At 43.9% G+C, this 72,089-nt stretch overlaps 1 protein-coding gene and 1 long non-coding RNA gene across 4 annotated transcripts; one reads left to right on the forward strand and one right to left on the reverse strand.

Annotated features, from left to right (window-relative positions):
- Positions 1-10,551: 10,551 nt before the first annotated feature.
- LOC141585344 (uncharacterized) lies at positions 10,552-50,999 on the forward strand. Of its 3 annotated transcripts, XR_012518756.1 has the most exons (4): positions 10,552-10,718; positions 33,218-33,296; positions 34,855-38,295; positions 47,569-50,999. It is a non-coding gene; the product is annotated as an uncharacterized LOC141585344 (long non-coding RNA). The 3 variants fall into 3 exon arrangements; XR_012518755.1 differs by having other exon boundaries at positions 33,218-38,295; XR_012518757.1 differs by lacking the exon at positions 10,552-10,718 and having other exon boundaries at positions 26,082-36,509; positions 36,618-38,295.
- A 4,957-nt stretch (positions 51,000-55,956) lies between these two features.
- PRR23E (PRR23 family member E) lies at positions 55,957-56,705 on the reverse strand. Its single transcript, XM_003944122.3, is given in 2 exon segments — positions 55,957-56,534; positions 56,537-56,705. Coding segments are annotated over 2 exon segments (747 nt in total).
- Positions 56,706-72,089: the final 15,384 nt, after the last annotated feature.

Here is a 72,089-nt window from a genome sequence, read left to right on the forward strand (position 1 = left end):
ATGCATATTAAAACTATCATAAGATGTTATTCCATACCCATCACCTCCGCAAAATGTATGAAGTGTAACAGTAAGCAAGTGTTGGTGGAATGTGGAGCAGTGGGAACTCTGGTGCCTGCTGGTGGAGTTTAAACTGGCACAGCCACTTTAGAGAACAATTTGGTATTTTCTAGTAAAGCTGAAGATACACATACCTCATGGCCTAGAAATTCCACTTCTAAGTATCCAGCCTAGAGAACCTCTGAAGTATGTGTAGGAGGAGAAATATGCAAGGATGTTTGCTATTTTTAATGATTAAAAATAACAGTAATAACATGAAAACAACCTAAATGTCCATCAGCAGGAAATTGGATATCTGACTCACCAAGTGTGGGATTTTGATGCAGCAATGAACACGAGTGAAATACCTTTTCATTGATATATTTCAAAAATCTAATGCTGGTAGAAAAAACATTAACAAACAAGTTAACAAACAAGATTTACAGTGTGATATGTAAAGCTTTAATGAATGTAAAACAATTCTACACATTGTTTAGAGACACATGCATGTTTAGTGAAAGTGTACAATTGGATGGCAGTTAGCAAAAGAGGTGAGTTGTGGGGAGAGAGATTGGAGAAGAGCAAAAAGAGCTTAAGTGTAATTAAAAAAAAATCTCAAATAAATTGTGCCATAGTACTAAATTTGTTACATTTGTCAAATTGTAGTGGTAAGTATTCATTATCTTGTTCTCATTACTTTTCAGCGTTTGGAGATATTTCTTAATAAGAATGAAAATAGATGAACTAAGTCATAAACCCTGAACTCTAGAAGAAGAATAACAACAGCAAAAATGGTGAAAAAGGAAGGATAAAATTAATAAACTGAAAAGCAGAACATGCATTTGTATTTTTAAATTTCATTAGTGTTTATCGGGAAAACCCAAAGCTTATTCTTTTGAAAAGACTCACAAAATTGGCATTTGGCCAATCTTCATAAAAGAGAGAGAAAAAGGAGAGAGGGGCACACAAATTCATACCAGGAAAATGGAATTCAAGTTTAGGTAACAAAGAGAATTTTTAAAATTGTTAAGAACATGCTATGTACAATTATTATTATTATATTGTTAATGCCTAATTAAATAGCCAACTTTCTAGGAAAATATAAATCATCAAAATCAGCCCAAGAAAAAGTAGACAATTTGAAAAGCTCAATAAGCTTAAAATACACTAAAAGTGTAACTGATGATTTATCTGTAAAATAACATCATGATGAGATGGGTTTGTGAGAGTATTCTACCAAGCTCTCTCATGCCACTGTTTCAGAACGTGGAAAAAATAAAGGACACCACGAGAAGCAGGCTATGACCAGTACTGCTGGGTAACACCCTCAATCTCACTTTTGGTCCTCCATGCCTTTTTAACTCCACCAAGAAAGGCTGGAAAAATGAAATACTTTTCCTATCTTCTTTGCAGATAGAGGTTCCTATGTGACAGTTCTGGCCTGTGAACCACAAGCAGAAATGTTCTGGGAGGTTCAGGGAAAGCCTCTACTTTACTGGCCAAAGGCATTGGGCCATCTGGTGTGTCTCCAGCCCCAGCCCCTTGCCATGGACACAATGCCTGGCGCTGAGCTGGTCGCCTTGCAACCATGGATGAAAGATGATGGTCCAGACCTGAACGGATGCCTGGAGACACATAAGCAGCCTCTGCCCCTACACTTCTCGTCTCAGATGCTGCTGAAAGGTTCTGTTATTTGCTTTTGTTCCTTACGGCTGAGTCATTTCTAAAATAAGCACAAACCTGTTAGAAAACCCAAATCAAGGACACCATAAGAAAGTACAGCTGATCTTATATATAAACAGATGGACATAATCCCAAATAAAACATTAGCAAGTCAAGTTCAGCATTGCTTTAAAGAAAACACCAAGTAAAGAAAACTTACCTATGGTAAGTACAAATAAGGTACAAGATTAACTCCAAAAATCAAAAGCCCAGAACTGTAAGGATAATTTCACACAAGAAAAGTCAGTGTCATTCACTTCATTAATAGACTGGAGAAAAGCCACATATTTATCTCAATCGATGAAAAAAAAAATTGGTGAGATTCAAAACTCATTCACAGTAAGCATTCTTGGTGAACCACCTATAGATGTTATCTTCTTCCATTGAGTAGAACTTCTACCAGAAATCCACAGCAAACATCGTACTCTGGGAACATGAGCACAATGCCCACTGGAGGGAGGAGGTGTGCAAGGGTATGTGCTCCTGCTGGTGCTACTCCGTGTCAGCTTGAGTGGATGCAAGTTAACAAGAAAAAAGAACAAGCACAAGTTTTGGAAAGGGAGAGAAATAATTGTCATTATTTATAGGCAATATAGTCGCATATCCAGAAAATCTAACAGATTCTACAAGAAGGCAACCCTTCTGTGGCAAATATCATTAGTACACACCCCAAAGTGTTGTTAATTAAGTTTATACCTGTGAAGAACTTAGAATGGTGCCCTGCACATGGTAAGTACAAATAAGGTACAAGATCAACTCCAAAAATCAATAACATTTATATTGACTAATAATAACTAGTCAGAATATTTTTTAGAAATTTAAAGCCCATTTGCAGTAGCAACCAAACTTATATATACAGCTAGTGCTTGACTTACGACCACGGTCGGGACCGCGGAACGGTCGTAACACGATTTGATCGTAAGTTGAGTAGGCTACATGTACAGTTGAAATGGTGCACGCAGAGATGGTAGTACTGCCAGAAGCTGGTCCGCACTGTCGTACGCCCAGCTGGGCAACGTTTGCGCTGCCAGACGCGGAGCAGTCGTGGCTAGCGATTGTGGTCATAAAGTCGAATGGTCGTAAGTTGCATAGGTCTTAAGTCGATCAATACCTGTGCCTAGAAATAAACCTAACCAAAGATGTGATTTCTCAGACAGTAAATGACAAAATCCCATTAAGGCTGTGGTCTACAACCTTCATGATACCAAAGACCGGTTTTGTGGAAGACAGATTTTCCACAGATGGGGAGAGGGGAGATGGTTTCAGGATGAAACTGTTTCACCTCAGATCATCAGAGATTGGATTCTCATGAGGAGCATGAAACCTAGATCCTTCGCATGCACAGTCCACAATAGGGCTTGAAACTCCTATAAGAATCTAATGCCAAGAATCTAATGATCTGGCAGGAGGCAGAGCTCAGGGGATAATGCTCACTCCCCTGCCACTCCCCCTCCTGCTGTGCGGCCTGGTTCCTAACAGGCCATGGACCAGTACCAATCTGTGGCCCAGGGGTTGGGGACTCCTGCATTAAGGGACTGTTATGATGTGAATATTTATGCTACCCCTCCCAAATTCATATGTTTAAACCTAATCACCAATGTGATGGCTTAGGAGGTGGGGACTTTGAGAAGTGATGAGACCATGAGGGTGGAGTCATTGTGAATGTGATTTCCACCCTTATAAAAGCAACTTCAGGGAAATGCCTGGTCCCTTTTACCATCATGTGAGGACAGCTAGAAGACACCTTCTATGAAGCAGGAAGACTTCGCGTGACACCATAACTGCTAGCTCCTTGATCTTGGACTTTCCAGCTTCCAGAACTGTAAGAAATACATTTATGCTGTTTATAGTCACCCTGTTTAAGGTATTTTGTTTTAGCAGCCTGAATGGACTAAGATAGGGCCCGTATAGAAGACTTGAACAAATGCAGGGCTGAAGCATGCCCGAGGGGTGTCATGGAATATGCCATCGCCCTCCAGAGCAAGTCAGGGATTCAGTGCATGTCACATAAGGGTTCTTCCTAGAATGCACCCAGCTGGTTCTCAGCTGAATGTGGGGAGCGTGAAAATCCATGGATAACATAAAACAGGCTTTCAGAACAGAACAAGGAGGCCCAAAGTCACCTGTATAAGGAACTTGTTTCCTCCTATGGGTGTGTCTTAGTCATTAAGTGGAATTGCTGGTGCGCACACAGGCCCCACATCAGACCCTGATCCCCAGTGTTTAGTGGTCCTCCCAAAGGATATACCAATTAATGGCATTAACAGATGATGACGACTCCTTCCCTAACACAGTGGATTTTCTGTATTTTTAATATTTGACCATTTAATTGAAAAATAATGTCTCACTCTTTTAAATCTTATCAGGTGTTTACCTACTCTCTCAAGGCAGCTGGCAGGATCAGGGCACCTGCTTTTCTATTAGAGTGCTGGGCCCAGTGGCTTGCAGGTATGTAGTCACAGAAATACAGAACTATCAGGTATAGAGCCAGGAGAGAAACTGCTGGATCCATGCACAGCTCTACTTTGCTGCTATTGCCAACCACGCTTCCAAGTGATGTGCCTATCTGCACTCCTACCACGTAGGGGCCTTCTGGTTACTCTACACCAGTGCCAGCTCTTAGTATTGTCAGACTTCCATTTCAGCCATGCTAGCTGTGCAGCAGCATTTCACTGTGGTTTCAATGTGCATTTCTGCAGTTACAATGAGGTGGGGCACCTTTTCATAAGTTTATTGGTATTTTCATATGATCCTTGTCAGGTGTCTGTTAAAATCTCCTGCTTTCCCCCTGGGCTCTGTGTCTTCCTTGTATTTTTATTGATATGAAGGTGTTGGAATACATTCAGGATTTCAGTCCCTTGTCATTCTGTGCACTGCAGGTATCTTCTTACTCTGCGGCTTGCCTGTCACCCTCTCTCTATAACTTTACACCTACTTGCTGGTCTCACCTACACCTTTATTGGGCTTTACTGAGGGACATCTCCAGCTCACTTCATCCCTGGAGGGAGCTCTATTCCTTTCCTTCCATCAGGATGTCTACATTTTCCACTAGTGGCCTATGAACCTCTCTCCTCCAGCTCAGGGCCCTGCTTTTTGTCCCATACCCCCAGTCTAAACTCCAAGCCCTAGCCCTCCCCTCACACACAACACTGAACATGCAAACACACATGCACACACACAGGCCTCCTAGGATATGTGACTTCTGCTGGATTTGAGAGAAGATTGGTTGGTAGATGAAGAATGCCAGGGTTTACCTGGGGGCAAGAAGCTCTGTGGGTGCCCTGCTGAGAAGAAAGTGACGTCACTGAAACATTCGAGGCCTGCTTCCCCAAACCCTGCCCTGCCTACTTTCTGCCTGCCTACCAGGCTGCTCCTCCTCCCTCTCCTCGTGGCCACCCCTGGATGTCCTCCTAGTCTCTCCCAAATTGGCTTTTTTTTTTTTTTCTCCATCAGCCTGTGGTATAATTTATACACAGTGAAATTCATCTATTTTAGGTGTCAAGTTTGACTTTTGACAAGTAAACTCAGCCACATAGCCAGCACCATGACTGAGGGGTAGAATGTTTCCATCACTGCCTCAGGTCCCTCCCTGCCCCGGCAACCACTGTCTGTGTCCTGTCACTAGAGTCAAGCTGGGAACCGCCTTTCTGTGCTTTCCATGGTCCTGAAATTTAGGTGGGCTAATGCTGTCTACTTCTGCGGTGGCAGAAAGAAATTCAAATGACATTTATAGAAATGAAACCATGTGAAAAGAAGTAGAAGATCTATCTTCAACTTTGAAATCTATACTTATCATGCCCTGCCCTGAAACAGGGTCCACTTTGTAGAGCCCTGAGGGGCCTGAGCGAGAAAGTCTTCCTTCAGGGGCTCAGGCTGCAACTCTGGGAAGGGCTTCTGAGGGAGTCAGGTGCTCCTGTACCCTCACAGGAGTAAAGGAAACCAGGTTCCAGTCAGTGGATGCAGAAGGCCAGGGCTTGGATTCCAGGTCTAGGTGAGTGCTCTGAAACACTGCAGAAAGGATTTCTATTGTGCAGGCTGGGGTCCCACATCCTCCATCCTCGAACGCCCAGGCTTCCCTTGCCCCCGTGGGGAAGGCAGGGCCGACACTTGCATTCGTACAGGATGAGCACATTTGGAGGCCTGAGAGCCTCAGGAGATCCAGCACTTGAGAGAAAAAACTGCTTCCTAAGCATTTCCAAACTGAGTTTTAATATGTAGCAACACAGAAACTGTAGAGATGGGGAACAAACAACTGGTTTCTGGAGTGAGGGATGGTCTGGGGTTAGAGGGTGGTTGTCATCATAAAGAGTGAGTGCAGGGGTTGCCTGTGAAGAGAGAGCAGTTCTGCATCTTGATTTTGGTGGAGGTTCCGTGAATCACCCCATGATGAGAGGCATGGAACTAATCCCTCATCATGCCAGCCCCAGCGTCCTGGCTCAGGCATGCCATTGCGCTATAGGATACAATCACTGGGGGAAGTTGGGAAGGGCACACAACCACTCTACCATCTTTCCAACTTCCTATGAACCTATAATTATGTTAAAAAAGACAAAAAGGGATGGTAGCGAGTTAAGCGTGCAGTACTGAATAGAGAGATTTTCATCATGAGCTGCATCACTGGGGAAATGCAGGATGAGACTGAGAGGGACTTTCTTCCACACAGGGAGGTCAGCAAGAGGAGGATGGTGTGGAAACTGACTGGGTACCAGAAGGCGGACCAGTGTGTTCCCTCAGTCCCTCCACCTTCACCAGTCCTAGGAGCGCAAGATGTTGCAAAAACCAGGCAAGTTGAGAAGGCACCTGGAAGACTTCATGCCTCTTAGAAGAACCCTGTGTTCCATCCAGTGCCAGAACCCATGCCCTCCTTGGAGAGGCATCTGAGAATGTGGGTTTTGGGCTTGAGGGTGGATCACAGAGTCCCACACACCTTTGGTAAAACAGCCAAAACCCCTGAATACAGAGCAGGTGTGGAAAGACTGGGTAGATAAGTGGGCCAGGAGTAGCTGGCATCAGGCGAGGAGCCCTTCTCACCACAGCCACAGCAGTGACCAGGGACACGAGAAGTGGACACCAGCTCCCCAAAGCCAAGAGACTGGAGGCCCACCCTGGATCAGAAGGTATCAAGCTGCAGTGCTCAGAGCAATTAAAGTACTCAGTAGTCACATATGCCTTGGGCTGCCTTACCACACCATATGGATGCAAACATTTCAGAATCATGGACGTTCTATTAGACACTGCTATAGAGTTTGGATTAGATTCAAATTTGACTTTCTTGGCAAGAGTCTTCCACTGGTGGCATCATGTGCTTCATATCACACCTACCAAGAGGTATGCAGTGCCCAGCCATCACACTAAGATGGGGACGGTGGGCTCAGTGATGACAGCCCGATTCCTCCATCATAAATCTCTGCCTTTTAGCTAACAGTTTCCACTACTGATGATCATTGTCTGAATCAGTTATTTCATCCGAATTTGGAAAATGGTGATTTCAAAAAATTATTTCATTTCTTCCATATTTATTATGGACCACAATCTTCCTATAAGAAAAAATTTAGAGAGAGATTTAAAAATTCAAAGCTAATTGCTACTTAACTATTTATACCCTTCAATGGCTTCCCCCAAATTGTAGGACAGGGCCTTTTTTTTTTTACAGATTCTCACTCTGTAACCCAGGCTGGAGTGCAGTGGCACAATCTCAGCTCACCGCAACCTCTGCCTCCTGGGTTCAAGTGATTCTCATGCCTCAGCCTTACAAGTAGCTGGGATTATATGTGTGCACCACCATACCCAGCTAATTTTTGTATTTTTAGTAGAGATGGGGTTTCGCCATGTTGGCCAGACTGGTCTCAAACTCCTGACCTCAGATGATCTGCCCACCTCAGCATCCCAAAGTGCTAGGGTTACAGGTGTGAGCCACCAAGCCTAGCGGGCTCATACTTCTAAGGCCCAGCATAACCTGGCTCTGCCCAGCTCCATTGCCTGTAATACACAGCCTTGTCCTCTCTACTCCAGCCCCAGGGTCTTTCCGGTCTCCGAGTCATATAGTGCTCCTCCTGCCTCTGTAAAACCTGCTATCTCTGCCTAGAATGCGCTTTCCATTTCCCTTCCTCTCAACCTGGTTAACTCCTACCCAGTCTTCCAGCCTAAAGTCAGAGGCCCCCTCTTTGGAAAAGCCTTCTATGCTGCATGGATCAATATGCTTCCTTGTAATGCTTCCTTTGAGCACTCTCTTTCTCCTCCACAGCCCTCAGCACAACATGCAATTAAATATTCTTTGTGTGTCTTATCCTTAACGTCTGTTCTTCCCTCACTAGCCTCAGGTCCCTCTAGGCACTGACTGTTTCTGTCTGGTTCACCATGGTGTCCCCAGCACCAAGGGCCTGGTGCACAGGGGGCCTCTATAAAAACCTGTTGAGGGAATTTGTTAAATGAGCTGGAGATTGTAAGCGGGAACAGGAAAAGCTGTGAAGGGAGCTTGTGCTTACAAAAACAGCCAGAGCAGCATCCTATACATATGCCCTGAGTCTTCCTGTGAGGAACTTCCCAGGGCAAATGTCCGCATTGCTCAGAGCCTGAATGGGACTCTCGCTGGGTCACAGAACATGCAAGCCATGCCCTCAGTACAGTAGATTGAGGGAGACATGGTCGCTATTCTCCAAGGCCACTTTACTTGGAAGGGCTATGGGTCACAGCTATCTATCCTTGGTGGGGGGAACTGGAGAGCTGGGAACCCAGACTAGTGTAGCAGTAGGAAGTATAAAGATTTATATGAGTGCACTATGCATAGTTCAATGCTAACAGATTTGCAAATCTCAGAGAAATGGAATATTGTAAGGAAATGAACCAAAATTGATTCAAGAAGTGAAGGCCTTTGAGAAGACCACAAACATGAGCCAAGCTAAGTCATGTCTAAAAAAGCTCTGGGCCCAAATGGTTTTTCCAACGTGCAAATAATTAGTATGTACTAGCCACAGCATGTAAACCAATGCCATGTTAACTTCCAGGTGTGGCTGGGGCTCTCAAAGTGTGCCTGGTTCTCAAACAAGCAGCCTCGGCATCATCAGGGAACTTGCTAGAAATGCAGCTCTCAGCCTCACCACAGACCTAGAGAATCAGATACTTAGGGATTGGGCCCAGCCCTCTGTGCTATAATAAGCCCTCTGAGCTAAATGATATAAATTCAGAACTCCTGAGGCAAATGGAACAGCTCTACTCTAGTGGTCTGATTTCCCATCTCTTCTCTTACCCAGATATGGTTAATTCTAATTCTGCCTCACACAGCTGTGTGTCCAGATATTTATATTTTTATATTATGCACCTTATTATTAATCAAAGAATTTTCAGTCCATTTATCTGCAATTCCTCAACTTCATGTTTTGAAAAATAGGGTCCTTGCCAAATGATTTATTTTTTTAATTATCAACTCATAGATCCTCATTATCAATACCAGAAAATGCTTGTAAGTGTGAACAAAAAAACATGATAGCCCATGATTCTATCTCCCAAAGATAATCTATGTCATTATTTTGGTATGCACACTTCCAGATCTTTTTCTTATGCATAGATAACATTTCTTTCCATCACACAAAAAAGCAATGAGCTTGTATAAACTGCATGGTAACTCGCCTTTTTCATTTCATAATATATCATGGACAATTTTCCTTGTTAATCAATAAACTTTTATTACATTTTTCTCAAAGTCCTTACTGTGTAATTTTCTAAACTAGCCTCCTATTGTTAGGATATTTCACATTGATTAAATGAGTTCGTACTGGGAAAGTACTGAGGACAGTGCCCGGCATCTGGTAATTGCTATATAAATAATTGGCTTCAAAATGTGTTAGTAAAAAAGCAACAAAAATATAGAGGAAACTGGCAAATCCACACTCTTCATGGGAGAGTTGTTAACACATACGTCCTGGAAAATTCCAAGTCAAGTACACAAAAAACAGGGAAAGCTATGAGGATTGGAATAGCACAATCAAAAAGCTGAAGGTAGATAGGTGGAGATGGACCCAGAAGAGCCTGTCCATCCTTTTATAAATGTCAGGTGTGTGCGGCACCACAGCAGCCCACCGTCACACTGCATTCCCTCCCAGGGTCCTCTCCTGACCAGGTCCTGTGGCTAACCCAAGGGACCCTTCACAGCCTGCTTTCTGCTGTCCCAACATCCTGGCCCTCAGGCTGCAGCAAAGCTCTGCTACTCTGAAACTCAAACCTACCCTTTTAACTAAACCTCCACCATGGCTGCTGTTACTTGGATCCCCAGGTCCCTGACTCAGCCCAGTATCTCCCTGGCCCCAGCTGCAGCCACAGTGGCCTGCAGGCTCCTAGGAGGGGTCTGCTCCCTCCCCGGGGATCTTGGTAGCTGGGCTTCCCCCTGTCCTTGAGGTCCCTGCCCCCCTCCACATGGCAGGGCTGACTCCCACTCCCTTCAGACTCTCCTCCTGGGGTCATTGTCCCCTGACTTCAATTGCCTGCCCTGCCCCTCACCCTGCCAGCGGGCAACACAGTACGGTGAGTGCATTTGTTTCTGATATTAAACAGATGGCTGGACTGACCCCACCAGCCTCTCGCCTAAGACAGCCCTGGAGAGGTGGACCTTTGACAGGGAGCATGATCCCCTCGTCTTGTTGAGTTACACCAGCTGCCTGGCCCCGCCCCTCACGTGACAGTGTTTGGCTCCACCCCCTCACGTAAGAGCACCAGGTGTGCGGCCTCAGAACTGTTTTTTGCTCTGGAGCGAGGAGGAGGAGGAGGAGGAGGAGGAGGAGGGGAGGCTGGTGCATCTGGGCTGGGGCACAGCGTCCCGGCCGACCTTGGACTGCGGTGCTGCTGGGACACCCAAGACTGCAGGCTGCTCCTGAGGAGCACTTCAGCCTAGAGAGCCTGCTGGGAGAGTTGGGTGTGTGTGTTCCAGAGATTTCAGGAGAGAGAGCAGCTTTTGTCTGGTGGGGGTGAGTCTTCTTCCCTTTTTCTCAAAAGAGAAATCCTGCCTCTCGAAACCAAACCTGACCTTGTTCATCCGCCTCTTTCCTCAGCGTCTGGGGTGCCCTAATCAGTCTTTCCTGTCCCTGCACCTGCACGCTTCCTCCCCTCCTGTTGGCTCTTTGTGTTACAAACAAGCCCAGTCTTCATTACACTCACACACACACACACACACACACACCCCTCTTCTCCACTCTCCTCTTCCCCACCCTTCCCAGTTGCCAGTCTACGTATCCCTTGTCTCCCCCAGAGCCATGTTTCAGGAGAGCATAATTCAGGCTTCCGCAGTGAGACTTCCCTAATAGGGAAGGAGGCTGGAAGATAAGGGTCAGCTGGTTTGCAGCTTGGGCCTCCACCCATCCGGATCCTGCCTGCTGACACCAGCTCCCAAGTGTTTGCCCCTACCCCACCTAAGAGTGCCTTTCAGGGGTTGCCTTCCACTCACAGCTTCCTGTCCAGATCCACCATACTCAATTAAAGGAGAGAAGTAACTTGCAGGGCTGAGGGTGAGTTGCACTTTTTAAGTTTTCATCACTTACGGCCAAATTGACCTCTGAAGAATTTTTGCTCCCACTGAGAAGAATTCAGCCAGTTTTCCCATTCAGTACCATCAACCTTTTTCATCTTGGCCAGCCTCAGTGAAAGCTGAGAGTCTTTTCTTTTTATTTTGCTCTCACTGGTGTCAGTTTCATACATACAGTGTGGAATCCCACAGTATCACAGAACTGACATGAAAAGGAGCTGCCTCCTGCCACCGTCTCAAATCTTTTTAGCTAATTATTTGGATATCTACTTCCATATCTCCAAATAACATGCTAGCACACAGCTTTTAGTCCTAGGCATTATAGAATTTAGCTCATTGTAGAGTTTAGCTCCTTTACACCACTTCAATATGCTCAGACACACCAGGGATTCCACCAATTCCATCCTCCTGAAGCACTCACCCTGGGAACCTTCTGACCTGCTCCAGCCCAGCCCAGCCTGGCTCACAGCTGTCACCCAGGCCCCTCACCTCCCTCCTGCATTGAGTCTCTTGTCTTCCTTTTTCTGTATTTAGCCCCTCATTTTGATGCCGTATATCCTGTGGTAGTTTTCTCAGAAACGAAGGGTATGTAGGAGATATGCTTGTGATCTTGCCTATCTCGAAGTATATTGATTCTAGCCTCACACTTAATTTACATTTTGCCTGGGTTCAGAATTCTAAGTTGGAAAATAACTTTCCTTTAGAATTTTGAAGGCACTATTTCATTATTTTTCAGCTTCTAGGACAGATATTGAAGTTCAAAGTCATTCCAATTCTGATGCCTTTGTTTTATTTGAGGAATGCAAGACTTTCTTTGTACTTGGCGTTCTCATATTTCATAATAGGATACTTTATGTGGGTCTATTTTCATTTATCTACTGCACCCTGGGTGGGCTCCATTCACTCTGGAAATATCCTTCAGGTCTGGGAACTTTTCTTGAATCATGTCTGATTAACTCCCCTCCATTTTCAGTTTATTTCTGTAACCCCTGTTATTCAGATGTTAGATATCTAGTGACCCTTTACTTATTTTTCTCCCACTTTTCACTTTGTAATTTTGTTCTACTTTCTGGGGTATTTCTTCAGCTTCAGTTTCCAACCCTTGTGCGTTTCATTTTAGCTATTCTATTGTACCAAGTGCCTTTTCTCCCTGGTATCCTGTTTTTATTTCAAGGATATAGTCTTATATTTCTGAGGATATTAATTAGTTCTGAGAGTTTTTCCTCTCTATGTGTTCTTTGTCCTCTAAGTTTCAGTTTTATTTTTTTTTCCTGTCTTTGAGATAGCAGAGCTATCTGATCTAATAATGGCTCTATATTTGGTCCAGTTTTGTGCTGGTCTCTAACTTGCATGCTGCAGGCTTTCCTCAGAGTCGAGAGGTGCACAGTTTTTGGCTCATATGCATGAGTGAGGCACTGAAGGGCTGGTCAAGCATACTGAACCTCTGAGTGTGGCTGCAAGATTTGGCTAGGTCTTGTCTTTGTGGAAATGCCGAAGTTACTACCTTTAGATCTTTCCATTGACTGATTGTGATAGGGTCTCATTCTGTCACCCAGGCTGGAGTGCAGTGCTGTGATCATAGCTCATTGTGACCACCCTCCTGGGCTCAAGGAAACCTCCTGCTTCAGCCTCTAGTAGCTGAGACTGCAGGTGTGCGCCACTATGCCCAGCTAACTTGTGTATTTTTTGTAGAGATGGGGTTTCACTGTGTTGCCCGGGCTGGTCTCGAACTCCTGGGCTCAGGCGATTCTGCCCGCCTTGGCCTTCCAAAGTGTTGGGATTACTTTTAAATCTTAGGTCAGATTTTCCTAAGAAGGCTCTTTTATTTTCCTGCCTGAAGGGAATTGGACTGGCATTCTGGGAGCTGAGAGGAAGAGAGCTGGGGTCTCAGCAGAACGTGAAGGTCTTCTCCTAGCCCTGCCTCAGTTTTCAGTCTAGAGAAAATTTTAGTCTCTTCTGCTGGAAGAAGAAAGGGGAAGTCACGTGGCCATGTTTGGGGGAGGCGTGTCTCCCAGCTGGCGACTTGTCAGATAGTCCTCGAAAGTCTAACCGGTCTTCTGCATTTAGTCTCATCTTCATCCCACTTCACGTCATCTCCAACCCCATTGCCTGATCCAGGAATTCTCCATCTCGGCAGCTCTGCGGTGGAGAGCGAGTGACTTCTCGGCGTCCCCGCTGCTGGCTGAGGCTTCCGTTCCTCAGCGTCCTCCTTCTGCTCAGTCAGTTCCTGCACGGCCATCTGCTTTCTCACCACCCAAATCTCCTTCCTGTTTTCTCTCACATTTTAGCTGTTCTTGTGGGCTAATGGCTTTTTAAATTTCCCTTACTGTTATCATGCTTGAGCTGGGGAGGGGCCCTCATGAGTACATACGTGCAACCTGCCATCTTTACCTAGAAGTTCAGCCCAGCCTTTTCATTTGAATAAGTTTGAACAGCTTTTCTCATGTTTATTGACGTCTCATCTCCCCATCCAGCTTATGTGGCTTTTTGTTGCCATCATTTGGTCATTTCTCAGTGGAGTTGTTCATCGTCTTACTTCTCAATACCAATAACTTTTTGTCTTTTTTCCCCAAAACTGAAGATAATTTCTAACTGCCCCTATTTTGTTAATTGGTGAAATTTTTCTGAGGCAATCTGAGTGTATTCAGAGGTTCCCCATCCTCTGTGCAGTGAGGTTTTTCCACCTCTAACAGAAAGTTGCATCTGTGTGAAATTAGGCGTGAGGCTCACCACTGGGAAGCATTATGTGGGCTCGTCTCCCGGGGTGGGGGCTGCACCCCCTGCTCTCCCTCTCCAGTCTCTGTGGCCTCTGGCATCTGAGGAAGCATCTGAACACCTGTATTCACACCTGGGTCCTGTCCACATGCTAAGCTCCCACCAGTCACTGCACATCAGGGCCCCCTCAGCTACCTGGGAGGGCAGCTGACTTCTTCCCCTGGGGTGAGGGGATGGCTGCCTGCACCCCTCCCACATCTGTCTTCACATTCACTGCTCTGGGCAGCAAGGGGGCAGAAATGAGCACAGCTCCTCTCTCCCATCAAGCCTGTCCTTCTGGCCTGTCCCTCAGAACGTGTCCTGGAAGGAAGGGGATAGGCTGGGGCACCTCATTTCTTTATTCCTTCAGACATTTTCTTGCTTTAGCCTTGGACTCTGTCCACTTTTAGGAAGCAGCCATTTTGGAAAATGTACTGGTCATCTACTGCAAAATCACGATGCATAACAATAACAAAACACCCTCAGAGTATACAGTAAATGCCTATCAGCCTACACACCTGCGGCTTCTGACCAGGCCCCAGTGTGAGTGTGGTCTGGCTCTCAGCTGTGGTCAGGCAGGTATCAGCAGGCAGCTGCAGGCCATTTGGGGCCAGCGTTCCTCAGGAGTAGCAAGATTAAAAGAACCTGGAGAGCTTGCTTTGCCCAGAACTTCGAGGCTCGGCAGACTGAGCCCACCCCTCCTGGGCTGGCTCACATCTGCAGGTCGAGTGCTGTGCCCTCAGCCCTGTGCGTATTTTTCCCTTACTCTGGCAATCTGATGTGGCATGCTCTCACAGCAATTGCAGAGGCACTCAGCACTGACATCCCCTTCACCCAGAGCCTGAGTGGGTCACGTGACCTGGGGGCAGCCTACATTGAGGGGAAGGATCCAGGTCTCTAATGCAATCAGCTGCCTTAGGAGGTACTGAGGGACACAGACTTGGATGTGGCTGGTTTTGCCCAGACTGTTTTCCCCCAAACCCACGGCTTTCTAGTGCCCTGGTACATCTGTGTGTCTGCCTCACCTGGCACTGTTCTGAGCTGTTCCTTCTCTTCACCTCCAACACCTGGCCAGGAAGGATGCTCTAACTGTACGCAAAGCCTACCTGCTCCTCTCCTTCCCACTGCTTCCCCATCCTAAGTGCCATCACCTCTCTCCGACTCCTGTCCAGCCCCTGACTTTGCTGGCCTCTACCTTCACCCCACTGCAGCCAGAGTGTGCTTCCAAAACAGATGTGCCCACTCACTGACCTTCTGAGGCAGGTCTTGGGGAGAGCACCCTGCCTGGGAGATAGGTTGACTCTCCCTCCACCCACAGTGAAGTGGGGTTCCTTCTCACACTCCAAGAGGAGCCCCCTTGACACCAGTTTTCCTTGTTTGTGGCTTCAGCCAGAAGGATACAGCTGTTTTGGGAATTGGCTTCCTTTTCTTCCTAACACGACCTCAGCCCCACCACAGAGCTTAGCCATCAGTCCTCTGCGGTGCTTGTGTGCCACATTGGGGTAGGGACTGGGGACTCATGAGGATGGGAAGAAATGACTCTTAATTTGACCCAAGACATTGTCTCAAAAAAAGACTGCATGCCCCCCACCCCGCTGTACCACCATGAGCTACAGAGGGTGCTGTCTTGACCCTCCTGGACCCTCTGGACTGGCCTCACCCTTCCTGAACCTCTTTTTTGCTCTTCTAACCACTGTCTGCCCCACAGTGGGGGAGCCAGGACAGCAAGCCCAACATGTGTCACCAGGCTTGGGGAGAGCAGATCCCTTCAACAATGGGGACAGCCACCTCCTGGGAACTAGCCACGCAGAAAAACCTCTCCCATGCCTCCCAGCCCTGGGAGGAAATCCGCATACTCATAGCTGCCTCAGGCTCCAGGCGGGTGTGCCCTCTCCTCGACACCTCTGCGCCTGTGTGGGAGACCAACTTCTAACTGACCCAGCCCACTGGCTGGGCAGGGAGACAGCTGTGCCATCCACTCCTGCATGGGCTCCTCGGACAGGCTTACCCAGCCCCATGGACTTACCCATGGGTACTCCATGGCAGGTATCTCTGGATGGGGTATTCCTTTCCACATGCTTTGGTGCCTTCAGTGTGGCTGTATTGAAGGGGTACCTCCAGCTTTGACCCCCTCATGGGAAGTCAGTACCTTGATGCCTTGGCCCCCCAGCCTATTTCTGTGCCCCTTCAACCCTCCTACCCACTCCCCAGGATTCCCACCCATCTACTTCTCAGCTCATCCATTCGGGGCAGAGCTACCTCTAGCCACTGCCCCAGCGGCGATGCCAGATGCTAGCCAGCTCAGCCTCCAGGGCTGCAGTTGATGGAGGAGCATCCAGAGGAGCTCCCTACTTGAAGAGGTGCAAAGCCCCTCTTTCAGAATGGGCCTCTAGGTTTAGTGTTTGGGCACATTTGCCCCCCTTCCTCCCTGAAGCTCAGAGCTCTGCCCTCTGCCCCTTCCCCATTGAAGTTTCTCAGTCAGACCCCTGCTGCCCCTGCTCCTCCTCCTGGTCACCCTGTAGGATCCACTACCACCTCTTTGAATGCCAGTCAATCCTCCAGACCTACCCAACAATCAGAGACATGTCTGGGAGTCCAATCAGCTGTGGACTTTTGGTTTTTGGAAGAGTCTCAGATGTAAGCTCACTATCCTTAGTACAGAGCAGATGTTTATGGGCCCATGTAGGGCTGCTCTATTTGGTGTTTTTATTCCTTTTCTTCCCTTCTAACCCTGATACCAGCACCTTTTCTCCTTCCCACCCCTTGTTCTCAGCCAACACTCTGGTAGATTTGCTATTAAGTTCTCAAATATGCATGCATGCAACCTTGTGAAATGAGCTTTGTTTGCGTGTGTTTTTAAATTACGTAAATGACGTGCCATAAAAACTGTTTCTTTGCTCTTTATTGGCAAGCACGATATTTAAGATCGATGCACTGTGCTGTATGTACACTTTGTTTGTGGTTTTAACTGCTCTCAAGGACATCATCACCCCCTCTGCTGATGTTGGCTGCCTTCGATTCCCTGCTATAAATATTGCATAGAGAGCTCCAGGGAAAATCCCTGATATCACCTCTTAGGGCTTGTATGAGCATTTTCCTGAGTCATGGGAAGATGGTGCTTGATTTGGGATGGCCAGCAGGTCCCTCTCCAGAATGACTTCTTCTGCTGCCCACCTCAGCAGTGCCTGAGCTGCCCCTGCACACTGTGCCCTCCTGCTGGAAACCTGCTCTGACTGCTTCTGTGTGGAGAGGCACAAAGTGGCAAGCTATTGTTTTGATTTAACTTCCTGTCAGCCCTCTGGCCTTCTCTGTCTGTAAGTTACATAGAATATCTTTCAGTCATTTTCAGGATTGTAAATTGTGGATATCCATTTTCATTCTTAGACCATGCAAATGTCTCCTCTGTGTCTGTCCACAAATATGATAGATGCCAGGGATTCTCAAAGTGCCCCCAAACCCAGCATCAGCATCGCATGGGAACTTGGGTGAAAGGTAAATTTTCCAGCCCCACCCGAGATTCTGATTCACAGATTCCAGATTTTGGGCTGATAACCTGTTTTAAGTCCACCAGATGATTCTGATACATGCTCAGGTTGCTATTTCTCAATTTTAAAAAATTATATGTACACGTATAAGTTTTATCTTTGTATTTTAATTCTATATTATATGTTACTATTTATGTATTTATTTTAAAATATATATGTCTTTGTAGTAAGTCTTCCTTTTTTTACTTTGTTTTCCTTCCTTCTTGCTTTGCTTTAGAAGACCCAAACACAACCATGAAAGTCCTCTGTCTCTTTGAGGTTGTACAGATCCCCTCTGTTTTTAAGTATCCTTACAGTTTTCCCTGGATGTCCCTTAGGAGTCCATCCTCATAGATAATGTTACACAGGGACCTGAACTTATTTTCCTCCAGGTCACTACCAGGTCCAGTGCTATTAAACAAAGTCTCTTCCCTATTGATTCAAGGGCTCATCTGTTTGTGTGCCCAGAGGTCTGTTCCTGAGCTCTTCGGGCTGTGCCCTGGTCTGTCCCTTCATTCACTCTACTTCTGTTTGTCGTATTTCAATTCATGTTGGCATCTGCTAGCCCAGGTCCTCACAGCCACTCTCACCCCTTTTTGCTCTACTTTTTCAGACTTGGCAGTGATTTGTAGTTCTTTTCGTCCATATAAATTTTGAAGTGAATTTGTCTAATGCCTTGAAAGAAATCCAACTAGATTGACTAGGATAAAAATGCATAGATTAAGTTAGGAAAAATTGACATCTATCTTGTTAACTTGCTCTATTCATGAGCATGTTATATTCGTTCTCTTGTGATCTTAGTGGTGTTTGTTTTCCTTTAAAGCATTTATTTCTAGACATTTATGTTTCATTTCTAATTTTAAAAAATTCAATTGCAATCATATAAGTTCTCAGTTTATTCTGTCGGGCCTTATGAGATAACTATCATACATGAAATAATTCATTCGATAAGTGCGCATAGAGCATCCAAGATGTGCCAGGCATTGTCACAGGTGCCGGAATAAGAGTAGTCCCGAAAAGTAAGTTCTTACTCTAACGAAGCCTTCCATCTAGCTGAGAAGAGGCGGCAAACAAATAAATACTGGCTGGTGGTAAGTCCTGTGAAAGAAAGTTAGAGTAAGGAGGATGCAGAGTGATAATGAGTGGGCTCGGGGAAATCCTCACCAAAAAAAAAGTGACTTGAGCAGAAGCCAGAAGGAAGGGGGTGGAGCGGAGGAGAGGGAGGAGTGCCCTTGCCTCATTCGAGGAACAGCAGGGAGGCCAGTGTGGTTAGAACGTGGGCAGCGGTGGTGGAAACAATGTCCGTCACAGGAGTTGGAGGATTGGCACAGAAGAGTGAGGAGACCCACCTCGGGCTGATGCTGAGACCAGACTGAAGGTGGAGGAGGCAGCACAGAAATGGAGACCAGTCAGAAGGCTGAGAGTCTAGGTGAGGTGGGGATGGCTCGCCCCGGTGGTGGCTGTGAGGGAGGCACAGAGTGGCTGAATTCCGGATCTACTCTGATGGTAGAAATGAAACATGCTGCTGTGTTGAGGGTAGGGCTTGCCAGAGAGGAATGAAATGACTCAAGACCATTTGTTCCGAGCTCATTGAAGCACAGAGCTCCACTTATGGAAAGAAGAATGGCTCACAGGGAAGCAGGAAGAAGGACCTGGAGCTCTGTTTAGGGCGCGTTGATTCTGAGATGCCTTCTTCAACAAAATAAGGTTATTGTGTAGGCAGCTAGATGTGAGTTCAGAATGGGGAGGGCTGGGCTGGGTTGGGGTGTACATTTGAGAGTTAGCACGGATGGTTTTCAGGTGTCGGAAGTAGATGAGATTCCCTAGGGAGTATGTGCCAGGCGGGGAGGAAGAGGGACAAAGACTGAGGCTCTGGATTCTCCCACATTTGGAAGTTGAGAAGATAGGGAGAAACGAGCACAGCAAGCAGGATAGGAAACAGGAGAGTGAGCACATTGCGAGAACAGCATTCCTACTGTGCCAACTGCTGCCAGCAGCGTGATTCAGACCAGGGCTGGCTTTGGTTTGGAGATGGCAGGGGCCATTAGTGACTTTAATGAGAGTATTTTTGGTGGATGATGAGAACTTATTTGCTTGAGTTCAAATAAGCAAGAGTCATATTAGATGTTAACACTGGAGTAAGTGAAGTGAGGAAAAACAAATTCTCTGCACAGTTTTTCCAACTCTTCTGTAAATCTAAAGGTAGCTCAAAATCTTTAACTTCTAAAAAATAAGTCACATGAAAAAATGGTAATGATAATTAGCAGAATGGGAGCAACGAAGCAGAGATGGGATTGTAGAAATTTTTTCATAAGGGTTTTTTTGTAAAGGGCAAGAGAAACACGGAGTGGACGCTGGAGGGAGAGCAGCAGCCCAAGGGTGGAGAAGACGGGGCACACGACAGCATGTTTCATGCTCACATGGAGGCTCCGTGGAATGGAGAAGTGCTGACTAAGCACAGGAAGGGAACGTTGCAGGCATGAAGTCTGTTGGTCCATTGGAGGAGGTGAAGTCATTGCATAGATGAACAGCAGGGCAAATGGACCCAGAAGACAGGCAGTTTGATTGCTTGAGGCTCATGGTTATGAGTTTAGGATGAGACCCATCAGCAGGGTGGCAGGTCTTTGTCTAGCTGTGTTTACCTTCATGAGTACAAATACAGAGTAGATGGAGGGTTGTTTTAGTTGGGGCCAGATCTAAGTGGGCCAGAAGAAGAAAGACGTGAGGCATAAGGATGATTAAACAGTGTGGTGGAATACGGTATATCAGGAGGGTGAGGAAACCCTCCCAGGGCCAGGGATGGTGGAGAGAAGGCAGGTTCAGTAAAGTGAAGTTTTGAATTACTCAGAGGATCATTGGAGTGGAGGGTACTAGACAAAGTCAAGTGGGTAGGGAGGGGTTATGGGTTGGAAATGCTAAACTCACTTAAAAATGGACATAGTTATTGGTAATGACAAGATGCAGGTTTGGGCATGGGAGTGGGTGGTTGAGATAGTTTGGTGGTGAGACGATGAAAGTTCCTGGAAGGTCATCCATGTGTTTATGGAAATTGCAAAGAAGGAGGGCCGAAGTGGTGAATAAAACAGCCAGCCAGCTGTAAGATCATAGGAATTGACAACCGTGGCGAGAGGGAGTGGCAGAGGCATAGTCTGAGATGACCCTTGGGACAGTGGTGTGAAAGTGGTGGTGAGGACCAAGAAGCACCCATGGGACATAGAGAGAAAGTCACCATCACTGAAAGGATGGCAGGGTGCAGCGTCCCTCTGATTCAGTAGGGATGTTTAGGGAGTTCATACTCCTCCTTGGGGGATGTCCCAAAACATTCTGGGGTTTTTCTGATTGACATGGCGTTGGAAAAGTGCTGCTGCCTTTTAATGGGCAGGGACTGCAGACGCTAAATGTCTTACATCTATCAGTTGTCCCTCCCTGGGGAAGTGCCCTGAGCTTGTGTGTCTTTCAGAGGCCCTATTGATGCTCACAGAGGTGAGAACAGTTTGTAGTTACTGAAGTCTGAAGGCTAGCTCATTTTACATATAAACACAAAGTGTGTTTGCTGGTTTTAAGGTGCACCAAATGCTCCTAAATGTGACCTCTGTTCTTTTCTTTCCTGTGTGTGTTGGGGGGAGGGGGCATGGCTGTGATCTTATTTCTCACATCCAGACTTAATCATGGTAGTAAGTGAGACAGCTGATGACATGTTTTCTAGGGTGTCATGCTCATGTATTCACATGAGGAAATACATATTTTTCTCCTGTATATGACAAGAGTGGATTGGCCTTTTCAAAAAAGTGCATATATAAGTTACAATCTGACTTTTTTAAAATTGGAAATTATTATAGATTCACAGGAAGTTGTAAATATAGTGCAACGAGATCCCATGTTCCTCTCACTCATTTTCCCCAGTGGTGACATCTTGCCTCGCTAGAGTACAATATTGAGTCAGCAACTGAAATTGGTACAGTGTGTGTGTATACTTCTATGCCCTTGTATATTATTACTGCCCCAAGACACTTCTTATCAATACAAGGATCCCTCCCATACAACCCCTTTCGAGTCACACCTCCCCTTTCCCCCTGTACCACCACCCCTAACTCCTGGCAACTGCTGTGTTCCATCTCTATAACTTTTTCATTTCAAGAATGTTCTATTAATGGGATCATATAGCGGGTGAGACCATTTATATTTAATGTAAGTATTCATATATTAGGGCTTAAATCTATTTTTGTCTTCTATTTGTTCCCTCTGATTTTAATTTCTGAAATTTTATTTGCCTGCCTTCCTGTGGATACTTGAACGTTTTCTGTGTGTATTCTGTAACACTGTAGAAAATTTGATTGATCTATAGTGTTTTTGAGTGTTCTCTCTCCGTATGGATGTTTTAGGGGCTGCTCTAGCTATCACATTCTATATAGATAAGTTATCGGTCTCCTGGTGTCAATATTTTATGAGTTTGAGGGACATACAGAAATCTTACCCTCCCCTATTTAAAATACAGTTGTCTCAAATGTTTTCTCTACATACCTGGAGAACCGTATCAGTCAATGTTATACTTTCTTGCTTCAACTGTCAAACACAATTTAGGAAACTCGAGGAGTAGCAAAGTTTACTGTAGTTACCCTATTTTAGCTGCTTCCTTTCTGAGGTTCCAAGATTCCATCTTTCATCGTTTCCTTCTGTTGAGACCTTCCATTCCTTTCCATTAGCCATTCTTTAAGGGTGGATCTGTTGGCGACAAATCCTGTTCATTTCCTTTATCTGAGAATGTCTTGATTTCTCCTTCATTTGAGTTGACAGTTCTTTTCTTTCTTTTTTTTTTATTATTATGCCAAAAAAAAAATCCAGAATGAAACTACTAGAAAAATTGAAAAGACTAGTAGAATTTTTTTTAAAGAAAGAAAAAAGAAAAAAATAATAAAAAGAAAATAAACGAATAAAGAAGAGGAAGAAAGAGAAAGAGGAAGAGAGAGAGAGAACGGGAGTGTTGCTTTATTGCCCAGGGTAAAATGCAGTCTAAAAATGGGTATGCCTATAATTTTACTTAATAATGGAGACATGAAAAAAATGAGGGAAGAAAATAACAAACAAGCAGCCAACCAATATTTCATTTAAACCTGTAAGCAGGTATGATGTGGTACTGATAAGAGTGTATATTTTGTGTATTTAAAGTGGAGAGTTCTATAAATGTTAATTAAGTTTACTTGTTCCAGATCTGAGTTCAAGTCCTGGATATTGCTGTTAATTTTCTGTCTAATATTAATGTTGAAGTCTCCCACTATTATTGTGTGGGAGTCTAAGTCTCTTTATAAGTCTTATATATCTGGGTATTTGTGTATTGGGTGAATATATATTTAGGATCTTTGGCTCTTGTTGCATTGATTATTTTATCATTATATAATGTCCTTCTTTGCTTCTTTTGATCTTTGTTGCTTTAAAGACTATTTTATCAAAGGCAAAAGTTGCAACTCCTGCTTTTTGTTTAGTTATTTTTGCTCTCCATTTGGTTGATAAATTTTTCTCCATCCCTTTGTTTTGAATCTTTGTGTATCCTTGCATGTGAGATGGGTCTGGATGCAGCATACCAATGGATTTTGGCTTTTTATCCAATTTTCCGTCTGTGTCTTTGGATTGGAAGATTTAGTCAATTTACATTTAGAATTAATAATAATATATGTGAGTTTAATACTGCCATTTAATGTTAGCTGGCTGTTTAGCCCATTAATTAATGTAAATTCTTCATTGTGTTGATGCTCTTTACTTTTTGGTATTTTTTAGAAAGGCTGATACTGTTTGTTCCTTTCTATGTGTAGTGGTTCTTTCAGAAGCTCTTGTAAAGCAGGCCTGGTGGTGATGAAATCTCTGAGTGCTTGCTTGTTCACAAAAGATTTTATTTTTCCTTCACTTATGAAGCTTAGTTTGGCTGGATGTAAAATTCTGGGTTGAAAGTTCTTTAAGGATATTGAATATTGGCCCCCACTCTCTTCTGGCTTTTAGGGTTTCTGCTGAGAGATCTGCTGTGAGTCTAATGGGCTTCCCTTTGTGGGTAACCCGACCTTTCTCTCTGGCTGCCCTTAGTATTTTCTCCTTCATTTCAACCCTGATGAATCTGACGATTATGTGCCTTGAGGTTGGTCTTCTTGAGGAATATCTTTGTGGTGTTCTCTGTATTACCTGGAGTTGAATATTATCCTGCCTTGCTAGGTTGGGAAAATTTTCCTGAATAATATCCTGAAGCATATTTTCCAGCTTGGATTCATTCTCTTCATCACATTCAGGTACACCTATCAAGCATAGATTAGGTCTTTTCACATAGCCCCATATTTCTTGGAGACTTTGCTTGTTCCTTTTTATCCTTCTTTCCCTAATCTTGTCTTCTCGTTTTATTTCATTAAGTTGGTCTTCGACCTCTAATATCCTTTCTTCTGCTTGATCAATTTGGCTGTTAAAACTTGTGCATACTTCGCGAAGTTCTCATGTTGTGTTTTTCAGTTCCATTAATTCACTTATATTTCTCTCTAAATTGTGTATTCTTGTTAACATTTCCTCAAACCTTTTTTCAAAGTTCTCAGTTTCTTTGCATTGGGTTAAAACAAGTTCTTTTAATTCCCAGAAGTTTCTTATCATCCACCTTTTAAAGCCTGCTTCTGTTACTGGAACACACTCATTCTCCATCAGGCCTTGATTCGTTGCTGATGAGGAACTGTGATCCCCTGTAGAGGGAGAGGTGTTCTGATTTTTGGGTATTCTCAGCCTTTTTAGGCTGGTTTCTTCCCTTCGTTTTAGATTTATCCATCTGTGGTATTTATAATTACCGTCTTTGTAATTGGATTTTTGAGTGGACATCCAACTTGTTGATTCGCAGCGCTGGAATCTGAGCAACCCACTGCGCTGGCTAAAACAGCTGCGTTAAGATTGATGGTGCTTTTCTGACTCTGCACCAAGAACCAGAGCTGCAAGGCACCAGCAAAGCCGCCTTGCCGGCCACAAGAGTCACGCTGGCGACCCGTGGGGCTCCTCCGCTGGGAATCTTCTGGTACGTGAGCAAGAAGAATTCATCTGAAAGTGTAGCGTCCTCTCATTCTCTGCGCTTCCACTGGGAGCTACGATCCCGAGCTGCTAGTGATCAGCCATGTTGGATCTCTCTCCCGACAGTTCTTTTCTTTCTGCACTTGAAAGATACAGTGCTGTCTCCCTGCAGCCTCCATTGTTGCTGATGAGAATTACACACCACTCAAATTGTTTTTTGTCTTACTGGTATGGTGTCATTTCTCTCTCATTGCTGTCAAGATTTTTTCTTTATATTTGGTGTTCAGAACTTTGACTGTGATGTGGCTTGGCGTGGATTTCTCTGGGCTTATCCTGTTTGGTAGGCTCTGCTGCTTCCATCTGTAGGTTTATGTCTTTTGTCAAATGTGAGAAATTTCAGCTATTATTTCTTTGACCTTTTTTTCAAACACCCCCACCTTTCTCCTCTCCTTGGACTTGCATAACTGAAATGTTACATCTTCTGTTACAGACCCACAGGTTCCTAGGCTCTGTTCAGTTTCCCCCTTGTTCAGATCATTGTTCTGTCTTTAAGTTCATTAGTTCTTGTTTTCTGCATTTGGCTGTGGAGCCCGTCCATTGGGTTTTATATTTTCATTTATTATGTTTTTCAGTTACAAAATTTGTTTGGTTCTCTATTATATCTTCTATTCCATTGCTGAAATTCTATTTTCATTTGTTTCAAGTATGTTCTTTCTGACACAGGGTCTCACTCTGTCGCCCAAGCTGGAGTGCAATGGTATAATCTCAGCTTGCTGCAGCCTTGACTTCCCAGGCTCAAGTGATCCTCCAATGTCAGCTTCCTGAGTAGCTGGGACTCCACGCATGTGCCATCATATCCAGTTACTTTTTGTATTTTTTTTAGAGAGATGGGGTTTCACCATGTTGCCTGGGCTGATTTCAAACTCCTGGCTCAAGCTGATCCACCTGCTCAGCCTCCCAAAGTGCTGTGATTACAGGTGTAAGCCACTCTGCTCAGCCTCAAGCATGTTCTTAATGGCTCAATGAAACATCATTTATGTGGCTGGTCTACAGGGTTGGATAATTCCAACATTCATATAATCTCAGTGTTGGCATCTGTTGACTGTATCTTATCATGGAAGTTGAGATTTTTCTAGTTCTTGGCATGATGAGTGATTTTCGTTTGTATTCTGACATTTGGAGCATTATGCTGTGAGTCTCTGGTCTTCTTTAACTGTTTTGGCTGGCTTTCTCTGACACCAGGCCAGTGGAAGAAAAGTGGGATCACTTAGTTCCAGCCAGGTGGGGCTGGAAGTCCATGCTCTCCAGGAGACTTGCCCTTCCTTGGCCTCGTGGTGAGGCAGGGTGGGTGTTCAGTCTCCCTACTAGTCCTCCACTGATACCAACGATTGGGAAGAGGAGGGTACCTCATTACCCTCCCCTGTGCAGCCTCCACTGACACTGCGGGGATGGGGACCTTCTTACAGCCAGGCAGGAGTGCAAGTCCCAGGTCCCCATGAAGGCTTCTCCCATATTCCAGTGGGTGTAGGGAGGGGTGGGGAAGGAAAGGGAAAGGGGAAGGGGTGCCTCCTTACAGCAGGCAAGAGCCAAGGCTGCATCCCCATCCACCATTGCTAATGGAGTCAGGCTGTGGTTTTTCCATGGGGTTTGGCTGGGGAAGGGCAGTTAATTGCTCTCAGTTTTCTGATTTGCCAGGCTGCCCCCTTCCTGGGGCTTTGGCTAGAGAGAGGAGGCTTGACTTCTCTTCCGTCTATTCCCACTGGCACCTTGGAGTTGCTGGCTTTCCTAGAACCCATTCCAGGTTATAGGAGGGAAAAGAAAACTCAGGAAATTCACAGCCAAGTCCTTCCCAGCCCCTGCCTGCTCCCCTTCATGGTTTCGACTCTTCTCATGTTCGTTTTATGAGTAACTTCCAAGGTTTCTGGCTGTACTTAGCAGGACAAATAGGGAGAAGGGCATCTACTGCAAGTTGTGAATTTTATTCAGAATAATAAAGACAGATGAAAGTGTTATTCAATATTTGGTACAAAAAAGTAGTGTCGATCCATTAGGCTTTGGCCATTCATTCTCAAGCAAGAAGGTGAAGGCAGCCTTGGAGATGAGATCTGTGGAGAGGTACTTTGCTGAGGACAGACTCTGCTACCTGCAGCACTGCAGGAGGATGAGGATGTTGTGGGGGGCTGGGGCAGCCTAGGCTGTGCAAGGCCTTGCTGGTTGGCAAGAACCCTAGAACCTTCTAGATTCTGCAGCGCCTCAATAGGAATGTTGGATGGGTTCTGGGAATCTTTTGTATGGACTGTGGAGTTCCGCCATGTGTTGGGATAGGAGGGAAGGAAAGAGCTGTGCTTTCTCAGTTACATGCATGGGGGTGTCAAGGTGGGCCAAGGGGAGCCCCTTGGCAGTTCCTCAGTGGGAACTTGCATTACTGACTTAGAACTTTGGTCAGGATCTCCAGGAATAGGTGAGACCTACTTGACCATAATGTATCAAACTCTTCCATTTGGTGAGCTAATGTGGTACTTCCTATTTTTACATCTGTATTCTCGTCCTGTCCACTTCTGACAACCAGAGGTAGATGGACAGGAAGGAAGAGATGCAGGCGTACTCAGCACACCACAGTGGTGTGGAGTGGGGCCTGCTGTCACCCTTGACATGTGTCCTGGTGGGGCTTTGTGTTCCAGAGCCTTCCAGAAGCTTCTGTTTGAGGATATTAACTCTCACTGTGTCAGGAGGTGAAGGGTGGAGATTCCTATTCTATTCTTCTTAGTATTTCTCAATCTTTTGAAGCTTCTTTATTTCTGGGAAATCTTGGTCTTTGATTCTTTGAATATTTCTGTCCTTTCTTCTGTGAGACTCTGAGATCCAGGTGCTATGGCTTTCTCTGCTGCGCCTCTTCATCTTCCTGGTACCTGCTCCATCACTGTCCTTTCCACATGCCCTCAGAGCGAGTTCCTCCACGTCATCTTCCAGCTCATTAATTCTGTTTTCCCTGCTATGAAGGCCTTCATTGTCTCCATTATATTTCTATTCCCAGCACTTTTTAAGGGGCTTCTTTGAACCGCTTGTTCCTGCTTCAGGATATTGCCTGCCCCTGCTACAGGGACCGCTGTGCTGTGGGGTCCTGCTCTGGGCTCTGGGACTCCTGTGCTGCGCTTGCGTCCGTGCTTCCCTTCAAGCTCTCTGCCTCTGGCCATGCTGGCCCAGGGACTCATTGGTACCATTTCTCACCCTCCTCCGACTGAAGTCTTAGGTTCACCCACACCCTGAGTGCCACCTCGGGCCTGATGCCCCGTTTTCCCCAACACAGCACTTCTCTATGGCCACAAGCTCCTCTCCCTGGGCTGTGCTCCTGGCCTGGGGTGCAGGGGCTAGGAGGAACTCACTCTGCTGCTCCTGGAGCCACTTCTGTCCCACCCCAGCTGGGTGCTGGCATTTGGGGAGGGCGGCAGCTCCGCTGTTTTCCTGCTGCTGTGAGCAGAGAGGCCCTCCTGAAACCAGGAGAGAGATCGTGAGTGCCTGGGCCTTTGCGGGGGTGCTGAGAAGTTCCCTCGAGACATCCTTAGCAGGAAGTGAGGTCATGAGAAGGAATCCATGGAAGAAGATGGCAGCCTACATGTAGCACTGTCAGGCTTCCACTGCATCCCATGAGGGTAGGGGATTCATCAGGTTTGTTGAAGGCCCATTCAGAACCATCCAGCCTCAGGGGTTGCCCTGCTACACAGGCTCAACTCCACCTGGGGCTTGTGGGTGCCTCAGAGAAGACAGCATCCTCCAGGCCAGATCCACTAAATTTCAAACAAAAACTTGAATGTCAAGGGGATAGGCTTGGGGGTACGGGAGGCACACATGGGACTTAGCTGTCCTCCTCTGATCATTCCTCCCCAGAGCTCCTCACTGCCTTGACCTGATTATTTGTTTTTTATTTTATTTTTTAATTTATTTTATTGCATCTTAGGTTTGGGGGTACATGTGAAGAACATGCAAGATTGTTGCATAGGTACACACATGGCAGCGTGATTTGCTGCCTTCTTCCCCTTCACCTATATCTGGCATTTCTCCCCATGCTATCTCTCCCCAACTCCCCACCCACGGCTGTCCCTCCCATTTCCCCCCAACAGACCCCAGTGTGTGATGCTCCCCTCCCTGTGTCCATGTGTTCTCATTGTTCAACACCCGCCTATAAGTGAGAACATGCAGTGTTTGATTTTCTGTTCTTGTGTCAGTTTGCTGAGAATGATGGTTTCCAGATTCATCCATGTCCCTAGAAAGGACACAAACTCATCATTTTTGATGGCTGCATAATATTCCATGCTGTATATGTTCCACAGTTTCCCTGTCCAGTCTATCATCAATGGGCATTTGGGTTGGTTCAAGGTCTTTGCTACTGTAAACACTGCTGCAATGAACATTCGTGTGCATATATCCTTATAGTAGAATGATTTATAATTCTTTGGATATATACCCAGTAATGGGATTGCTGGATCAAATGGAATTTCTATTTCTAGGTCCTTGAGGAATCGCCACACTGTCTTCTACAATGATTGAACTAATTTACACTCTCACCAACAGTGTAAAAGTGTTGCTATTTCTCCACATCCTCTCCAGCATCTGTAGTCTCCAGATTTTTTAATGATCGCCATTCTAAGTGGCATTAGATGGTATCTCAATATAGTTTTGATTTGCATTTCTCTAATGACCAGTGATGATGAGCATTTTTTGATATGTTTGTTGGCCTTATGTATGTCTTCTTTTGTAAAGTGTCTGTTCATATCCTTTGCCCACTTTTGAATGGGATTGTTTGTTTTTTTTTCTTGTAAATCTGTTTTAGTTCTCTGTAAATTCTGGATATCAGCCCTTTGTAAGATGGGTAGACTGCAAAAATTTTTCCCATTCTGTTGGTTGCCAATTCACTTTAATGACTGTTTCTTTTGCTGTGCAGAAGCTGTGGAGTTTGATTAGGTCCCATTTGTCTATTTTGGCTTTTGTTGGCAATGCTTTTGGTGTTTTGGTCATGAAATCCTTGTCTATGCCTATGTCCTGAATGGTTTTGCCTAGATTTTCTTCTAGGGTTTTTATGGTGTTACATCATATGTTTAAGTCTTTAACCCATCTGGAGTTAATTTTAGTGTAAGGTGTCAGGAAGGGGTCCAGTTTCTGCTTTCTGCACATGGCTAGCCAGTTTTCCCAACACCATTTATTAAACAGGGACTTGTTTCCCCATTGCTTGTTTTTGTCAGGTTTGTCAAAGTTCAGATGGTTGTAGATATGTTGTGTTGCCTCTGAGGCCTCTGTTCCGTTCCATTGGTCTACAACTCTGTTTTGCTACCAGTACCATGCTATTTTGATTACTGTAGCCTTGTAGTATAGTTTGAAGTTCAGTAGTGTGATGCCTCCCACTTTGTTGTTTTTGCTTAGAATTGACTTGGCTATGCGGGCTCTCTTTTGGTTCCATATGAAGCTTAAAGTATTTTTTTCCAGTTCTGTGAAGAAGGTTCATGGTAGCTTGATGGGGATAGCGTTGAATCTGTAAATTACTTTGGGCAGTATGGACATTTTCACGATATTGATTCTTCCTAACGATGAACATGGAATGTTTCTCCATCTGTTTGTGTCCTCTCTTATTTCATTGAGCAGTGGCTTGTAGTTCTCCTTGAAGAGGTCCTTTATGTTCCTTGTTATATTCCTAGGTATTTTATTCTCTTTGTAGCAACTGTGAATGGCAGTTCATTCTTGATTTGGCTCTCTTCAAGTTTGCTATTGGTGTATAGGAATGTTTGTGATTTTTGCACATTGATTTGGTATCCTGAGACTTTGCTGAAGTACCTTATCAGTTTCAGGAGATTCTGGGCTGAGACGATGGGGTCTTGTAGATATACAATCATGTCATCTACAAATAGAGACAATTTGACTTCCTCCTTTCCTATTTGAATACCCTTTATTTCTTTTTCTTGCCTGATTGCTCTGGCTAGAACTTCCAGTACTATATTGAATAGGAGTGGTGAGAGAGGGTATCCTTGTCTAGTGCCAGGTTTCAAAGGGAATGCTTTCAATTTTTGCCCATTCAGTATGATATTGGCTGTTGGTTTGTCATAAATAGCTTTTATTATTTTCAGATACATTCCATCAATACCTACTTTATTGAGGGTTTTTAGCATAAAGAGCTGTTGAATTTTGTCAAAGGCCTTCTCTGTATCAATTGAAATAATCACGTGGCTTTTGTCTTTGGTTCTGTTTATGTGGTGAATTACGTTTATAGACTTGCATATGTTGAACCAGCCTTGCATCCCCAGGATGAAGCCTACTTGATCATGGTAGATAAGCTTTTTGATGTGCTCTTGCAATCGGCTTGCCAGTGTTTTATTGAAGATTTTTGCATCTATGTTCATCATGGATATTGGCCTGAAGTTTTCTTTTTTTGCTGAATCTCTGCTGGGTTTTGGTATCAGGATGATGTTGGTTTCATAAAATGATTTGGGAAGGATTCCCTCTTTTTGGATTATTTGGAATATTTTCAAAAGGAATGGTACCAGCTCTTCTTTTTATGTCTGGTAGAATTCGGCTGTGAACTCATCTGGACCTGGGCTTTTTTTGGGTGATGGCTTCTTAATTGCTGCCTCAACTTCAGACCTTGTTATTGGTCTATTCAGTTTCAGCTTCTTTCTGGTTTAGGTTTGGGAGGATGCAGGTGTCCAGAAATTTATCCATTTCTTCCAGGTTTACTAGTTTATGTCCATAGAGTTGTCTGTAGTAATTTCTGATGATGGTTTGAATTTCTGTGGAATCTATGGTGATATCTCCTTTATTGTTTTTTATTGCATCTATTTGATTATTCTCTCTTTTCTTTTTTATTAATCTGACTAGTGGTCTGTCTATTTTGTTGATCTTTTCAAAAATCCAGCTATTGGATTTATTGACTTTTTGAAGGGTTTTTTGTGTCTCTATCTCCTTCAGTTCTGTTCCAATCTTAGTTATTTCTTGTCTTCTGCTAGGTTTTGAGTTTTTTTGATCTTGCTCCTTTAGCTCTTCAATTTTGATGATAGGATATCAATTTTAGATCTCTCCTTGCTTCTCATGTGGGCATTTACTGCTATGTATTTTCCTCTAGAGACATGTGTCCCAGAGATTCTGGTATGGGCTCTGCCCAGCTGCTATGTGAACTTCCCTGCAGTCCTTTTTATACGGGTGTAGTTAGAACTGCCTCAGCAATGGCAGACTCTCTCTGTAACTTTGTACTGCCTCAGCAAAGGCGGACTGCCTCAGCAATGGCAAAATACCTCCATAGTGGTGGACTCCCTCGGTAATGGTGGACGCCCTTCTCCTACAGAGCTGGACCTTCCTGGGTTCAGCTGTGCTTGCTGTGAAACTCTCAACCCAGAGCGTTTCCAATTGCTATTTTTTTGTGGGGGTGGGACCAGCCGAGCCTGATCACCTGGCTTCCTGCCTCAGAGCCATTTTTTTTAGTTGAATGGTCAACTCTCTCCCAGATGTTCCAGTCACCTGTTGAAAAGGCGCCGGAATCTGTGTGATTTACCATGCGGCGCCCCACTGCACTGGCTGAAACAGCGGTGCTGAGATTTGTGGTGTTTTTTTTTGCCTGGGAATCTCCTGGCCTGGCTCCCTGTTTCAGTCCCCTTTTTAATCAGATGAATGGGCAACTCTGCCTTCCCGGAGCTCCAAACGCCAGCTAAAATGGTGCCCAGACCTGTGTATTTTGTACAGAGAACTGCCGCCCCGGGGTGCCGGCAAAGTAGCCGCACCGGCCAAACCAGCCGTGCAGGCGACCCATGGGGCTCCTCCTTCTGGGAATCTCCTGGTCTGTAGACAATAAAAATCCGTCTGGAAATGAGGTGTCCACTCACCCTCTGTGCTTTCACTGGGAGCTGCAATCCTGAGCTGCTCCTAATCAGCCATCTTGGATCCAACCCCTATTTATTTGTTTTTTTATTTTCAGTGGACAAATCATAATTGCCTCTATTAATGGGGTACAATGTGATGCTTTAACATATATATACAATGTGGAGTTATAAAATCAAGCTAATGAGCTTAGCCATCACCTCACATACATTTTATGGTGAGAGCAATGGAAATGTAATCACTAAGCAATTTTGAAATAGACATTACTGTCGGCCTTTTCTTGCCCATGTTTCCTCCTCTGTGGAATGGGGAGGGTGGTGCTGATGTTAGTGGCACCTGCTTACAGGGTTAGTGGCCCATGGAAAGCATTTGCAAATGTGGGTGCCTGGCAAAGTGAACCACAGTCTCATTTTCCCACCTCCTGCTCCTGAGCAGCACCTCAGGAACTGTCCCTCAGGGGACAGTCAGACTCGGGTGCCCATGGCACCTTAGCCCTCACGCTGTCCAGTGGGTCACTAGTGTCCTTAGTGTCCCCCATCACCTGAGTCAGCCTGGGGCACAACAGCCATACAAAGAGCTCTACAGCCATGTGCCCTGACCCATCCGGCCCTGGCAGAACCACCAGGACACCAGAGCACCTGGATAATGGCACCACAGGGTAAGTGACTTGCCCAAGTCACACAGCAGCACAGAGCCTGGAGCCAGCCCAGCAGCCTCCCCCAGGGTCCCCACCTCTCCTCGCAAGCTCTACTGGGATTCCCCCCAGGTGGCCCCGCTCTTCCTTCTGCAGGTAAGGGAGTTGAGGCACCGCACAGACACTGGACTGCACAACCCAGAGCCTGCAAGCCTCTCAGGGTCTGGCCTGTGAGGTAAGACTTGGGGAGCCTGTGGCTGGCATGTGGCCCACTTGGGGGGTACACCCACAATGGCCCCTGTTGTGCGGAGCCTGGGGGACATGACTTCCTTTCCGCTGCAGTGGCTAAGCTGCCAGGCAGCTTGACTGGGGCCTTGTGCTGGACTCTGGCCTCCCTTGCTCCCAGGTCACAGCAGGCTTTTGACAACTCCAATCCACGAAGTCTCAGACTTCCCAAACAGGCCTTGAGTGGTTAGGTGACTAGAATCTTCGTTGGGACTGGGGGTGCAGCTCCTGGGGAAGAGTAGTCCTCTTCCCATCCATCTCTCAGCCCTTGAGTCCAGCTGGCCCCCATGCAGGCACCGGCATGTACTTCCTCATGGTGCTGCTGGAGGGAGGGTCGGGCACAGTGGACTTGATCTCCTGTGAGGCTGCTCAGTGCCTCAGGGCCCAGAGGTCTTGGCACAGCCACCATCAGCCACTTTGCACACGTCCAGGCAGATGAGCTTCAAGAGACCTCCCTGGCAGTTTAGCCTCATAGTCCTGCCTGAGCTCCAGCCTCTAGGGACAACTGATAGACAGGCTGAGATTTGGTGGCTGCTTCCCAGTGGGGAACACCAGCTGATCAAGTCTCCAGTTGACTCCTGCTCTTGATGAAGCCTGGGGTACATCTGTGCTGGCCAGCATGAGAGTCTCCCGGCAGCATGCACATGCCTGCACTGCATCCCCCTCAGCCAGGTGTACCCCATGGCCTCTGTGTTTCATAGCTCCTGCCCCCACGAGCCAGTGTGATCCTGCCACATGTCAGGTCCAGATGACATCAGGTAGAAGGTTTGCAGTGAGTGCCTGCCTGGTCAATGCTGTCTCAGCTGCATCAGGGGTATCCTGGGAGCAAGGTGCAGACCAGATTCCTCCTTGCATCCTGAAGTACAGCACACAAATATTCTCCAGTGGGGCTGTACCAAAGGCAGGTCACAGGTCCCTGGGGAAGCTGGGCAAGGTATCTGTGGCGCTCTGGCCTTCTCCTGCAGAAAGGCTCGCTCCACTCCAGCAGAGGCAGATGTTCCAGCACATCACGGGCAGGGTTAGGCCACCACATCCTCCCCACCGAGGCCTGGACAGAGGATGGCTTAGGGCACAATATTCTAGCCAATCCACAGACCTCCGGTGGTGATTTCCCAGGGAGAGCCCACTCTCAGCATGTTACGCAGATTAACAAGCCACCAATTCCACCTTTGAAAACTCATTTCTAACCCTCGTAAAGCAAACTGGCTGAGCCTCTGCGGTGTAGGACACAGACAGATGAGGTGCCAGGAGCCACTTTGCAGTATGACTTTTCTTAGGAAAGAACGGCTGCAGGCCAAAGCCTGAATCCTTACCTAGGCCATGCACCTCTGGGGTGTTAACGCCACACAGCCCACAGGCACCCACAGAGGCCTCCGGTCACAGGCATCCTAGGGCCATTCTGGTCTGGCCCTCACGGGAGGGGCTGTGGGTTGGGTCACTCTGCCTGCTGCTCCCTGACCTCCAGCTTGTGCCTGGCTCCTGAGCATAAGCCCTGGGCCCCACTGCAGCCTGGATTCTCCACCTGCCATCCAGCTCAGGCTGGACACCTGACCGCCATCCTGGAGCCCTTCCTGCTTGTGGCTCCCCAGCCCTCACACCCGCCTGCCAGCAGCCGCTGAAGGCACCGGCATCTGTGACTTCAATGGGACTGGCAGGGTGAGTTTCCCCAGCCCTTTCCCTATTCACACAGCCAGAGGGAACGGGGCAGCCCCTACCCCGCCTACTGTCATGTCCACATCCTGCCTGCTCACACTCCTCATGTGGGGGCACAAGATCAGTTGGGCCATTGCCTCCTCCAGAGGCTTACTCGGTGGCAGGGAAGATGGGCTGGGAACCAGCAGCCACAGGGGTGGGTGTGCAAGAAGTGTCCGGGGAACATCGGGGGCTGCAGGGATGATAGGGGGGCAAGTGGCTTCCCTGGGGTGACAGGGATTTGGTATTTTAGATGCCTTGGCTGAGTGACCCTAAAGCCTCTGGCCTCTCTGACTCAGTCCTGGCCTGTGAAGTGGCGATGACAGACCTCAAGCTGCTGTGCTGATGAAGGCGCTCATAGGTGACAGGCCTCAGCATGTGGCCGGCAGCCTGTATGCAGTTCTTGTCAGCTGCCGCTATTCTCATTACCACTGTCATTGTTAGGGTAGATTGGGGAAGGCTGGCTGTCTCTTCCTACAGTGGCAGAGGCCCTAACCTCTTCATGCCTCAGCTTCTTCATCTGGAAAATGGGTGTGCTGGTGCCACCCATACTACAGGATTAAACGTGCGAACTGGGTGCAGTGCTTTGCTCTCACAGTGTGGGTGCCAGCACCGTTGGTCTGCCTGGGAGCCAGTTTCAGGGGCACTTGCCCTGGGTCCACTGGGCCAGGCAGAGCCTCACTGGTACTCAAGCAAGGGAAGGGCATGGTCAGAAATGTTTCACATGATGCCTCTTCAGAAAGAAAAAGGGCAGCTCCTCCCATCCAGAAGCTGGCCAGGCACTCACAGCTGGATCCACACTATTAGACATGAACCATTGCACAGAAGACCAACCGAGGCCAAGGTCACTGAGACATGACGTGAGACAAAGCAAGTCCACTTCATGTCGTGTCTCCACCCAAAGTGAGTTCACTTGCTGTGCCACCCACAGAATACGGAGCAACTCTTTCAGCCAGAGTGAGTGACCTCAGCTTCTGTCCCCCTGGCAGCCTGTCGGTGCATCCCCCACTCTGTAGATAGGATTTAGCCAGAAACCCCATCATGGCATTGACTTGCTTTCTGGCAGTAGCCAATCTGAGCCAACCCCTCCTCCTGAGAGTCCCCCAAATCACAGAAACCCAGCAGTAGTGTCTTTCTAGCACCCCACCTGCACCGGACAGTGGCAAGCCTGCCCTGCCCTTCCCTGCAGCTGAGCCCTCTCTAGGCAGGTGTGCCAGCCCTCAGAGGCCCCTCTGCTTCCTGCTGTGGCATTTCCACAGACCCCTCAAAGTTTTATAAACCAAGTGAATTTAATGTAGAGAACAATTTCTCTGGGTGATGGAATTGCTGGGAAGCCTGATGGGACAGTGATCAGCTCGGTCAACATGGCCAGAAGCCACCATTGCTGCAAGGCTGAGGAGACAGTGGAGGGAAGTGATGCTGCCAGGACTCACACATCAGGGCATTGAGAGGGAGCCAGGCCAGGGGGAAGGTATGTGCCGCAGGGGCGGCCCAGGGATGCCAGAGCCCAAGAGGCAGAGAGATGAGGGGAAGACATCCGTGCTTCTCCCCTTCCTCTCACCCTCTGACCTCTTGCCAGGGCCTGCCAGGAAGCCACTTGGCAAGGGAACCTGGGAACTGTAGGTCTTTGGTGCAGAGCCCAGCAGTACAACAGGGGCAAACTGGTGGATGGCCAGCCCCCAGGCCTGGGGAAAGTATGTGCACCCCTGTCCCTGGCCCTGCCCTTGGAAGTCGACTCCTTCAACCCTGGGCCATGTGAGCATCACACAGGTGAGTCTGGGGCAATCCAGGCCAGTGGTGGAGGTTAGGGAGACAGCTTCACTGGCTCTGGCAGGCTGACATGTCTGAGAGAGGAGCTGCCCAGAGGCAGAGGGTACCCCATCCCCAGGGTACCCCATCTGCAGGATACCCCATCCACAGGGTGTCCTATGGGAGGCCAGTTGGGCTTCAACTGCAGCACAGAGATAGAGTATGAGTGGGGAAACTGAGTAAGGAGCCTGTGAGGAAGGGAGCCAGGGAGAGGCTGCTCCTGGCACTTTTCCAGTGCTGGGTCCCACTGACTGGGAAAGGCAGCAGAAACTTCATTTCTTATCTGTGCCGTATCCTGGGCAGAACTAAAACTCCATATGGGGAACTTGGGGCAGATGGGTGGATGTGGCTAAGCCCTGTCCTCCAGAGCTCAGGCTCCACAACAGCAGGGAATCAGGGACCCGGTATGCTTCTCGTTACCTCTTAGAGCTGAGGTTTGGGCTGTAACACCAACACCTACCAATCTCTCTTGTTAGCAAAGCAAGTCGAGGCTTGAGACTGACACCTTCAGCAGGTCAGAATGTAATCATATTGTTCTGTTTTCACTGTATCTAGTTTTATATTCTACATGTGGTAAGTGACACGGAAATTTCCTTTAGTGATGAGATTTAACATGTAGTGCATCTTGAAAAGGCATTACAGCCGGGCATGGTGGCTCATACCTGTAATCTCAAACCTTTGGGAGGCCAAGGCTGGTGGATCGCTAGGGCCCAGGAGTTTGAGACCAGCCTGGGCAGTACAAAAATTAGCCAGGCCTGGTGGCACATGCCTCCCAGCCACTCAGGGGACTGAGGTGGGAGGATCACCTGCTTAGAGAGGTCGAGGCTGCAGTGAGCCATGATTGCACCGCTGCACTTCAGCCTGGGTGTCAGGGTGAGACCCTGTCTCAAAAAATTCTAAATAAAACGATTATATGGAGTAGCAAAAGCTAATTTAAAATAAACTATCTCACCTGTGGTTCAAGTCTTGCAAAAAATAAAATAAAAAGTACAAGAACAGGCAGAAACTTTAAGGTGGGCATAGGAATGCCAGGAGTTTAGAAAGGAGTTAACTATCAAAATATCGCCCTGTGGAAGGGCAAGTGCATGAGCCTTGGAGGATGTGACAGAGGTGAGGTGGTGAGGTGGAGGGCACACAGGCAAGCAGCAGGACAGGCTCAGGGCTGGCTTCCTTCCTGCTCCCTGCTGTCTCCACTCCTGAGTGGTTTGGTGCTCATGCTGGCCCATATCTGCTTTCCTCCCCTGCCTGGTTGTAGCACACAGCTCATCACTTCTGACCCACAGAAACACCAGCCTCTTACGTTCCTTGAAGGAAGTGGCTCTGGAGGGCGGCTGTCAATCTCCAAAATGCCCCACCAGGCTCCAAAGTGAACTTTGAAGTCAGAGTCTTGAAGATGTTCTCGACCTTTGGTGCTCAGATGCCTTCAGCAATGCTGCTGCAATCAAATGGTGAGACAGTGCACAGTCCCTACAAGGATATCCCATTGCCACCTGGCACCCTTGTGTCTTCTGAGAAGGCACACAGGGGTATTTCGAGTTGCTCAGGGTGTGGCCAAGAGCCCCAGGTCAGCAAGGTGTGTTTGTACTCGGGAGCGCAGGCAGGGTTCACAATGGCAGCTCAATGAGTACTGGGTGGGCTCCTGTCTTGCCCATGTGTGTGAGCTTTGTATGGGGACAGCGATAGGATTAACAGTCTTAGCAGGATGAAGAGGCCAAAGAAGAGAAGGATCTGATGCCTAGATAGTAAGTTCTGGACCCAATGCTATGGTGTCCCTGAGACTGTCCAGGAAGCAGTAGCTGCACTGCAGGATTCTGCTGCTGATGCCGGAGGCTGGGCTGAGGGAAACTGGTCCCCACCGGGGACTGAAGCTCTAGGAGCTCCTCAGCACTGTCCAACAGGTGATAAGAAATGTACCACCTGCCAAATTTGTGGGACAAAGCCAAAGAGGTGTGCATTCTGCAGAAAATGTATAGTTTTAGGTTCATCATAAGGTGAAAAGAGAAACAACACTACATATTTGATGAAGTTTAAAAAAAAAATAGCAACAAAACAGATCCATGGAAACAAACCAAAAGGACAAAATACAAAAGGGAGAAATTCACAAACATAGAATGACAAAATAATGAGTAAAAAATAAATGATTTCTTTTCTTTTTATTTTTAAAAATATTTTTAATTAGATTTTAGGTTTTGGGGTACATGTGAAGAACATGCAAGATTGTTGCATGGGTACACACATGGCAGCGTGATTTGCTGCCTTCTTCCCCTTCACCTATATCTGGCATTTCTCCCCATGCTATCTCTCCCCAACTCCCCACCCCTCACTGTCCCTCCCCTCTTGCTGCCCTCCCTGTGTCCATATGTTCTCATTGTTCAACACCCACTTATGAGTGAGAACATGTGGTGTTTGGTTTTCTGTTCTTGTGTCAGTTTGCTGAGAATGATGGTTTCCAGGTTAATCCATGTCCCTACAAAGGACATGAACTCGTCGTTTTTGATGGCTGCATAATATTCCATGCTGTATATGTGCCACATTTTCCCTGTCCAGTCTATCGTCGATGGACATTTGGGTTGGTGCTAGGTCTTTGCTATTGTAAACAGTGCTGTAATGAACATCTGTGTGCATGTGTCCTTATGGTAGAACGATTTATAATCCTTTGGATATACAACCAGTAATGAGATTGCTGGGTCAAATGGAATTTCTATTTCTAGGTCCTTGAGGTATCGCCACACTGTCTTCTACAATGGTTGAACTAATTTACACCCCCACCAACAGTGTAAAAGTGTTGCTATTTCTCCGTATCCTCTCCAGCATCTGTTGTCTCCAGATTTTTTAATGATGGCCTTTCGAACTGGCATGAGATGGTATCTCAATGTAGTTTTGATTTGCATTTCTCTAATGACCAGTGATGATGAGCATTTTTTGATATGTTTGTTGGCCTCATGTGTGTCTTCCTTTGCAAAGTGTCTGTTGATATCCTTCGCCCATTTTTGAATGGGCTTTCTTGTTTTTTTCTTGTAAATCTGTTTTAGTTCTTTGTAAATTCTGGATATCAGCCCTTTGTCAAATGGGTAGACTGCAAAAATTTTTTTCCCATTCTTTTGGTTGCCAATTCACTCTAATGACTGTTCTTTTGCTGTGCAGAAGCTGTGGAGTTTGATTAGGTCCCATTTGTCTATTTTGGCTTTTGTTGGCAATGCTTTTGGTGTTTTGGTCATGAAGTCCTTGCCTATGCCTATGTCCTGAATGGTTTTGCCTGGATTTTCTTCTAGGGTTTTTATGGTGTTACCTTATGTTTAAGTTATGGTGTTATCTTATGTTTAAGTCTTTAATCCATCTGGACTTAATTTTAGCGTAAGGTGTCAGGAAGGGGTCCAGTTTCTGCTTTCTGCACATGGCTAGCCAGTTTTCCCAACACCATTTATTAAACAGGGACTTGTTTCCCCATTGCTTGTTTTTGTCAGGTTTGTCAAAGTTCGGATGGGTGTAGATGTGTTGTGTTGCCTCCGAGGCCTCTGTTCTGTTCCGTTGGTCTACATCGCTGTTTTGATTACTGTAGCCTTGTAGTATAGTTTGAAGTCCAGTAGTGTGATGCCTCCTGCTTTGTTCCTTTTGCTTAGAATTGACTTGGCTATGTGGGCTCTCTTTTGGTTCCATATGAAGTTTAAGGTGGTTTTTTCAAGTTCTGTGAAGAGGGTCATTGGTAGCTTGATGGGGATAGTGTTGAATCTGTAAATTACTTTGGGCAGTATGGCCATTTTCATGATATTGATTCTTCCTAACCATGAACATGGAATATTTCTCCATCTGTTTGTGTCCTCTCTTATTTCGTTGAGCAGTGGTTTGTAGTTCTCCTTGAAGAGATCCTTTACATTCCTTGTTAGTTGTATTCCTTTGCGGCAATTGTGAATGGCAGTATGTTCTTGATTTGGCTCTCTTTAAGTCTGTTATTGGTGTATGGGAATGCTTGTGATTTTTTGCACATTGATTTTGTATCCTGAGACTTTGCTGAAGTTGCTTATCAGTTTCAGGATATTTTGGGCTGAGATGATGGGGTCTTGTAGATATACAATCATGTCTTCTGCAAATAGAGACAATTTGACTTCCTCCTTTTCTATTTGAATACCATTTCTTCTTCTTGCCTGATTGCTCTGGCTAAAACTTCCAATACTATATTAAATAGGAGTGGTGAGAGAAGGCATCCTTGTCTAGTGCCAGATTTCAAAGGGAATGCTTCCAGTTTTTGCCCATGCAGTATGATATTGGCTGTTGGTTTGTCATAAATAGCTTTTATTATTTTGAGATACGTTCTGTCAATATCTAGTTTATTGAGGGCTTTTAGCACAAAGGGCTGTTGAATTTTGTCAAAGGCCTTCTCTGCACCAATTGAGATAATCATATGGTTTTTGTCTTTGGTTCTGTTTACGTTTATAGACTTGCATATGTTGAAACAGCCTTGCATCCCCAGGATGAAGCCTACTTGATCATGGTGGATAAGCTTTTTGATGCGCTGGTGCAATCGGTTTGCCAGTATTTTATTGAAGATTTTTGCATCCATGTGCATCATGGATATTGGCCTGAAGTTTCCTTTTTTTTGCCGAGTCTCTGCTGGGTTTCGGTATCAGGGTGATGTTGGTTTCATAAAATGATTTGGGAAGGATTCCCTCTTTTTGGATTGTTTGGAATAGTTTCAGAAGGAATGGTACCAGCTCCTCTTTGTATGTCTGGTAGAATTTGGCTGTGAACCCATCTGGACCTGGGCTTTTTTGGGGTGGTAGGCTCTTAATTGCTGCCTCAACTTCGACCTTGTTTGTGGTCTATTCGGGTTTCGACTTCTTCCTGGTTTAGGCTTGGGAGGATGCAAGTGTCCAGGAATTTATCCATTTCTTCCAGGTTTACTAGTTTGTATGCATAGAGTTGTTTGTAATAATCTCTGATGATGGTTTGTATTTCTGTGGAATCTGTGGTGATATTCCCTTTTTCTTTTTTTTATTGCATCTGTTTGATTATTCTCTCTTTTCTTTTTTATTAATCTGGCTAGTGGTCTATTTTGTTGATCTTTTCAAAAATCCAGCTCCTGGATTTATTGACTGTTTTTAAGGGTCTTTTGTGTCTCTATCTCCTTCAGTTCTGCTCTGATCTTAGTTATTTCTTGTCTTCTGCTAGGTTTTGAGTTTTTTTGATCTTGCTCCTCTAGCTCTTTCCATTTTGACGATAGGGTGTCAATTTTAGATCTGTCCTTACTTCTCAAGGGGGCATTTATTGCTATATATTTTCCTCTAGACACTGCTTTAAATGTGTCCCAGAGATTCTGGTATGTTGTGTCTTCGTTCTCTTTGGTTTCGAAGAACATCTTTATTTCTGCCTTCATTTCATTGTTTATCCAGTCAACATTCAAGAGCCAGTTGTTCAGTTTCCATGAAGCTGTGCAGTTCACAGTTAGTTTCTGAATTCTGAGTTCTAACTTGATTGCACTGTGGTCTGAGAGACTGTTTGTTATGATTTCCATTCTTTTGCATTTGCCGAGGAGTGATTTACTTCCAATTATGTGGTCAATTTTAGAGTAGGTGTGATATGGTGCTGAGAATAATGTATATTCTGTGGATTTGGGGTGGAGAGTTCTGTAAATGTCTATTAGGTTTGCTTGTTCCAGGTCTGAATTGAAGTCCTGGATATCCTTGTTAATTTTCTGTCTCATTGATCTGTCTAATATTGACAATGGGGTGTTAACGTCTCCCACTATTATTGTGTGGGGATCTAAGTCTCTTTGTATGTCATTAAGAACTTGCCTTATGTATCTGGATGCTCCTGTATTGGGTGCATATATATATTTAGGATCGTTACCTCTTCTTGTTACATTGATCCTTTTACCATTATGTAATGTCCTTCTTTGTCTCTTTTGATCTTTGTTGGTTTAAAGTCTATTTTATCAGAGACAAGAATGGCAACTCCTGCTTTTTTTTTCTCTCTCTCTCTCTCTCTATTTGCTTGGTAAATCTTCCACCATCCTTTTATTTTGAGCCTTTGTGTATCCTTGCATGTGAGATGGATTTCCTGGATATAGTACACTGATGGGTTTTGGATTTTTATCCAAGTTGCCAGTCTGTGTCTTTTGATTGGGGCATTTAGCCCATTTACATTTAGGGCTAATATTGTTATGTGTGAATTTGATCCTGCCATTTTGATGCTAGCTGGCTGTTTTGCCCATTAGTTCATGCAGTTTCTTCATTGTGTTGATGCTCTTTATCATTTGGTATGTTTTTGGGGTGGCTGGTACTGGTTCTTCCTTACTATGTGTAGAGCCTATTTCAGGAGCTCTTGTAAAGCAGGCCTTGGCAAAGAAGCAAGTACTCAGGTTTCATCACCACCAGGCCTGCTTTATAAGAGCTCCTGATAGAAGCACAAAACATAGAAAGGAACCACTAGTACCAGATACTCTTTGCCAAGGCCTGCTTTACAAGAGCTCCTGAAATAGGCTCTACACATAGTAAGGAAGAACCAGTACCAGCCACCCCAAAAACATACCAAATGATAAAGAGCATCAACACAATGAAGAAACTGCATGAACTAATGGGCAAAACAGCCAGCTAGCATCAAAATGGCAGGATCAAATTCACACATAACAATATTAGCCCTAAATGTAAATGGGCTAAATGCCCCAATCAAAAGACACAGACTGGCAACTTGGATAAAAATCCAAAACCCATCAGTGTACTATATCCAGGAAATCCATCTCACATGCAAGGATACACAAAGGCTCAAAATAAAAGGATGGTGGAAGATTTACCAAGCAAATAGAGAGAGAGAGAGAGAGAAAAAAAAAAGCAGGAGTTGCCATTCTTGTCTCTGATAAAATAGACTTTAAACCAACAAAGATCAAAAGAGACAAAGAAGGACATTACATAATGGTAAAAGGATCAATGTAACAAGAAGAGGTAACGATCCTAAATATATATATGCACCCAATACAGGAGCATCCAGATACATAAGGCAAGTTCTTAATGACATACAAAGAGACTTAGATCCCCACACAATAATAGTGGGAGACGTTAACACCCCATTGTCAATATTAGACAGATCAATGAGACAGAAAATTAACAAGGATATCCAGGACTTCAATTCAGACCTGGAACAAGCAAACCTAATAGACATTTACAGAACTCTCCACCCCAAATCCACAGAATATACATTATTCTCAGCACCATATCACACCTACTCTAAAATTGACCACATAATTGGAAGTAAATCACTCCTCGGCAAATGCAAAAGAATGGAAATCATAACAAACAGTCTCTCAGACCACAGTGCAATCAAGTTAGAACTCAGAATTCAAAAACTAACTGTGAACTGCACAGCTTCATGGAAACTGAACAACTGGCTCTTGAATGTTGACTGGATAAACAATGAAATGAAGGCAGAAATAAAGATGTTCTTCGAAACCAAAGAGAACGAAGACACAACATACCAGAATCTCTGGGACACATTTAAAGCAGTGTCTAGAGGAAAATATATAGCAATAAATGCCCCCTTGAGAAGTAAGGACAGATCTAAAATTGACACCCTATCGTCAAAATGGAAAGAGCTAGAGGAGCAAGATCAAAAAAACTCAAAACCTAGCAGAAGACAAGAAATAACTAAGATCAGAGCAGAACTGAAGGAGATAGAGACACAAAAGACCCTTAAAAACAGTCAATAAATCCAGGAGCTGGATTTTTGAAAAGATCAACAAAATAGACCACTAGCCAGATTAATAAAAAAGAAAAGAGAGAATAATCAAACAGATGCAATAAAAAAAAGAAAAAGGGAATATCACCACAGATTCCACAGAAATACAAACCATCATCAGAGATTATTACAAACAACTCTATGCATACAAACTAGTAAACCTGGAAGAAATGGATAAATTCCTGGACACTTGCATCCTCCCAAGCCTAAACCAGGAAGAAGTCGAAACCCGAATAGACCACAAACAAGGTCGAAGTTGAGGCAGCAATTAAGAGCCTACCACCCCAAAAAAGCCCAGGTCCAGATGGGTTCACAGCCAAATTCTACCAGACATACAAAGAGGAGCTGGTACCATTCCTTCTGAAACTATTCCAAACAATCCAAAAAGAGGGAATCCTTCCCAAATCATTTTATGAAACCAACATCACCCTGATACCGAAACCCAGCAGAGACTCGGCAAAAAAAAGGAAACTTCAGGCCAATATCCATGATGCACATGGATGCAAAAATCTTCAATAAAATACTGGCAAACCGATTGCACCAGCGCATCAAAAAGCTTATCCACCATGATCAAGTAGGCTTCATCCTGGGGATGCAAGGCTGTTTCAACATATGCAAGTCTATAAACGTAAACAGAACCAAAGACAAAAACCATATGATTATCTCAATTGGTGCAGAGAAGGCCTTTGACAAAATTCAACAGCCCTTTGTGCTAAAAGCCCTCAATAAACTAGATATTGACAGAACGTATCTCAAAATAATAAAAGCTATTTATGACAAACCAACAGCCAATATCATACTGCATGGGCAAAAACTGGAAGCATTCCCTTTGAAATCTGGCACTAGACAAGGATGCCTTCTCTCACCACTCCTATTTAATATAGTATTGGAAGTTTTAGCCAGAGCAATCAGGCAAGAAGAAGAAATGGTATTCAAATAGAAAAGGAGGAAGTCAAATTGTCTCTATTTGCAGAAGACATGATTGTATATCTACAAGACCCCATCATCTCAGCCCAAAATATCCTGAAACTGATAAGCAACTTCAGCAAAGTCTCAGGATACAAAATCAATGTGCAAAAAATCACAAGCATTCCCATACACCAATAACAGACTTAAAGAGAGCCAAATCAAGAACATACTGCCATTCACAATTGCCGCAAAGGAATACAACTAACAAGGAATGTAAAGGATCTCTTCAAGGAGAACTACAAACCACTGCTCAACGAAATAAGAGAGGACACAAACAGATGGAGAAATATTCCATGTTCATGGTTAGGAAGAATCAATATCATGAAAATGGCCATACTGCCCAAAGTAATTTACAGATTCAACACTATCCCCATCAAGCTACCAATGACCCTCTTCACAGAACTTGAAAAAACCACCTTAAACTTCATATGGAACCAAAAGAGAGCCCACATAGCCAAGTCAATTCTAAGCAAAAGGAACAAAGCAGGAGGCATCACACTACTGGACTTCAAACTATACTACAAGGCTACAGTAATCAAAACAGCGATGTAGACCAACGGAACAGAACAGAGGCCTCGGAGGCAACACAACACATCTACACCCATCCGAACTTTGACAAACCTGACAAAAACAAGCAATGGGGAAACAAGTCCCTGTTTAATAAATGGTGTTGGGAAAACTGGCTAGCCATGTGCAGAAAGCAGAAACTGGACCCCTTCCTGACACCTTACGCTAAAATTAAGTCCAGATGGATTAAAGACTTAAACATAAGATAACACCATAACTTAAACATAAGGTAACACCATAAAAACCCTAGAAGAAAATCCAGGCAAAACCATTCAGGACATAGGCATAGGCAAGGACTTCATGACCAAAACACCAAAAGCATTGCCAACAAAAGCCAAAATAGACAAATGGGACCTAATCAAACTCCACAGCTTCTGCACAGCAAAAGAACAGTCATTAGAGTGAATTGGCAACCAACAGAATGGGAAAAAAATTTTTGCAGTCTACTCATATGACAAAGGGCTGATATCCAGAATTTACAAAGAACTAAAACAGATTTACAAGAAAAAAACAAGAAAGCCCATTCAAAAATGGGCGAAGGATATCAACAGACACTTTGCAAAGGAAGACACACATGAGGCCAACAAACATATCAAAAAATGCTCATCATCACTGGTCATTAGAGAAATGCAAATCAAAACTACATTGAGATACCATCTCATGCCAGTTCGAAAGGCCATCATTAAAAAATCTGGAGACAACAGATGCTGGAGAGGATACAGAGAAATAGCAACACTTTTACACTGTTGGTGGGGGTGTAAATTAGTTCAACCATTGTAGAAGACAGTGTGGCGATACCTCAAGGACCTAGAAATAGAAATTCCATTTGACCCAGCAATCTCATTACTGGTTGTATATCCAAAGGATTATAAATCGTTCTACCATAAGGACACATGCACACAGATGTTCATTACAGCACTGTTTACAATAGCAAAGACCTAGCACCAACCCAAATGTCCATCGACGATAGACTGGACAGGGAAAATGTGGCACATATACAGCATGGAATATTATGCAGCCATCAAAAACGACGAGTTCATGTCCTTTGTAGGGACATGGATTAACCTGGAAACCATCATTCTCAGCAAACTGACACAAGAACAGAAAACCAAACACCACATGTTCTCACTCATTAGTGGTTGTTGAACAATGAGAACACATGGACACAGGGAGGGGAGCATCACACACTGCGGTCTGGCAGCGGGAAATAGGGGAGGGACAGCAGGGGTGGGGAGTTGAGGGGAAAGAGCATGGGGAGAAATGCCTGATATAGGTGAAGGGGAAGAAGGTAGCAAATCATGCTGCCATGTGGGTACCTATGCAACAATCTTGCATGTTCTTCACATGTACCCCAAAACCTAAAATGCAATTAAAAAAAGGAGAAACACATATATAAAAACTACTAATTAACAAATGAATGTGATAAGCAAAATGGTAACTCCTTTACTACTCCTTCAAAGTCCCAGGAGACTGGAAGCTGTGGCTCAAGCCTGTAATTCCAGCACTTTGGGAGGCCGAGGCATGGGAACAAAGCAGGAGGCATCACACTACTGGACTTCAAACTATACTACAAGGCTACAGTAATCAAAACAGCGATGTAGACCAACGGAACAGAATAGAGGCCTTGGAGGCAACACAACACATCTACACCCATCCAAACTTTGACAAACCTGACAAAAACAAGCAATGGGGAAACAAGTCCCTGTTTAATAAATGGTGTTGGGAAAACTGACTAGCCATGTGCAGAAAGCAGAAACTGGACCCCTTCCTGACACCAACTGAGGTCGGGAGTTCGAGACCAGTCTGACCAAAATGGAGAAACCCTGTCTCTACTAAAAATGCAAAATTAGCCAGGTGTAGTGGTGCATTCCTTTAATCACTGCTATTTGGGCAGCTGAGGCAGGATAATTGCCTGAACCCAGGAGGCAGAGTTTCCAATGAGCAGAGATTGCACCATTACACTCTAGCCTGGGTGAGAGGAACAAAACTCCATCTCAAAAAAAAAAAAAAAAAAAAAAAAAAAAAAAAAAAAAAAGTCACAGGAACAGGTTATTATAGGTGATTTTTTTTCAAACTCTCTCATAAATAGACTCCAGAAATTTCTTTTCAGAGGAAAAGCTTCGAAATTTAATTTTTGAATTCAAAACTGGTAAGGTCAACACAAGAATCGTAACTACATTCTTTTTTCTCTTACGTAAAATATTCTACATAACACATCAACAAACCAAATGCCAAATATATTGCAAAATAAAAAATGTGGTCAGATTTAGTTTATATCAACAATTACAAGGATGAGCAACACAATTCACTACATTATTAGACTGCAGAAGATAACAAAGTGATTAATATAAAATGATAGTAAATACAAGAAAAATACTTTGATAAATTTCAACACACAACACACATCTCTCTAAATAACTGAAAGATCAGAAAACTAAAAGATATAAAAGATTTAAACCACACAATTAGCAACTTGATCAGAACCCTTGCATATATGGACATATAAAGAACTCTGCAATGAACATGTACTTACCAAGTTTGTAAAATTTACTGGGTTTATAGTAACTATCAGTTTCAAAGAATTGGTTTTATATTACATTTTCAAGCAATGATATCAAGTCACCATGAGTAATAAAAAATTACCTTAATAAACATGTTGGTATGAGTGTCCACAAGCCTTTGAACATTTTCTCCTGTTCTGAAAGTTGTCCAAAGTGTGTAAGTCTTTGTGACTTAGAATCCCACAAGGAAAAAAAATGATACTTTCAGGAAAATCTGCTGACCTAGGAAAAAGAATCAGCAAAAATATCCTTTAAAATAAGTAGGAGGCACAATTAAGATGTTTCCAAACAAACATAAGCTGAAAGAATTCCTCATGATTCAAAGCATGGAAGTAGTTCTTCAGGCTGAAAGAAAATGATTCCAGGCAGAGACATGGAGATTTGGGGAGGAAAGAAGACTGCTGGAAAGGGAAATATATGAGTAACTGTATAACAATAATGGCTATAAGGCTCAAACAATAGTATCTTGTGAAGCTTCCAACTTAAATGTAAGTAAGGCATTACAACCATAGGGCAAAAGCAGAGAGAACAATGGAGTTAAATAAAACTGTTGGAAGGCTCATGCATGATTTGGAAAGTGGTGAAATACAAATATAAAGAAGGCTGTAACACATCAAGGGTACTATTTTAATCTAGAGCAACCACCAAAAGAATAATACATGAATGTCTAACTAAATAGTAATAGAGGAGATACAATGGAACAATTAAAAATACTTTGAATATTATGAAAGATGGCAGGAAAGGAGAAATGAACAAAGAGCAGAGGGAACAAAGAGAAATAGTGAGATGGTAAACTTAGGTCAATGATAGCAGTAATTCTGTTAAATATGAATGGTGTAAACAATCCAGTTAAAAGACAGAGACTGTCAGACTGGATTGAAAAAAACCAAACCATCAACCTGCTGTTTATAAGACACTTAAGAACACGAAGTAATTGAAAGTAAGGCAAGCACCAACCAAAAGTACATGAGCAGTGGTGTTTATAGCTAATGGATCACAGGCGGTTACAGATTTCTTTGTTCTTTCTCCACCCTCACTGCTTCATTTGACTAGCCTGAAAAGGAAAAGTAGAATAAATATATTATCACTTTCACAAAACCAATGTCAACATTAGAAGCATTGTAAAATGTCAAGTGGGAAATCTTATAAAAAAAGACAAATTATCCTTTGTCCCAAATTTGTTAGACACCTAATAACACAACTTAAAAAATATAAAGCAAAACTCAACAGAACTAGAAGGAGAAATAGAATAAGTCACAATCAGAGTTGGAGATTTTAACTCTCAGTAACTGATGAAACAAGAAGATAAAAAAGCAATATACATTTGAACAAAATAATTATCCAATTTCACCTAAATGACATATATGGAATACTATACCCCCAAATTGCATAATTTTTAAGTACATGGGAAAAAGTACTGAAATAGATCAAAGCCAAGAGACAACACATTTCAAAAATTAATTTGAAGTAAATATAAAAAGTAACACAATAAACCTTGGAGAAAAAAATATAAGACTATGTCCATGACCTTGAGGTAGACAAAGCTATTAGGCCTTCCGAAGCACTACCCCAAAGAGAAAAATATTAATATTGTATATCCATAAAATTTAGAACTTCTATTGATCAACAGGTACCATTTAAAAAGTAAAAAGCCATAAGCAATACTCATATCTGACAATACATTCATGTATAGAATAAGTGCACACACACCACATACTCCACAAACAACCCAAGGAATAAAGCATCTGGGATAGTCACTCCACAAAATAGGATATACAAATGGCTATGTGATCTAGGTTTAAAAAAAGCTATCAAACACTGTACATTGTTGGGGCAACTGGGGACATTTGAATATGTTCTGAATAATAGAGAATTATTAATCTCGTCAGGTGTGACAGTAAGTGGTAGTGTAGGAGAATGCTCTTATTTTTTAGAGGTGCATGAGGAAGTGTCAGACATCTCTGATTTACTTTCAAATGGTTTGACAAATTGATAGGCAGCCCTATAAATGGATAATCCATATGCATGATACTATTTGTAGGTGTATTTGTTTGTGTAAATAGAGACCAAGAGATAAATGTTGCAAAGTATTAACAATTGCATAGAGATGGGGGGTATATGGGTGTTCTATTACTCCTTATAATTAAAATTCTTCAAATAAAAATGTGGAAATGCAATTACAGTAGTTCCCCCTTATCTGAGGCAGGTATGTTCCAAGACCCCCAGTGGATGCCTGAAGCCACAGATGGTGCTGAACCCTATAAACACTGTTTTTCCAATATATAACTATGATAGTTTAATTCATAAATTAGGCACAGTAAGATCAATAATAAAACTATATGGTATAATAAAGTTATGTGAATGTGGTCTCCCTGTCTGTCTCTCAGCATCTTATTATACTGCAGATCTTAGCAACCTCAGCATACTATTTTTTTTTCTTTCCTTATTAAGTGAAGAACTTTCACCTTTTTACTTAAAGGACACACTTTATGGCTTCTCTTTGGCCTATGTGAATTGCCAGCAGCACTCCTCTGGCGCCTTGGGGCAGTCATTAGGTATAACAAGGGTTCTTTGAACAAAAAGGGAGCTACCACCTTGGTGGACCTGATAACTAAGAGAACTGAGTGACTAACAGGCAGGTGATGAAGACAGTGTGGAACTTGAAGCCAGCATGGAACTCTGGACAAGGCAGGCTCCATTCCCAGGGCAGGACAGAGATCTGATCACACTACTCAGAATGATGCCCCCTTTAAGACTTAGAAATTGCTTATTTTGGGGGGTTCTAGTTAATATTTTCAGAACAAAGTTGACTGTGGGTAACTGTGACTTCAGAAAGCAGAACTGAGGATAAGGGGGGACTGCTGTATACTTCAGGAAAGCCAAGAAGAAAATGTAAAAACAGATTACAAGAGGGAGCAGCCCCACACATCCTCCCAGCTCCCTGCAAGCAGCTCTCGCAGGCTCTGCCCCAGTTAGTAGGTGGCTTTGGGGGCTCTCTGTTCCTTGTTGGGTGTGGGGGAGCTCAGCCTGTGGTAGACATTAGCAGCAACAAGCGGCCACCCAAGTGTTTTTGGGACACTGTTGGAAGCAGTGGTCAAGCAGCCCAGCAACCCGGGCTGCCCCCATCCTTCACAGCCCCTGGGGGGCCAGCCGTGTGTGCACCTGTCATTGACAGTCTCCTACATTTGCTGCGTCCTTTGCAATCAGTGTAAAAAGAGAAAAGCATCTGGCACAAGCTTTGCTGCCCCCACCTAAGAACATGTTCATAAGAAAACCTCAGGCTGTGTAAAAGGCACTTGCAGAAACAGAACCATCTTGAGAAACCACCACTCTATAGAAGGCATCATTCAAAACACACAGCCTAGGAGAAAACTACAGAGAGCTGAAGGGGTGAGCTCCAGGCTGGACGGAGAAATCAATTCCCTGGTGCTAGTCTGAAGAGCTCCCTCTCTCCTTCCCAGCTGAGGGTCTCAGAAACCTGCAGCCCTGCCCCTCTGCACACCCTCCAGCAACTTACACAGATGTCTTATCTCAGGCGGGTTTTCCTAGGTTTCCCTAGGCTGTCATGTCCCAGAGACAGCAGTGGATTTAAGCTTAATTCAACCTTCGAACAGATGAATTATTTCAAATTCCAAAAGTATACCAAGAAACCTGGCAATCTTTCTACTCCCTTCACAATGTATTTTTGATGATTTCTCTATCACCATCAGCATAAGATCTGCAATAGATATACAAGCATTGCCATCAACAGATTCAAGTTTTGCTCAAAGTGCTTCTGGATGAAGCTATAGTTTTTTGGGTAGTGCACATATTATTGGTATATTAATATTATAAGTGCATAACTTCCATACTAATTCTCTATCAATACATAAACATTAATTCTCATTAGTCCATTATAACAGCAATAACTAGAATAGTAACTGGACTATTATATAAATTCTATATGAAGCATTTTAAACTACAAACAATTTTGGTTTGTCAGCCTTTAATAAAATTTACTTGATTTTCCTTAACGGTGATTGTTTAAAAAGATACACAAGTAAGAATATCACATAACTACAGGGTATATTTTAGAGTGGTATATTTAGAGGGAATTTTAACTGGCTAGCCATGTGCAGAAAGCAGAAACAGGACCCCTTCCTGACACCTTACACCAAAATTAACTCCAGATGGATTAAAGACTTAAACATCAGACCTAACACCATAAAAACCTTAGAAGAAAATCTAGGCAAAACCATTCAGGACATAGGCATAGGCAAGGACTTCATGACCAAAACGCCAAAAGCAATGGCAACAAAAGCCAAAATAGACAAGTGGGACCTAATCAAACTCCACAGCTTCTGCACGGCAAAAGAAACAGTCAGTAGAGTAAATCAGCAACCAACAGAATGGGAAAAAATTTTTGCAGTCTACCCATCTGACAAGGGGCTGATATCCAGAATTTACAAAGAACTAAAACAGATCTACAAGAAAAAAACAAACAAGCCCATTCAAAAATGGCAAAGGATATGAACAGATACTTTACAAAAGAAGACATACAGGAGGCCAACAAACATATGAAAAAATGCTCATCATCACTGGTCATTAGAGAAATGCAAATCAAAACCATATTGAGATACCATCTCACACCAGTTAGAATGGCGATCATTAAAAAATCTGGAAACAACATGCTGGAGAGGATGTGGAGAAATAGGAACACTTTTACACCATTGGTGGGAGTGTAAATTAATTCAACCATTGTGGAAGACAGTGTGGCGATTCCTCAATGACCTAAAAATAGAAATCCCATTTGACTCAGCAATCCCATTACTGGGTATATATCCAAAGGATTATAAATCATTCTACTATAAGGACACGTGCTCACGAATGTTCACTGCAGCACTGATTACAATAGCAAAGACCTGGAACCAACTCAAATGCCCAACGATGATAGACTGGATAGGGAAAATGTGGTACATATACACCATGGAATATTACGCAGCCATCAAAAACGATGAGTTCACGTCCTTTGTAGGGACATGGATTAACCTGGAAACCATCATTCTCAGCAAACTGACACAAGAGCAGAAAATCAAACACTGCATATTCTCACTCATAGGCGGGTGTTAAACAATGAGAACACATGGACACAGGGAGGGGAGCACTACACACTGGGGTCCGTTGGGGGGAAATGGGGGAGGGATGAGGGGGTGGGGAGGTGGGAAGAGATAGCATGGGGAGAAATGACAGATACAGGTGAGGGGACAGAAGGCAGCAAACCACACTGCCATGTGTGTACCAATGCAGCAATCTTGCATGTTCTTCACATGTACCCCAAAACCTAAAATGCAATAAAAAAAAGCATTAATCCAAAGGCTATTATTTCACTCTCTTAAACCTCAATGAGGTTCATTATTAGAAAACATGACTTCAATATCTCATTTTACATTTCCACTCTACAACTGTATCATGAATGGAAATTTCTTCTAAGATTCATGCTTAATTCAAGAATTTATGCCCTTATAAATTGGTTAAAATTAAAAAAAAATTTGTAAAAGAATCAGGCCTAAAAATGAACTGGCTGTCATCAACTTTAAGAAGTTACAAAAGAAATAATAAGCTCACAATAAGAAGAAGATACTTCAAGGCACAGAATCAGTGAGTCAAAAATAGATACTAATAAAACAGAAAAATCCATGGGAAAAGTTTAATAAATACACTGTTTGAAAAGAAAAGGAGTACAGCCATTATAGAAAACAATACAGAAGTCCCTGAATAAAAATAGTACTACATGATCCAGCAATGCTACTTCTGGAAATGTACCCAAAAAAGATGAAATCACCGCCTCATAAAGATACCTGTACTCTCATATTCACTGCAGAATTATTTACAATAGCCAAGATATGGAAACAACCCAAATGCCTATCAATGGATGAATGGATAAATACGATTATAGCCATATATATAATGGATATAGAATATTATTTAGCCTTTAAAAAGGAGATTGTGCCATTTGCCATAACATGCACGGGGCATGCTGAAATAAGTCAGACACAGAAAAAAAAATTGCACAGTTTCCCTTATATGTGGAATATTAAAAGAGAACAAAGAGCTAAAATACAGAGATAGAGAATGGAGCAGTGGTTCCCACGGGCTGGGAGTGGGGGAACTGGGATATGTAAGTCAAAGGATACCAAGTATAGGTAGGCTGAGCAAGCCTACAGCTCTAATGTACAGCATGAGGAATAAAGTTAATGAAATGGCATTGTACTAGGGGTTTTTGTCAAAAGTGTATTTTAGCTCCTGTTGTCACCAAAAAATGTAACTGTGAGATGGCAGATGTTAGTCTGCTTCACTATGGTAACCATAACATCACGTCGTAAACCTCAAACACAATAAAATTATAAAGAAAAATGGAATACAGCCCATAACAATAGTAAGAAATAACAGCATGAAAAACATGCTAATAAATTTGAAAACAAACTCCAAATACACTACACATACATGCAGATACGGCTAGGTCTTAAACTAATGAATGAAAAATTGAAAACGATTTATAGCACAGTCTCATTTATTTAAAAATTTTAAAAGCATATACTGTACATCTTATTGGTGTGTGCATTACCCCAGAGGGTGCTGAAGGCGTGAGGAGTAAAAAGAGCACACCCACAAGGACCCAAGGGCACCAGCACTCTGAACAAGTCAGCATTTCCTACTCTGTGTATACTGGAACAAACACAGGTTTTGAAAGCCTCTAGGCAGAGCCTACAGCAAGTGCTCAATGGATTCCATGGGTTCTAAAGTGCCCAAGTATGTGGTTCCCTGGAGGACAGACCAATGCTGGAAGAGACAGTGGCAGGCCCTGCAGTGTGGCCAGGGATGTGGGGGTCCTGCTGAGGGTCTTTGCTGAGGAGGGGCCAGAGAGAGTCCTGGGCTGGAGGGTGGCACTGGTACCCAAATACTGAACCTGGAGGCTTATTCTAACTGAGCACCTCTGCACAGTGGGTTGAGCTTAAATATGCTCATTTTACAAGGTTACATGCATGCATGTTTGAGGACTTACAGCAAATCTACGAGAGGGCTGGCCCAGGACAGTCTGGGGAGGAGAAAAGGTGCCAGTATCAGGGTTGAAGGGAAAACAGAAAAACAAGAAAGTGAAGAGAAATACCAAACAGAGAGGCCTTGCATGAGTCCAGGAGGTGTGCTCTGTACTGAAGAACAGCAAACAACTCCCTTCTGAAACTCTTCCAAAAACTAAAAGTCCACACCAGACTTGTCTCTGATTGTTAGGTGGGTCTGGAGGGCTGATCAGCACTCAAAGAGGCGGCGGCGGGCCCTGCAGGGTGACCAGGGGGAGGAGGAGCTGGGGCAGCCGGGGTCTGACTGACAATCTTCAATGGGGGAAGGGGGCAGAGGGCGGAGCTCTGAGCTGCAGTGGGGCAAAGGTGCCCAAATACTGAACCCGGAGGCCCATTCTTAGGGAGGGGCTTGGCATCTCTTCAAGTAGGGAGCTCCTCTGGATAGCTCCCCAACTACAGCCATGGGGGCTGAGCTGGCTGGAGTCTGGCATCCCACCTGGGGACAGTGGCTAGAGATGGCCCCACCCAGAGTGGGAGAGGCCAAGGAGTAGCTGGGTGGGAATCCCAGGGGGACAGGAAATAGGTTGGGGGCCAAGGCATCCAGGTACAGACTTCTCATGAGGGAGTCAACGCTGGAGGTGCCCCTCCAATATGGCCACACTGAAGGCAACAGGGCAGATGGAGGGGGATACCCCATCCAGAGATACCCACTATACAGCACCCACGGGCAAGTCCAGAAGGTTGGGTAAGCTTGTGGAAAACATCCCATCCAGGAGTAGACGACAGAGGAAGTCCCTATGACAGGCCGAGGGCCGGGTCAGTTACAGGCTGGGCTCCCAGGCAGGTGCAGGAGCCATAGGCAGAGCCCACAGCTACCCAGGGGGCCATGGCTGCCAGAGTCCCGTGGGTTTCCTCGGAAGCCTGGAAGGCACGGCAAACCTTCTGCTCTGCTTGTTTCTCTGATGGACCTGTGCTCATCTTAGATAGCCTGTGCCCTTCAAAGCTCCGAAGCGTCTGGCAAGCGTGCTCCTCTGCAAGCTGAGGCCCCACGCACCTCAGGGGACTCCTAGTATCTGTGGGGTGGGCAGATAGCCAGTCAGAGGGTAGGGAGACCAGGTCACTCAGGAGGGCTGGGAAGAGGGGAACAACTAGGGGTGAGGTAATAGAAGAGCAAAGGTCAAGGCATCCTGGAGGGAGGATGAGGAGCAGGGCATCCTGGGTAGGAATGAGTGGCCTTGCAGTGAGAGGGGTGCACAGCAGCCTTGTGGGGCATTTTCTAGGGACATCAAAACAAGTTCTGAGTTCAGTTCCTCATGCTTCCCTCTATGCAAGTCAGACACCAAAGACTGGAGAGTACGGATGGCCAACCCTGTCGGAGATCTGCTGGAGGGAGAGTTAAGATTCAGCAAAGCCCCCAAACTGGCTGATGAAGGAACAGCAAAGCCAGAAATCCACAGCGGGTCACCCCAGCGCAGGGGCTGCTGAAGGGGCAGAGAGAGGTCGGCCTGGAGCATTTCATCCCTGACAGATGTTCACCCCACAAAGTAAGACCTCCCAAAACATTTCCTTCAAAGGATGCAGTGTCTGAACACAAGGCCTGACTGCCAGTTTTCAGTGTTCTGGAATGTTCTGAATGGTGTATTCAGCACCCACACCTGACACAGTGAGGACATGATAGAAAGGAATCGAAGAAATGTTCAAGGACCCAGCATCAAGGAGAGGGCACACCAGGTAGCATTAGGTGTTTTTCCCCAAAAGGAAGGTCTCCAGAGGAATCGCCTTGAAATGTGAGGCTGTTTCTGAAATAAGAACTGGTGCTCAGTACATGCTTTGACTGCCTTAGGTGACATAGGTGACAAGGATGTGGCATAGATGGTGGAGGGGTCCCACGGCCAGGAGAGGACACACCCAGCCCCAGCATCAAGGAGCAGAGGCTGGTGCAGTCAGGGCCCCCGGGGTCCTGAGGGCTGGGGTCAGGAGCAGCATGGAATGGAGGAGACTGAGGCACAGCTGACTGTCAACGCCCACAACCTCCAGTCAGGTGAACAACGGGAACTTGTATGAGAAAGGAACCAGCCAGGTGTCTCCAGAGTCCTTTTGGCAGAGCCTAGAGGGAGGCTGCCCATTGGAGTCAGAAGCTGAGCAGATGAGGACACTGGGAAACCTTTCAGCGTACAAGTGAGGGCAGGGAGGGACTTCCTGGGGGCAGGGACACCAGTCAGATCATGAAGGTGCCCCAGAGCACCTGCCAGGACCCTCAGGGCAAGCATGGCAGGGAACCTTTGAGAAGCTGCTCTACCAGCTTCGTGTTTCAGGAGCCTCTCTAGATCAGAGGGTGGACCAGAGATCGAAGAAACCCGGCTCGGGAAAGGAAGAAAAATGGATGTAGGGAGGAGGAGAGGACGGTACCAGGCAGACGCTCAAGTTTCTGGCTTGAGCAACTGGGGTGTGCTGAAGAACCGCTCTCCGATAGTTACGTCTGTGTGAGTGGAGTGGGTCTGGTGTATCTCCTCTCCTCTACCCAGGCAGAATGCAGTCACAGGGAAACTGGAGATCTGACAGTGATGCTCCCCCTCCTCTCTGCCACACGGGCCGGTGGACAGGTTTAAGGGAAGAGAGCACCAGCGCTCTTTATTCTGGTTGGGGTCCTGGACCATGAGAGGTGCTTGGGTGTGGCCTGATGCTCTGAAATGGAAGTTTAGGCAGGATCAGGGCAGAGGGCCTGTGTGGCTGAAGCAGCATTCATTTCCTCCCGAACGGGCAGGGGACCTGGGGTGGAGGAGAAGCCAGTAGCCCCAGGGAGGGTCCTCTTGAGGGAGCTGAAGGACACACAATGACAGCCAGTGACAAGAAAGGAGCTTAGTGTTTCATAGATGCTTGCAGGGACAGAAGCTGAGGACCAATGGGAGGAGGCCCCACTGAGATGCCGGCAGGATAGATGTGGACCACTGACCATTGCTCACTCAGAAATTTGAGGCAAAGACACCCTGGCCCTAGACTGCAGGAGCAACTCCTGGAAAAGCGGGCAGGAGGAAACCGGAATGCACTGAGAAAGTCTCAAGTGCCCAAGGGTACCCATCTGAAGAGGAAATCCCTCTTCCCCAACTGCCCAAAGGTGGGCTCTAGATGGAAAACAAGTTCAGTTCCAGGAAAGCACACCACATTGTATGTACTTCTGGCCTGTGATACGCATACTCTTGCAATTTCAGAACATCCTCTAGAGCAAGCTTGTCCAACCTGCGGCCCAGGATGGCTTCGAATGTGACCCAACACAAACGCGTACTTTCTTAAAACATTATGGGATTTTTTAAAATAATATTTTCGTGATTTTAAGTTCATCAGCTATCTTTAGTGTCAGTGTATTTTATGTGTGGCCCAAGACAATTCTTCTTCTTCTAATATGTCCTGTGGAAGCCAAAAGATTGGCCACCCCTGCAAGAGTTAACATGTACAAATGCCTAGTCAGTTTCTCAGACACTTAAGATGATGAAAAAGGCCTTTTGGGCATGAGACTAAGACAAGAAAATATAGGCAGATAAAACTGGCGATTTTAAAATTGAACGTCTGGTTAAACAAAAAAAAAAAGTCCACGAAATTACCACGTTCAAAATCAAAAGACAAACCATAAAATAGCGGGGGCTGTCTCCAACATGTGGCAGACCAGAGCTAATCATATGTCAGATACAGACAGCACTTGCTAGTCCACGGCAGGTACTCATCAACAATCGTGCCCCAGGGCAACCACAAGCAAGCCACAGAATCCGCTACGCAAAATCATGCAAAAAGGTTACACTTGACCATGTTTTAAAAAACCAAATTACAAAAACAGAACTTTGATTTTTACAGTTAATTTGCTAGAGAATAAAGCCCTATACTGGCTTTTCAAAGGATATGGAGAAAAACATGCTAGTTTTGTTGTTTACTCTTTGGGGGTTCAAGTCGGCAACAGCTATCAAAATGCAAAACCCGATTTCCTTGTCCGAAGGAGCCAGACTGACTTCATCTGGGTCCCCTAGGGCGGGCCTGGGAGAAAAAGCTCAGGACACGGGTCCCCAGGGCAGAACAGATACCACATTAATCTGGGCCTCTACCCACACCTCGCAGCTGCAGACAGTGGAGGGATGATTCTGCGAGGGGGCAGGCAGGAGGGGCTGGGCCTGAGGCTGAGGGGAACAGGTTGGCGAGAGCTGTCTCATAAGGTGGGTGCGAGGCAGAAACTTCCAGGTCTACTGTACTGCGAGAGAAGCAGGGAAGGGGCGGGAAGGAGGAGAGGGGAGATGCCCGGAGCCAGGTGAGAGAGGGCGGAGAGGATAGTGTCAGGGAAGGTCCTCACGCCCTCGCCTCCTCAGGCCCTGGCCTCCACACCACGCCTCCAGCCCCCTCGGCCATTCCACCAGGGTAACTTTGTTCTTTCTTGTGACTTACCCACTTGGTCTTCCTAGAACGTTTCTTTCCAGCGAAGTCCCTGGAGTGGTCGAGGTTTGTCAACAGAGTTGAAAAGCTCTCGGAAGAGGTCCTGGGGCTCCCTAGGCGTTGCCATCCCCGGCGCAGGTGGCGGCAGGAGACCACTGGAGCGCCGTCCCAGGCTTTTATCCGAAAGCGCGCAGCCGTGGAGCGGGGCCTGGGCTCCAGGCGGTGGTCAGCAGAGGTCTCAGGACTCAGTCTCCAAGGTGTGGACGCCAGCGGGGTTGATTGGGTCAGCTGATTATCCCAGAAATGAAGGTTGAGCGCTACGCCAAGAGCGCAGAGGTGTTACCAGGGTCTGATGGCCTGGGGTGGGAGGCCTGGAGGCAGTAGCTTTCAGTGGAGCCTCCACACTGGGTGGGCCCCAGCCGTGCCAGGGGAGTGGAGCTGACGGGAGAGGGGACGGGAGGCCCACAGGGCCAGAGGGGAGGCCAGTGAGGCTGGAGCAGAGAGGACGTTTGGGGGACGTAGGGCCCGACAGCAGATCGGCTACGCCTTCCTCCTTCCAGGGCCTTGTGGGTGGGGCAAGAGCAGCTTCCTTCCGGGCAAGTAAGCTCCGCCAGCCGTTGCAATTTTCGTCAGAAGCAGTGGTGTGCTCAGCTGGGGCAGATCCTGCGTTTACTGAGTCTGGAGTTTAAGCAATTGGGCCATCCCACAGGAAGAGAAGTCAAACCTTCTGAATGTGCATGCTACTTCGAGTGTGGTCATTCGAGTGTGCAGCTCCCAGTACCCCCATCCCCTAACGTTTAAGGGAAACTTTCTCTGTGCTAGGCTCTGTTCTGAGCACCTCTCACGCATTTGCTTATTTCATCCTCATACCACCTTGGGAGACCCACATTAATGCAATGAGTGGGACCCAGAAAATCCATTTGCTTATCCAGAAGGTTACAAGAAGCCCCAAAGTAGACACTGTAAAATATATACAACACAACCGATTGTCCCAGATGACCAGCAGCGGTCACTTCTCTCTGAGATTCCCAGCTGCCTCTGGGTGCTGATGGCATTGTGCCTTCGCTGCTGTTCAGCCCAGAATGTTCGTGACTCCCAATTGTCCGCAAAGACTTTGACATTCCTTCTTGCTTTCCTTACCTTTCTCCAGGCCTCTGAAAATAGTTCATGCATTAACATTCAGTGTTCTTCAATTGACCACTTGAATGTTCCACCTGTCACCTTGCCTGATATACTTTCCTTGGTTCGTCAAAATGGTTGTTGCCTTGAATCATATTTTGTCTGAGACCATCCTTATCATACGTGCTTTTTGTTGAGTTGTTAGTATTACTGTCAGTATTTATCTTTTTTTTTTTTTAATTTGTTTGAGACAGAGCTTCCCTCTGTTGCCCCAGCTGGACTGCAGTGGAGTGATCATAGTTCACTGTAGCCTCAAACTCCTGGGTGCAAGCAGTCCTCCCACTGCAGCCTCCCAAAGTGCTGGGATTGCAGACATAAGCCAACAGCCCTGGTCAGTCCTTATCTTTCAATAAATAATTTTCTTTCATTCATATTTGTTTACCTTAATTTGGTAAATCAGTAGCTATATTCTCCCTTCATGGAAACAATATTCTTAGCACCATTTAAAAATTATCCTTTGAGTTAGTTTATGTCCTTTGCAGGGACATGAATGAAGCTGGAAACCATCATTCTCAGCAAACTAACACAAGAACAGAAAAACACTTCATGTTCTCCCTCATTAGTGGGAGTTGAACAATGAGAACACATGGACACAGGGAAGGGAACATCACACACCAGGGATGGTCGGGGGTTGGGGGATTAGGGGAGAAATAGCATTAGGAGAAATACCTAATGTAGATCACAGGTTGATGGGTGCAACAAACCACCATGGCACATGTATATCTATGAAACAATCCTGCACATTCTGCACTTGTATTCCAGAACTTAAAGTCTAATTTAAAAATGCAAAAAATAAAAATAAAATTCAAACACACACCAAATTATCCTTTTATATTTCCCCATATTAACATCCTATATTAATGTTTGGAATATTACCTTGATCTTGTTTTATCATTTTTTAACCCATACTTATTTAGACTTACTAACAGCTTTCACTAATGACTCTGTTCAACTGCTACATTTTAACTTACACAATTTCTTTCTTAATTTCTTTTAAAATTTTGATTCTATAATTCATATAATTCTATAATTTATATTCTGTTAGTCACTATCTGAGGATCTGTACCTGGGAAAGTTTAGAAAGTTTTTATATATAAAAACATAGTTTATTCTCAATTTTGATTGACAATTTGGCTGGGTATAGAATTCTAGGTTCAGAGTTACTTGATCTTAGCACTTTGAAAATAATGTTTCATTAACCTCTTGACTCCACTTTTGTTGCTGAGAACTGTGGTTTTTATCAGAATCTTTCTTTATAAATAGTTCCTTTTCCTATGTAACTAATATAAATTTTTCTTCATCTTTTCATATTTTGACATGTCGTTGGAATGTAATTATGATTTGTTTGTTCTGCTACACACTTGGTATGACCTTTCACTTTTGAATATTAATGTCTTTCTTCAGTTTTAATCACCTCTAACATTCATTAAATTGACTAATGATTCACTAGTTTTACGAAAGAAAATCTGTCTCTGATACTTATAATGAGATTAAGCCAGAAATGTCCAAAAAATCTTATAGAAGAATAAAGTGGAGGACTTACACTTCCGGATTTTAAGATCTAGTATAAAGCTACAACAAATAAGTTAGCAATAGCCAAAGAGATTAATAAAACAAAGAGTTCACAAACAGACCTAGACATGATTTTCAACAAAGGGACCAGTGATTCAATATGTAAATGAAAAGCTTCTCAATGAATGGAGCTGGAGCACATGCATATCTATATCAAAAATAAATAGATCTTGTCCCCCCATGCATTATATCAAAATTAACTCAATATGGGTCATAGACTTAATTTTACTTTTAAAATAATAAAAGATAAAATAAAGCTTCTAAAAGAAAAATAAGAATATTTTCATTATTTTGATAACTATACCATTGTTATGTAAGTAAAATTAGAGAAAGCTGGATTAAGTATATACCTAAATTCTCTGTATTATTTTTACAACTTTTCTGTAAATCTGAAATTTTAAATAAAAGGTCTCAAAAAAGCATAACCTTATAACTTAGAGACAGGCAAAGATTACTTAAATAATAAAAAAGCTAACCATAAAAGAAAAGATTAATAAATTTTACTCCATTAAAATTAAAAGCTATTTATAAGAAGATACCATAAAAAGAATGAAAAGACAAGCTACAAACCAGAGATGTTTGTAATATACGTATCCAACCAAGGATACATATACAGAATATATTAAAAACTTCTGCAAATCAATGGTCACAGCTCACAAATCAGTGGTCACAGCTACTCAGGAAGCTGAGGTGGGAGTCAAGGCTGTGAACTAATAATAGCACCACTGAACTCCAGCCTGGGTGACAGAGTGAGAAACTGTCTTTAATTAATTAATTGATTAAATTTCTTAAAACTTAAATTGACATTACTCAGTGCTAAGAAGCATGTAAAGGAACTGGAACCCTCAAAAGTTGATAGTGGGACTTTAAATTGGAATAATGCTTTGGAAAACTGGCTGTACCCTACAATCCAAAATTTACACTCCTAGGATTATATATGCACACACATACATATATATGAAAAACAAACACGAGTCCACAAAAGATATGTACAAGAATATTTATAGCAATTTTATTTATAAAAGGTAAAATTGGGAACAACTCAAATATTCATCAATAAAAGTGTGACATGTTCATACAACAGAATGATACACAGCAATAAAAACATATGTGCTCTTGCTCCATGTCATAAGAGACATGAATCTCACAGATATAATGTTGAGCTAAATAAGCCAGACATAAAGGAGTTGATTCTGTGTGGTTTAAGTTGTATAACATTCAAAAACAGGCAAAAAAATCTATAACAATAATCTATAGTGATAAACATTAGAAGTCATTCCCAGAGCCAGGGGATAGTGTGGATTGACGGGAAGGGGTCCCTGGGAACCTTCCGGGGGCTGTGGGTGATTTATATCTTGGTAGTTACATATGTTTACATAGATAAAATTACAATCAAAATTCATTGACATATGGGAGTCCTAGAGAGGGAGGAAAGAGAAAAAGAAGCAGAAAGAATATTTTTTAAAATAGTGGCTGAATACTTGACAAATTTGATGGAAAACAATCCCCACATCCAAGAACTTTAATGAACTCCAAGTAGAATAAACTCAGAGATCTACATCTAGACAGATTATAATCAATAACACATTTCTAAATAGCCAATGGGTCAATGAGAAATCACAAGGAAAATTAGAAAAGACTTTGAGATGAACAAAAACAAAAATGCAACATACCAAATGTATGGGTTACAGTGAAGGCAGTGCTCAGAGGGAATTTATACCTGTAAATGCCTAGGTTAAAAAAATAGAAGAAATCTCAAATCAATACTTTGACCTTCAACCTTAAGAATCTAGAAAAAGAAGAGCAAATCAAATCCAAATCAAGAACAAGGTAGTAAACAATAAAAACTAAAGTGGAAATAAATGAAATAAAGAATGAAAAAGCAATAGCGAGAAATCAGTGAAACCAGAACATGGTTCCTGGAAAAGACCACAAAATTGACAAATGTTTAAGCTAAATTGATCAAGAAAAAAAGAGGGACGACTAAAATAACTAAAATCAAGAATCAAACAGGGGACATTACTACCAACCTTACAGAAATAAAAAGGATTATAAGAAACTAGTAAGAACAATGGTAAACCAACAAATTAGACCATCTAGATAAAAACAGAAAAATTTCTAGAAAGACACAAACTACCAAACAGACTCATGCTCATGAAGAAATAGAAAATCTGAATAGATTTATAGAAATAAAGAGATTAAATCAGTGATCAAAAACTTCTCAACAAAGAAAAGCCCAGGACCAGATAGTCTCACTGGTAAATTCTACCAAGTGTTTAAAGAATTAACACCAATCCTCAAATTCTTCCTAAAAATAGAAGAGGAAGGAACATTTTCCAAGTAGTTCTGTGAAACCAGCATTACCCTAATACCAAAGCCAGGCAAAAACATCACAAGAAAACTACCAACCAATAACTCTTATGAAAATTCTCAAGAAAATACTAGCAACTCAAGTCCAACAACATATACACAGACTTAATATAAGACCAAGTGAGATTTATTCCCAAAATGGAAAGTTGGCTCAACATTTGAAAATTAGTTAGTATAACATATTGTATTAATAGAACAAAGGTAAAAAAAAAAACTACATGATCATCTCAATAAATATGGAAAAAATCATTTGACAAAAATTCCATACCCTTTCATGATAAAATATTCAACTAGCTAGGAATTCAAAGGCACTTTCTCAGCTTGATAAAGGACATCTATAAAAACAAACAGCACCCTCATAGCTGATACCATACTTTTTCCCTAAAAGAAAGAATAAGACAAGAATGTCTACTCTCATCAGTTCTATTCAAGGTTGTACTAGAGGTACTAGCCAAAGGAATTAGGCAAGAAGACATAAAAGGCATCCACACAGGAAAGAAAGAAGTAAAACTATCTCTATTTGCAGGTGACATAATTACGTATATAGAAAATCCTAAGGAATCCACCAAGGGAAAAAAAAAACTCAAACCCCGTGAGAGCTAATACATGAGTTCAGTAAGATGGCAGGGCACAGATCAAAATATTAAAAATTCTTTTGTATTTCTACATACTAGCAATAAATAAATCAAAACATGAAATTAAGAAATAAATTCCAAGTACAATGGCATCAAAAGGAATGAAATATTTAAGAATAAATTTAACAAAAAAGTGTCAGACTTGTAACTAAAAACCATAAAATATCATTGAAAAAACTTAAAGAAGATCAAAATAAATGGAAAGACATCCCATGTTCACAGATTAGAAGACAATATTGTTAAGATGGCAATACTTTTTAAACTGATCTATAAGTTCAGTGTAACTGTCAAAATCCCAGCTGGCTTTTTGCATAAATTGGCAAGCGGATCTTAAAATTCATATGGAAATGCAAGAGACCCAGAATATACAAAACAATCTTGAAAATGAAGAACAAAGTTAGAGGATTTATTTCCAAATTTCAAAACTTACTACAAAGCTACACTAATCAAGACTACGTGGTGTTGACCTAGGAGAGACATATAGATAAATGGAACAGAATTGCAAATCTAGAAAGAAATCCATACATTTATGGTCCATTGATTTTCAACAAGGGTGCTGGGACTGTTTGATGGGGGAAAGCGCTGCCTTCTCAGCAAATGGTGCCAGGTTAACCTGATATACACATGCATAAGAATGGAATTGGACCCTACCTCATGTCTACCAAAAAAATTAATTCCAAATGGATCAATGGCCTACATGGGAAACCTAAAACTATCAGAAGAATATGTAGATGTAAATCTTCATGACTTGGATTAGGCAACAGTTTCCTAGAAATAGCACCTAAAGTACAAGCAACCAAACATCAAATCGATAAACTGGACTTCACCAAATTAAAATTTTTTTTTGTGCTTCAAGGTACATTATCAAGAAAATTAAAAGATTTGTAGAATGGAAGGATATACTTGTAAACCACATATTTGATACAGGACATGTGTCTAACATTTATTTTTTAAAAGCCTCATACAACTCAACAATAAAACACAAATAACCCAGTTTAATAATGGGCAAAATATTTAAATAGACATTTCTCCAAGGACCATAAACAAATGGCCAATAAACACATGAAAAGATACTCAACATTATTAGTCCTTGGGGGACAGCAAATCAAAACCACAATGAGATACCACTTCACACCCACTTAGGATGGTTATAATAAAAAGACAATTACTAGGTCTGTCAAGGATGTGGAGAAACTGGAACCTTTACACCTTGCTGGTGGGAATGTAAGGAATTTTCTAAAAGAATTAAATAGAGTTACCATATGACCCAGCTCTTCTACTCCTAGGTCTATATCCAAAAGAAATGAAAACAAATGTCCACACAAAAAACTTGTACATGAATATTCATGGCAACATTAGTCATAGTAGTCAAAAAGCAGAAACTACCCAAATGTTCATCAGTTGACAAGTGAATAGACAAAATGTGGTCTATCCATATAATGACATATGTCACCATACAAACCAGTGGAATCTGAGGCATGCTACAACATAGGCAAAACTCATAAATATTATCCTAAGTGAGGCCAGGTGCGGTGGCTCACCTGCAATCCCAGCAGTTTGGGAGGCTGAGGCGGACCAATCACTTGAGGTCAGGAGTCCAAGACCAGCATAGTCTACTAAAAATACAAAAATTAGCTGGGCATGGTGACACATGGCTGTGATCCCAGCTACTCGGGAGGCAGAGGCAGGACAATCACTTGAGCTCAAGAGGCAGAGGTTGCAGTGAGCCGAGATTGTGCCTCCAGCCTGGGCCACAGAGTGAGGCTCCATCTCAAAAAATAAAAATAAAAAAAGCTAAGTGAAAGAAGTCATTCATTTATATGAAATGTCCAGAATAGGCAAATTCATAGAGACAGAAAGTAAATTAGAGGTTGCCAAGGGCTGGGGAAAGCAGAATTGGGTGTGGCTGCTAACGAGTATGGGATTTTTTTTTTTTTTTTTTTTTTTTTTTTGTGATGAAAATGTTCTGGAATTAGATAATGGTGATGGTTGCACAAACGTATGAATATTCTGACAAGCATTGAATTGTATACCTTAAAAGGGTACATTTTGTGGTGTGTGAATTATATTTCAATTAAAAAAAATCATTGAACCATACTGTTAAGGTTTATATGCCATTCTGCAAAAGGAGGTAAAGAGGAACACATTTATATAATCTAAAGAGGATCAAGAATGTTTATCTTATTTTTTAATAAAATAGTCAATACATATAACAAACAACTATAATGCATCACTATTGATTGATCCTAATTTTTATAAAGCTGTAAAATGCATTCTGAGGACAGTTATGTGAACTTGAAAATGGAGTAAATAAGTATCAGGTGACATCATGGAATTGGTCATTTTTTGCAGCTAAGATAAGGCTACGTGTGAATGTGAGAAAACATCCTTATTTTTTAGAGCTGTCTCCTGAAGTATTGCAATAGCTCTGATTTAGTTTTCAGTGGTTTGCTGTTATGCATGGAGAGAGAGAGAGGAAGCAATATGGTAAAATGTAAATACTTGTGGAATTTGGGCAGTGGGTATATGACTGGCTGGGTCCCAGGCAGAGCGCTGGCCCTGCAGAGCTGGGCTTCAGCCTGGCTGCTGGGGAACTGTGGGAAGGGGCAGCAGGGCTGTCCCTCAACCTGAGGCCGGGGAGTTAGGGGTTTGTGTGCTGTCAACAGCTTTCTGGTGGGTCTTTGGCTTTTGTTCAGATGAGAGCAGCTAGGAGGAAGAGGACTCTGAAAGGAAATGTAGTGATCCTCCTTGGGAAAAGTAAAAAGTCTTTAACAAGCCTGAGTCCTGTTCTAAAATAAAATGCCACAATGGAGTCACCATAAAGGATTATAAATCAATTATAGACACATGCACACATATGTTTATTGCAGCACTGTTTACAATAGCAAAGACTTGGAACCAACCCAAATGCCCATCAGTGATAGACTGGATAAAGAAAATGTGGCACATATACCATGGAATACTATGCAGCCATAAAAAAGGATGAGTTCATGTCCTTTGCAGTGACATGGATGAAGCTGGAAACCATCATTCTCAGCAAACTGACACAAGAACAGAAAACCAAACGCCACATGTTTTCACTCATAAGTGAGTGTTGAACAATGAGAACACATGGACACAGGGAGGGGAACATCACATAGCCTGCTGGGGAGTGGCGGGGATAGGGGAGGGATAGCAGGGGGTGGGGGAATTAAGGAGGGATAACATTAGGAGAAATACCTAATGTAGATGACAGGGGGATGGATGCAGCAAACCACCATGTCTTTGTTTTATGAAGTAGTAATCTTTTTCTCTCTGAATGTAATTGTGGTAGTGTTTGTTTTAATGATAGCTTTTAGAAATTCCTGAAGATTCATGTGTTAACTCTCTCGGAAGGGGCTCTTCCGTTAGTTAAAGACAGCATGGGCGTCTCTAGACATTTGCTGATCCCTTTGCACTCATCTGCTCTGGTGAAAAACCTCCTACTTGGTCTGGCCAGCAGTTTTTTCTTCCATATAACCCATCTATTCTGTGCATTTTGGGGACTCTTCCCAGTTTCAAGTCTACCAAGAAGTCCCCTTCTTATTTGCAACCATTTGCAAATTGGTTAATTTTCTGTTAAATTGTTGAATATTTTCCTTATTGGTCTGGACTTAGTGCAGGAAGGGGTATGCCACAGGCCAGGTTTTAGCACAGGTCAAGGATCTCCAGAGAAACAGAACCAACAGGATGAATAGATATAGATAGATAGATAGATAGATAGATAGATAGATAGATAGATGATAGATAGATGATTGATAGATTAGATAGAGTGATAGAGAGATTGAGACATTGATTTACTGTGAGAATTGTATCACACAATTATGGAGGTTCAGAGGTCCATGATATGCCATCTGCAAGCTGGAGAACCAGGGAAGACATGGTATAATTTAGTCTGAGTCTAAGGCCTGACAACCTGGAGTTACATTGCTTGAGGACAGAAGAAGATGGATCTCTCTGCTCAAGGAGTGGGGCGGCGGTGGGGAGGGAGAGAGAGAATCTGCCTTTCCTTTGTCTTTTTTTCTATCCAGGCCCTCAAAGGATGGGATGGTACCTGCCAGCATTGTTGAGGATAGATCTTCCTTTCTTAGTCCACCGATTCAACTGCTAATCTCTTCTGGAAACACCCTTACAGGTATACCCAAAAATAATACATAACACTTTACCAGATAACTTCATACCCCTAATCCTAGTCAAGCTGACACCTAAAATCAAGCATCACAAGGCAACTGTAGCATTTGATGGCCCATTGTTTTGAACCAGGACTCTCTTTCCTGTTTTTTTTTTTTTAATGAAATTCATTTAATATTTCATTCTTACCTATTTTATACTTTCCGTTGCTATTCTTAAGGGGACTTTTTTTCCATAGCATTATTGTTCTATGTTGGGTTCTCCAGGCAGCTGACTCTTGGAATCAGTGCTGTGGGAGAGAGGGGAAGGAAGCAGGACTGGACTGGAAGAGAGAGGTCAAGGTCAAGAGAGCTCATGGACCATGCAGGCCTGACAGCCTTAGTTGATCCCAGGAACTAAAACAGCCTGTCGGAGGTGTCCAGTTGGGCTTTCCTCCTTACCTCCCTCAGTCACTGTGTACAGCCTTGGGAAGGCCACCCTTGGAAAGGCCAGGGTGGCCATCTCCCACTGAGGCTGTCCCTGAAAAGACTGACATCTGAAGGCTGTCCGCTGACCACATTCCCAGCAGGTGTTGCAAGAAGGCTTTCTATGAAGGGGCTTTGAGCAGCACATCTCTGTGCCTGTCACAGTTTTTAACTGGCTGCTGTATTTATGGGAGAGCTATTTACTTGCATATATTTATCTTATATTCAGCCACCTACAGAAGTTCCTTCACTGAAATTAGTTTTCTGTTTTTTAAGGGGATGTTAAATGTACTCAAATTAAGATAAACATGACTGTTTACAAGAGTTCTACCTCCCATTTCAGTTTCTTGTGTTATTGCATTCTCCAGAATTTACTCACAAATTAAATGTTCATAGTATGATGTGTACCTATGCAAGTCTTGCATGTTCTTCACACGTACCCCAAAACCTAAAATGCAATAAAAAAAAGTCATAACTGAGAGTGCTGTTCTGCTCTTGATTGCCTGTGAGAATCTCAAGTCAGCTGTTGCCCTGTGAAATGGTTTGGTTGTGTCTCCACCCAAATCTCATTATGAACTGTAGTTCCCATAATCCCCATGTGTCGTGAGAGGAACCCAGTGGGAGGTAATTGAATCATGGGGGCAGTTCCCCCATTCTGTTTTCGTGATAGAGATAGAATGAGTTCTCATGAGACCTGATGGTTTTATAAGGGGCTTTTCCCGCCTTTGCTCTGTATTTCTCCTTGCTCTGACCACGTGAAGAAGGATGTGTTTGCTTCCCCTTCTGCCATGATTGTAAGTTTTCTGAGACCTCCTCAGCCCTGCAGAACTGTGAGTTAATTAAACCTCTTTCCCTTATAAATTATCCAGTCTCAAGTCTAATATACCCTGAAGTGTCTCTTCTCTTTGCATTGAAGAAAACTCAAAATGTTCCTTAGGGCTGGGTGCAGTGGCTCACACCTGTAATGCCAACACCTTGGGAGGCCGAAGCAGAAGGATCATGAGGTCAGGAGTTTAAGGCCAGCCTGGCCAATGTGGTGAAACCCCTTCTCTACTAAAAATACAAAAATTAGCTGGGCATGGTGGTGCACGCCTGAGGCTGAGACAGGAGAATTGCTTGAACCAGGACCCAGGAAGTGGAGGTTGCAGTGAGCCAAGACTGCACCACTGCACTCCAGACTGGGCTACAGAGCGAGACTCATCTCAAAAAAAAAAAAAAAATGTTCCTTAGTGGGCCCCTGTCAACTCCTGGTGGTCAGCTCTTTTGGCTTCAAACCATGCATGTAACTGTTCAGTCTAGGATTTTTCACGGGGCTGGTATCCTTAAGCTCACAGGACCGCAGCCCCTCCAATCTACCCTTTGTCTCTCTCCATCCTGGAAGCACCTCCTGATGCTCCTTGGGAAGACTGAAAGAGCCATTGGTGCTGGGATGCAATAGTTCCTATGGACGTGATCTGAGGGTCAGAAGCTTTGGGGTCAGGCAGTTCTCTTACCCCCTCAGACTCCATTTCCATGATCCTGAATAGTTCCCACTGGGGGCAACAGCAAATTCCAGCAAGAGCAGACCTTGAAGGCCATCT

The sequence above is a fragment of the Saimiri boliviensis genome, chromosome 8 (assembly GCF_048565385.1).
Source record: "Saimiri boliviensis isolate mSaiBol1 chromosome 8, mSaiBol1.pri, whole genome shotgun sequence".
NCBI lineage: Eukaryota > Metazoa > Chordata > Mammalia > Primates > Cebidae > Saimiri > Saimiri boliviensis.